Raw genomic sequence first — 72,089 nt, 5'->3', positions numbered from 1 at the left:
CTACTAGGATAGCACAGATTTTGGTATCCGGTGAACCTTACAGTGAAAGGGTTTAATTTTGCTACTTGAAATGTCGTCGGAGAGTTTATGTTGAGGTTGCACAAGTACAACAGGTTGGCCAGAATGCACACTGTTAAAGTACTTGTAAAACAAACACATTGCCGCGGAATTGATGGTATGAGACAGAAGCTGGACCTTAGCAGACAGTGTGTACCCTATAAACTTATCTCTTTTTGGACACTGCACAAGAAGGAGAAACTATGGGTTGGTGCACCAGTTCAGATATGGCCATATTACTCCATGCATAGTCAAATGATGACTTTGTAGAAATAGTGGAGATTACCAGGGATGTGAAGTATGACTAGTTCGGTAGAAAGAACCACTTTTTGTTTGCCCAATACTTGACAGTATCTTATATGTATGTGTTCAAGTCATCTAGTTTGGGTCTGTCTGCAAAGGAAAGCCAGGGAGGGAGTGATGTGCCGGGTCCAATGTGGAGTTTGAGGCAAATTGAGTGGCGAGCAGGTTAGCCTACTCGGTTGCCGTGCAAACAACCTCGTGATCGTTTGACAGTTGGGGAATCGTTCACTGCTCATTATTTACTGCACTGTTGTAGATTTTCCAAAAATCACGAGTTCCTAATTTCTGTGCTTCGATGCGTTTTCTGGTGGTTTCAGTGTATTCTGTCTTAGCTGTCGCTATTTCTCTCTTACTATTACTTCTTGCTTCTATATATTTCTGTTTGAACTGGACTTATGTCGGTTGAATCTGCGGTACGCATGCTGCCATTGAGCAATTTCAGTTGCACGAGTAGAAGTAAACCATTGGGGACAGTGGGGCTTGCTATAGAATTTCTGTGTGGGAACATGTGCTTCAATTGCAGTTTTGAACCATTCAGTGGTCTCAATTGCACACTATTCAGCTGGAAGAGAAACTATATTTGGCCATGGGGCAACTCTGATGAGATCCCTGATGGCTTCTCAGTCAGCCTTTTTGTAATTCCTCATTGTTTTGAGCATTCGTTTAAATGAATGTTTTAGTATTTGTTCGTTGATGCATCTGGATTAATGTTTTTGTGTGATTTTCAAACTACCTGTGCGCCATCATAACAAAGTTTGATTTCTTATATCGTAATTATCGTCTTTCTTATAAGTCTGCAGTTACAACATTTAACCTACATCTTATACGAGAAGACCATATGCTGGACTTTACTCGTGGCAATGCCATATGACACGAATGTTAAATCAACACTCATTAAAATTCGAGAGACGCATTTTAATAAAATGAAACTTGCCGCGGGAACCTAATAAGTTCTCTTCATCCATCAATGTACAGATAAGCAAGATCATGAATAATTACACAATAGAATAGTTTTAACTATAAACGCAGGTATAGAATGACGACGAGTATATCCTGTTCGATAAAGAAATGTCGATAAAATGTATTGTCTTTCGGCAATCATTAAACTTTCAATCATTTTTACCCTTTGTCAAAAAGTCCATGACTGATCTATTGATATATTTAGATATCCAAGAGATACAACAGTAAACTACGTATATATAATTTTAATGATGTTTTTAGTCATTGGCTTTACATGAAAAGAAAACGTTTTCTGTATATTTTACTTATTTGCTTATGTAAGAGTGTGTAATAAAAAAGCAGTTTCGTATTTTTGTATGCATTTCTTTTTATTATTATTAAACTTTACATGATTTTTCAAGCGGAATTCGTCTGGCAGTAACGGTCGGGAGAATAAATAGATTTTTGTAGCCACATTTGGATATAGCAATTTTTAATCACTTATTTCCATTCACAAGTTATTGATTATCCTCAAATGGCCCCTGGGTATTCTAAGACAGAAGTGGCGATTCCCATGTTTTTATGAAAAGGGACGAACGTTATCCCTTTCGTTTTGTCAGAAGTAACAATAAGCACGGTCAGTATTACAGTATTCTCCGTGGCTTTCTAGTCGAGGTATGAAAGGTAATACCTCTTCTCGTTTTTTTTCATCCTCTTAGATCTTCTAACGTACAATCTGCCAAAACAACGGAAGCTTGTATCATTATGTTTTATTTTGGTGTTATAAGGATGTGAAATTATAGAATTATTATATACAATATAAGTTGAATGCATGGAATTTTCCTAATTGCGTCTTTCAGTCTCCTTAATAATACTACTATTAAAGATATTTCCATTTTACAGATATTCAACGCGAATTCAGAGTATAGTATAGTATCTTATAACTTTTTTCAAACTGAAATGTAGTTATCTTAGTACTCTTATGAATGCATTTTCAGAATATGGTTATAAGGTTCTGCTCGCTTGTGACATATTTCTAGTCTATTCTATAGAAAATCACTGTGAACAAAAACTATGATATAACACAGTACAAGATCGATTTTTTAATCAACTTAATTTGTATTATTTTCTATCTGTGCCTAAAACAAAATGCAAATTCCATGAACCAAGATATTTTTCCCAGAAAAGCTCGTCTTTTTTCCCAGAAATGCTCCTCTATCCAGCTTACTGAAATATGGTTGAGAGAGCAAGTTGATGCAGCAGAAATTTTTAAAAATTACTCCTTTTGAATTGTATTTTTTGTTTCGATCGAACTATCCCAACTTTAAACCGAAACCAGGCGGGTATGATAAATAAATACATAGCTACTATATTTTAATACGTAACTATTGTTAAGTGATGGAGTTAGTGTGTATCCGATCCAACATGGCTAAATATTATTATATTAGAACTTGCAAATTTATAAGTGTGTTGGCATATATCCAGAGTGCAGATATTTTCACTTCTTGGCTCCCTAAGAGCTAAGAACCCTAAATTAGGGCACTTCTCTCAAGTGGCGTAGCTTAGTGTTCTTGGCTAGGAATAAACCAATGAGTTGAAATGTTGGCACTAACAATGAATGTTAAACTACTTTTGAATATATATTTCCAACTAAGTATTTAGTGTATTAATAGTACAGAATCGCATATATATATATATATATATATATATATATATATATATATATGTATGTATATATATATATATATATTTTTTTAAATACACATATATTTATTAAATAAAGTAACGTTCCATTCTGTTCATGTGTGACAACAACAAGGGAGAAGCGATAAAAAGAAAGCAACGTTATGGTACTTTTCGAAGATACGAAAGATTAATCACGCTAAAAACCTAACCCGACACCCCCTCTGTTTACAGAGGGAATGTCTCTCTTTGCCTCCTCAACCGAACGTGAACACTCTCCAAGATCTGCTTACCATGGGATATTGTGTGAGTACGACTCAGTATTGAAAATGAGTTCGTGCAAAAGCTCGCTGCAGATTTAATGAGATGCGATTTCATGAGATAGTCAGTTATTGAAGACCCATTTTTGTTGGCAAGTACGTTCGTTGCTCGGTCTGTCCTGTTTCTGATTTTGCTAGGTACGTGCTGTTGGATTCTTACATCCAATCTCAGTGTTGTTCGACATTCGGCATTGCAACTAAACTTAAAATTTTAAATTGCATTATCATTATGATGGGGGTGGGTAGACCATTTTTTTTCGAGAGGATGGCATTAAGGTTTTCAGCAAAATAACATTTTTGAACAGTTCAGCTAATTTGTTTAATTTCATCAAATTACTCATTTACTGTCCCCAACCACGGCAAACGCAGATAGATTAGATTGTCACTGTTTGAACTTTAGTTTAAAAAAAATCAGTTATTTTTCTTTGCATAACTGACCCAATCACATCAAGAGCATACCCAATATTCGATAGGATATCAGTAATTATTTTAAATTCCTCATCTAATTTTGATTTTGGACAAATCATAAGGACACGATGTGTTAGGGTCTACATTAAATTGATCCTTTGTTTTGGTGGCAAAATGAATTCTAGCGTGTATACAGTTCTGTAAATGTAGATTTGCGGTATATTGATGCACGGTAACTAGATGGTGTTATACACACACAAACATATATATATATATATATATAGATATATATATATATAGGTTATATCCTTACTTTAAATAAGAATACAGCAGGAAACACGGGGTTATGGGTGAAGACAAAAGGGTTTATTTACAAGGGAATACAGGTGACAGTTACTCGGCGTCTTGTCTTATTCTCTTCCTGTCTTTTTTCCTTCTCTCTCAGTCACATGAGAGGATACAGTTCATTTCATCTATGAAGGGATGTCAGATTATTCCATTATATCACCTTCCTCCCAAGCTAAATTCTTCCATAGAATCTTTCTTCTACCATTTTTTTCCTTTTTAAACTTTGTCAAAATAATTCGGTCCTTTTCCTTTAACTTCTCCACACCATTTGTGTTTGCTGATGTTTTACTTTTGGAGAGTGACTGGATTTCTGCGTTACCGGTACTTCCTTGTTTGAAGGTTGTATATGGAAAGTATCATATAGCATTTCCATTGGTAACTCTTGGTTTCTGACTGTTTCTATGTATCGGGGTCTTAGTTGGTTAATATGTTTTTTTGTGGAAAAAAAGTCTGCCCTTTTATAACGTAAAACATTCTCCCAATTCTTCTTGAGATTATGCCTCCTTCCCCAAAACTCTTCCCTGCCCGATAATTGTTGAAGAAAACTTTATCCCCGTCATTGTAAGTTTTGTACCTTACATTATCCTTGATACTTTTTAAAAACTTTTTCTCTTCAGATTAACCGGTCGAACACCGAACGTACTTTCATGGCAAACATAATTTCAGTTTGGGATAATTTAGCATTTGGATTTGGATTTGGTGTTATCCTATATATTGCTAAGAATTTTTGAATGTTTTTTTTTTCTTCCGGGTCGATGTTATTCTTTTTTAAAGCTCTTTTAAAAGTATTGACAGATCTGTCCGTTTGTCCGTTTGATCGGGGGTTAAAAGTTGGTGTTGTAATGTGTTCAATGGCCAGTGCCTCACAGTAGTGCTTTAATTCTTGACCTGTGAACATGATTCCGTTATCACTAACAATTGTTTTCGGAACTAAATACCTCGTCCAGCGCGTTTATTGTGTTTGTCGCTGTAGGGTGTTTGTATTTAAAAAAATTCTGGCCATTGTGACATACTATCTACGATTACTAGGTAATAATATCCCTTCAGACGTCCTGCGTAATCGATATGGATGCGTGTCCAGGGTACATCTGTTTTAGGCCAAGGTTGCGTCCGTATGGGGGGAGATCTTGCGGCTAGTTGGCAACTTTTACATACTGTCACCATTTCCTCAATGTTCTGATCCATTCCAGGCCAGTGTGTGAACCCTCTCATTAGGGCCTTCATTCCGGAGATTCCAGGATATCCCATGTGGAATTCCTTTAGGATTTTCTTTTGTAATATTTGCGGTATTACCATTCTGTCTGCGTACATCAGAGTTTCATAAAAAATGGAAACACTTTTAATCCTTTTCTACTCTTTTCGTCTTCTCTCACTTGTTTTTTATCTTATTAATATATTTATCTGTTTTCGCTGCTTTCTATATTTCCTCAAGTGCAACAGGAAGTTCCCTAACAGTATTTATTAATATATATGTTAGTTCATTTTCTTCTTTTAGTGCTGCTATAACAGTTTCTTCAAATTCAGTTTTACTGGGGATCAATCTCGACAAACCATCTGCATGTGCAATTTTGCTAGATGTTTGGTGTTTCATTTTGAAATCGTAATTGAGTAAAATAATACTCCATCTCTGTAATCTATTTGCCATATGATTAGGAATCCCTTTTTTCGAACCAAAAATCGATAGTAATGGTTTATGGTCCGTTTCCAAGACGAAAGATCTCCCATGAATAAATCTATGAAATTTTCTCACGGCATACACAATCGCCGAACCCTCTTTTTCGATCTGACTGTACTTTCTTTCAGCGGGTAATAAAACCCCCGAGGCATGAGATTTTGATTAAGTAGATCCATCTTCCATTCTGTGTAGAAGCACCGATCCTAAACCGTATTCGCTCGCATCTGCCGCTACAATTAGATCCTTTTTCGGATCGTAATGTGCTAACTCTAGATCCGATAAAAACATCTTTTAATTTTTTCGAATGCTTCCTCACATTCTTTTGTCCAGAGCCATTTTTCATTCTTCTTCAATAATTCATTTAATGGTGCTCTTAGTTCGTGCATATTTGGGATATAAGAATTATAGTAGTTTGCTAGACCCAAGAATGACTGTAACTTCACTATATTGTCTGGTCTAGGCATGTCTCTAATTGCTTCTGTCCTATTTGGGTTAGATTTTCTCCCTTTCTAATCAATTATTTGTCCCAAATATTCAATCTTGTCCATACCAAAATTACATTTTTCGAGAGCCACTTTAAATCCGTAGTCTTCTATTTTCTCGAATACCTTCCGAATATGGTTTTTATGTTCTTCAACATTTTTGCTTCTTATCAAAATGTCGTCTAAATAAGCCATTGAAAAATCCAAGCCTCCTAGCATGGCATTCGTAATTTGTTGGAATAAATTTAGTGCTACTTTCAACCCAAACGGCAATCGTTTTAGGGAAAATAATCCTTTATGAGTATTCATTGTCAGGTATTTAGAACAATCTTCGTGGACTTTGACCTGCAAATATGCTTCTGACAAGTCAATTTTTGTGAAAATTTGTCCTCAATTTAACTTAGAAAATATTTCCTCAGAGTTAGGGAGTGGATAGTTATGATCCTTTAAGGACTCATTCAGTCCCGTCGAAAAATCTCCGCATACCCTGATTTTGTTTTCTTTTTCACATAAACTGTGGGTGATGACCATTCAAAGTAGTTCCCTTTTTTATTACTCCGATTTCTTCGAGTCTATTTAATTCTTTCTCGATTGTTTCTAATGCCGAACACGGAACCTTCCTTTTGGGTTTAAACACCGGTTTCCCTTCATCTTTCAGTTCAAATTTCACTTCAGTTTTAGTGCAGCAACCCAGACCTTCAGAAAATACATTTTTAAAATCCTTCTTCAAATCACCAACAAATCTTCCTGGCAGTTTGGGACTTTCAGATCCTGTCACATTTACTCTTTTGCAAAATGAGTTTATTGGTTTCTCCCATAAATTGAAAAGTATCATCAAATCTGTACCGAATAGATTAGAATTTTTTCCAAGTATCACATATATTTTAGTTTTTAACGTCTTTTCATTCAGGGTCACATTAGTATAAAATTCACCCTTACATTTTGATCTGTTTCCAGACATTCCTCTGGAAATTTTCTTTGTGTTTTGCAGCTTTGGAGAACCAATTTCCTTCCATGTTGTTTCATCAATTAAGGATATGTCACTTCCAGTATCCAAACGACAGTTTACTTTCCGGTCATTAATTCTAACTTCAATATATTTACTTTTTTACCATACATGGACTCTTTTTTTAGAATCAATAGCCTTTATTTTTTTTAATTTCAGGCTTACAGTATTTCTCCTTTTTGCAAACTGTTAACTTATGTCCTTTACGCCGGCACTTATTTGGCATTTGAAGTAGCACTCTTTTGTGAAGTGATTCTTTCCTCTACACGTCTTGCAGTATTTTTTACATAGTGGTCACCTTGCTTTACCCTTTGTATTTTGTCAACATTTTTCTCTTCGATACTAGTATTATCTTGTTTTTAATTTAACAGTTTCTGACATTCTCAAGTAATTTTCTGTAAGGTTATTTCTAGGTCTTGGTTCATAATGGATAATATCCTGGAACGAATAATTTTATCCTTCGAGGATGTTAACCGTTGCACAAATATCAAGCATTTAAACATGTCCTCTTTTAGGTCTTTCAACTAAAATAACTTGCATTGGACAGTTACTCTCCCAGGATAGGCGATAAAGTCTTCATCATCTTGTTTCAAAATATTTAAACACTTATAACGAGTATAAAATAAGCTATCCCGTTCCCCGAAAATGTTGATAAAATTCTTATAGTCTCTTTAAAAGAAATATCTTCGGGTTTCCTTGGGAGTATAAAATTGGTATTTTCATAGGAATCCAGTTTTTGCAACAGTAAAATAATTTTTTCTTCATCCGACCAGGCCTGACATCGTTTGGAAAAAATATTTTCGTATCTACGATAATATGCTGGAAACGTTAAGCCTTTAGTTGGTTCATATAAAAATTCTGTCAGCGAATTCCTTCCGGAGTGAACCGACAATCCTTTTTTCTTCTTGTTTCATTAATATTGTTTTAATACGTCATTTTGTTTTAACTGTTCTTTTTGTAAAAATTCCATCTGACTTTGTTGAGCTGCCAGTGCTAAATGTATCGTTTTTGTAAACTCGGCTAATTGTTCCATGTTTAAGAATTTTTTAAAACACAGCAATAAAAGAAAACGTTAACAGTACGAATCACCATGTCATAATTGTTTCTCTTTACCTCCAAGAAGACTGTCTTGTCTAATCTGCATGCTAAATAAGAAAAAAAAAAACATTAAAAATTTTGTTTTAGTTCTATTTTCCAAACTAAACATTACTTGAAACTCTACTGTACTCTGTAAGTTAATAACCCCGTCTCTTAAAAGCTAACAATCTGCTCTAGCTCCCCCTCTAGCTGCCACTAAAACTTTACATTACACACGTCTTAGTAGTGGAATCCTTAGCTTCCAGCTCCTAACCTTCACATAATATTAGCCTAACAGTCATCACTAAACATCTATACATTTCTACCTCTAATACATGCATTAGTCCATTCTTTTCCAGTTAGGTACTTACCAGCTATAGTAGAATAGTATGTACTCGGATGCAAAGCGATCTTCATTACATAAGAATGCCTCTTCCTAGAGAGCTTTGCAACGATTAATACAAAACTGAACCAATACTCCTTGATATGCAAAACACCCCATGACTCTTACATGAAAACTGAAATTATCTTCCTTCAATAGTAGAAACACACTTAATACCTACAACTTCTATCTATTCACATCTACTGTAAACCTGCCTAAATATATATTTACTTAATTATCCATACGGAATACGCCATGATTTAAAATGTACCTCCAGATATACCCGTACTGTACTGCACTCACATTTTAACCCTCCTGTAATCTAAATTATACGGAGATTGGATACAATTCTTTGCTCAATTTCTGATATACATACTGAAACGTTATCCTAAGCTAACATATAAATAAAATTAAAAAAAATTAAAATCTAAAGGTAAAAGTCTTAATCCACACTAACGCCTTTCTATAAGCCTGCTCACATAGTTGCTTCCACCGCATGATCTTTTTTTTTAGTAGTAATGAAATAGCAATGCCCGTAAATCACTTTGAGGAGTGTACTATTAAGTAGATATATACGCTCTACAACCTAACCCTGTAACATTAACTAATCACGCGGGGTCGCAGAAATACCTGGATTAGGACCCAGGCGCGGAGCAAACCCTCTCGGGGCTCATGAACCCAGTAGATCTTCCCAGATCATCCGTCTAGGAGAAGGAAAACTCTAAAGCCAAACATAAGAGGAGGGAGATCTCTCCAGTCTTGGATGATAATCTTCCTAAAGTTGGCGACTCAAACAAATTACCGGTCTGCAAACCTAAACTGCTTTAGGAGTAGATAGGCTCCGTCTATAGCCCGGCTTCCATACTCCTTCTTTGTCAGGCGCAGAAACGTTATCAGAGAGATTCGACAAAACACTCAGTGGTAGATCTTGTTTCTTATCTAGGGCGATGAACGCCGTTTTCCCCACCCCGACACATCCCACCCCCCCAAAACTGGGCACTTGGCAGTGCTTTAGTAACCACATATGCCTGTGCAATTAGATTGGGTTGACCTTCTTTTGATGGGTTGAGGGTACCGGATTGACAGTTTCTTGCTGGTGTTTCCGACTGGTAGAACAGGAGCCCTAACTCTTTGGTAGCGCTTAGAGCGGCTGCTCAATCAACAGCTGTATAGTATCGAGATGTTTGTAGTGCCATGTCGCGCATGGAAAGGGACCATGCACTCATCCCCGGTGGGCTTTTCTGAGGCCACAGTCCTAGTTGAAGAAAGGTCAGCTGATGGTCTACTTGTGATGCCTGTCTGATACTCTGCATAACCTCTCGTTCAACTTTCCCTTACTTAACTGAAACACTTTAAAACATAATGATAGTACAATCAAGAAATAAGCTTAAACTAGACTCAGGGTCAAACAAATCCAACTTGCCTCCTCCCTTGAGGCTTGCATTCACGAACATCCGTGGGCTTAGAACTAATTTAGCTGATGTTGAAGCATTTCTCCTAAAAATACGCCGGATATCTTAGCACTAATGAGACTAACCTACACTCCCCCATCCCCTCTAACTACTTTAAAAGCATGTATATCTCCCACTCTGCCTTAAGGACTCTGACAGACATATGCATGGACTTGGAGTATACATTCGTAACACCCTACCCTTGACTAGAGAAAAAACCTAGAATCGGACGATCAAGCCTTTATGTGCTTTAGACTAAACATGCAACACAACATTAGCTACTTTTATTTTCTCTACCGCTCTCCCTCGACCCAGTACTGCACCATAATGAACAAAGTCTCTGACAGCATAAACACAGCACTCTCCCTCGACACTAGTGCACAAGTACATGTATTTGGTGACTTTAATATCCACCACAAAAACTGACTTGGATTCTCTACTTTCACAGATGCAGAGGGCAGCACAACACATAGCTTCTCTATATCTCACTCCCTATTACAAATAATCAGGTTTCCAACCCGTTTCCAAGACCAGCAAGAACAACACGCATCACTTCTAGATCTGTTTCTGACCACAGTTCCCGATGATTGTATAATGAATGCTGACAGCCCACTTGGGAACGCTGATCATGCAGTGATAATGGTCGAAATCGCCCTAAACTCTAGAGCCAAAACTGAAGAGCCAGTGCTCAAAACAACGAGATATTATAAAAAGGCTGCTCCATGGGGAAATATTTTTTCTCTTCCTGCTGAACAGTGCCCAAATGAGACCACTGAATGGTTCAAAACGGCAATGGAAGTACATGTTCCCATGCGGAAATTTTATACCAAGTCCCATTCTCCCCAGTGGTTTACTTCGACTTGCGCAACTGCCATTGCTCAAAAACAGCATGCATACCGCAGATTTAACCGACATAAGTCCAGTTCAAACAGACAGAAGTATATACAAGCTAGAAGTAACGTAAAGAAAAAAATAGCAACAGCTAAGAGGAAATTTACTGAATCAATAAAAAAAAGCATCGAAGCACAAAAATTAGGAACTCGAGACTTCTGGAAAATCTACAACAGTGTAGTAAATAATGGGCAATCAACAATTCCCCCACTAACCAACAATCACGAGGTTGTTTGCTCAGCAACCGAGAAGGCTAACATGCTTGCTAGTCGGTTTGCTTCAAACTCCACACTGGACCCTCCAACCACTCCCTACCTGACTTTCCTTTGCGGACAGACACCACGCTAGACGATCTGAAAATCACCCCTGCTCAGGTGCAAGCTATCATAAAAACCCTTGACACTTCAAAAGCACGTGGACCCAATTTCATTCCAGCTGTGCTATTAAAAAAGTGGTCAGCCGAAGTAGCTCCAGTTCCCTCCAAACTCTACAACAAATACCTTAATGAATCTTGATGTCCGGGCTGTTGGAAAACTGATTCTGTGGTACCAGTATTCAAGAATTCTAGCGAAAAAACTGACCCATCAAATTATCGCCCTATTAGCCTCCTGCCAATTTCCGCCAAAATATTATTACCCATGCTCTAGTCCATCACCTAACAACTGCTAAACTTCTGACTGACCAACAATATGGATTTAGACAAGCCCGTTCCACAGCAGATATCCTAACTGTAATCTCTGAGCGTATATACCATTCACTGGACAAAGCGAAGAAGGGCAGAGCGGTAGCTCTAGATATATCTAAGGCATTTGACAGGGTATGGCATGAAGGTCTCCTCAGGAAAATTAAATCATACAGTATCACTGGTAGAATACTTAACATAATTAAATTCTTCTTAGATAAGCGAAAATTCAGGTTGTCCTCGACCGTCGTACATCGAAACAATATGATATAAATGCGGGAGTGCCTCAGGGGTCTATCGTTGGACCTTTATTGATCCTGATATTTATAAATGACCTCCCCGACAAAATTGCCTCTGAGATGGGTATATACGCTAATGACACCACACACTATAACAGGCACGACAGGAAAACAAATGAACACATATATAAAGAAATGCAAAAACACTAGAGGATGACCTCCAATCTGTAGTGGAATGGGGACATAAATGCATGGTCACATTCAATGCTGCCAAGACTAAACTGGTTTCCTTCAATTGTTACAAGAAACCTTCTCTGCCACCAATAGCAATGGCCAGTGACTCTCTATCTGAGAGCACACCCTTCAATCTCCTTGGCCTTACGTTCTCAGGAAACATGAGTTGGAACAATTACATTGAAAGTATTGCCAGGGCCGCTGCAAAGAAGGTAGCTATCTCTACTGTGCTAGAAAACTGCTAACACCCGAAAGTATCTTGTACCTCTATAAGGCCACCATTCGCCCATGTATGGAGTATTGCTGTCACATTTGGGCATCTGCTACTAGTCTCTCGCTCCTTGACAAGTTCAAAAGAGAGTCGCAAATCTGATAGGTCATGAACTGGCATCTAGGCTTCAGCCTCTGTCCCATCGACGAAATGTTGCATCCTTCTGCCTGTTCTACAAGTATTTTAATGGTGAATGCTCACACGAACTGCAGACACTTGTACCCCCATGTACCTCGACAAACCCGACAGGCAGCTAAATCCCACCCCACACAGTAGAGATACCTAGATGTAAAAGATCTTTCTAGTCCAGTAGTTTCTTCCCCAGAACCACTAGACTCTGGAATTCCATTCCAGGTCCCTGCTTCCCCAACTATACTGACATGCAGAAGTTCAAATGTAACGTGAACCGACATCTTGCCGCCCAAATTTCTACATAGTACCCCTGTAATTGCTGCCCTTGATAGTAGCCCCCTACACCAAAGTGGCAATTTGCCTTGTATGGGGTGAAAATGTAAAAAGAAAAAAAACTACCTGCACAAAGCATTAAATAAATTCACTGAATAGTTTTTTTTTAAACAACAACAAAAAAAACATTCTTTTGTAGACAACGCTTTTGCAACACCCACGAAATTGACACTGAAATACAGCCTACACGTGTTTTTTTCCCGCCGTATTGTTTTTCTTCTTATGAAATACAAGAAATTTGAGATGGACACTTTTTCAAAAATTGTTCCTTTCAATGCTTCGTGAAATGTCAATTTCTCGTTTTTCAGTAGGACCGTAAAAGACTGAATTAAAAACATATGAGTTACTTTTTGCGTGTCTTAACTTTTATTTTCAGTAGTTGAATTTATCCGTGCAGTATTTTCTTCTCTTCGTTTTCCAATATTTTTGGTTTAAAGTTCCCTTGTTGTGAGTTCGAATCCTGTCGCCATATGTTATATCTTTACTTTAAATAAGAATACAGCAAGAAACACAGGGTTATGGGTGAAAGACAAAAGGGTTTATTTACAAGGGAATACAGGTGACATAAGAGTTACTCGACATCTTGTCTTATTCTCTTCCTGTCTTTTTTCCTTCTCTCTCAGTCACGTGAGAGGGTATAGGTCATTTCAACTATGAAGGTATGTTAGGTTATTCCGTTACATCAATATATATATATACATATATATATATATTAATTTTCTTTTGAGATGAAAACTAATTTGAAGACTAAATGTACCAGTTTGGATATACAAACTCATTTTTGAAAATCAAAACTAATTGTAATGAAAATAAAGAACGTTTAGTGCAGAGCATGGTAAAATTTCCTGTTAGTCTTATAAAAAAGTAATAATTGTGAAAAACAATACGAACTACAATCGAATTATTCATCTAAATAAAAATAGACGAACGGCTATCATATTACATGAAATGTATTCAGTTTATTCACTTAGGTTGACACTGATACAGATCGATAAGGTCTGTATGAATACAAACATTTTTTGGTACAACATAATACGGCGTCATGTGTGATATTTTTTGAATCTGTGATTTTCGATTCTCCGCTTATTCTTGTTATGTTTTGGTAAAAGTATCAAAACTCTGTATACTATTAAATACATGTTATATAATAATTCAACAAACAAGAAATTAATTTCATTAATAAGACTTTCACATCATCTTCACATTTGTTAGAAACATTTTCTGATCTTTATATTTAGGTGTTACGATTATTACTGTCCACAATTTTCTTAATTGTACAAAATTCTTCATAATCGGAGAACACACGACATAAAATAATTTCTTTTTCCTTTGGGAAAAGCCCGTGAAAAATGAACTAAGTGTTAGAATGTCCTGTATATAATTATCTTTTATACTTGTATAGTGTACAGACCGGGCTGAAATTATATGTTGAGATAGCAATTGTTTACATGACGAGTGAGTGTTTTTAATAAACAATCTATTCTTTCACTTAACAATTTAATAAACAAATGATAGCGTAAAGATTACATTTAACTTGAAAGTCCTATCGAACAGGTAACATACTTCGTGAAATTTACAGACATCCCATATTTTTTTATATTTGAAGAACTATATAAAAACGTTTCCAAGAGCACTGTTCAATAATCCTTTTTCATGAAAGCTAAATTTGATAATATAACCCATCATATATATTGTTATTGAGATATTTTTAATCATGGTGGCACAAAATAAAACTAGGCATTAACAAAACTATAGCAGCCGCACCCCCCCCCCCAAAAAAAAACGGGCTTTGGATTATCACGCATGTAGACGAAAGGTTTATACTGTTTTCGTAGAATATTTTATATAATTTGTAACGAAATTTATCTTTTAGTATTAGTTTTTTATTAGGGACATTAACATTTAAAAGAATTTCTTACCGACGAATTTAAATATTAGTTTTGGAATTGTATGAAGAATTTAAATAGCTAAAGCTGAATATGAAAATGATTAGTGAAAATAACTTTTGGATATAAAATTTAGAACCGGAAAAATGTTTTCAAAACGAACATAAACAAAGCTTTGTCTAGTCACATTCAAATATCGGTACATCAGATTAGTTGCTATGAGTTACAACCTTTGAAAATCCAACAAGATAATTTTATATTATATATATATATATCCAAGAAAACGGTAGAACTTCAAAGACAATCCATCAGGAAAGACACGCTTTTTTAAGTAACTGCACACGAGCGTAGTTTTCGAAAACAGGTTTTAATTAACACGAAGCAGATTAGATTTATTCTTTCTTTTTGTAAACGGCCTGAAAAGCAATCTGTCGGAAAGTTGAAACAAAATGCAATGCCATTGATATCAAATCGCAAGCAAAATCTCCGAAGACGCATTCCTATTTTGGTGGAGTTCTGGCTAAAACTATTTTGGTTTCGGTATTTTAGTTTTTGCGTGGAAGTTTTCGCAGTAGATAGTATAGAAATAAAGCATTACATTCCGAAATGAGCTTTTAAAAACTCCTTTACGAGCATAAAAATACAAATATTAATTTTAATTGAAATATATTTTTACCGGAGAGAATCACTACTATCAAGGTTAAAAAGCCGCTCAAGAATAAGAATTAATAAGATGGTTCGATTATCGGTTTAATGATGAGTAATATTATGTGAGAATTTGAAATGAATAATGATATAAACAACGTTTTATCAAATATAGAGACGATTTATTTAAACTATTCGTTAAAATTTGATTTGAAGTCGGTCATATTATAGTCAGTAAGGAAGTAGTCCCGTGTTATTGTTTTTCATCGGTGTGAAGTTCTTAGACAGAACCTCCTTTTATGAAAATTTTGCCTGACATTTATCATATAAAATGGAACTGATAGTTATTTTCAGTTGTGGTAGAGAAACGACTTCTTACTGTTAATGTCTTACAAGACAGGCAAAAGATTAGAATCCAGTCGAACGCTTCATTTGAAATAATGATAAGATACAAAAAGATTAGTGTTATGTCTATATAACTTGGAGCTGCCTTTGGCAAAATATGCGTAACATATATACTCGCTGATACGTTTAAATAAACGCGCGTAAAATATAAATAAACCCTTTATTTACAAATTCAGCTTTTACGGGCACGTGTTCCACATTTATCAAGGTTGATAGTTGCCGTGGATGCGGGGAGCGAGAGGATGGTAATGGCAGTCTCAGAGCAAGGTTTCATTCTTCGGCGTTTTGTTCCGTCTCTCTCCGACCTTTGTTATCCCAGTTTTTATATTGACCATTCAACCAATTCTCTTTTTATGTTTTGCATTTCAATTTTCTGGAATGTAAACATTGTTTTGTTTGTTTTCAAGTGGATTTTAGGATGATCACCATTGTTTACATCTGAGGCCATACAAATCAAAATCGGGAATTGTGTATTTTAAATATTTGGACAATTTGTTAAACAATGGTTGAGAAATGCTGGATTCTTATAATTGAATTTAATATTGCGTGTGTTTTTTTTTTATTGGCATTGATCGGGCCAATGATCAATACAAGTATCGACTCTTCTGTGGGAAAAAGGATGAAGGGGACCGGAGATGATTTCTAACTAGATTACGAAGTCTATTTTGTACTATATTAAGACAAAAATGATTGTTCTGAGCAGCACCTTTACAAAACTGATAGCGATACTCAACCTTAGGACGTATCTGACACTTCTTTAAGATTGTTCCAGGATTTACTTTCTAGAGTGGTAGAGTTTTTGGGCTTCTGTTTCAAATGATTGCATATATGGGTGGCGATATTATAGATTTTGGACGAAGTAAATTTACCTTGTTGATGAATTCTCACGAAATATTTTGACAAAGGCAAAGGTCTAATTTACAGGACATGTATGAAAAGTCCAATTTGTGAGGCCAGGATGTGGTCACAAAAGTTAACTGACATATTTTTGCAGGATTATTGAAAGTTGGGTTTCATGAGTGAACCTGGAACTCTTTGTTTTATGTGAACATTTGATTTGGTGGAGAGATGAGAGCTAGGAAACAAAGAGGAAATTGATTCCAACTATTTCCGGAGAGGAGAAATAAGACAAATTAGACATAGAAAACGCATTGATTTACAACACACTCTGTTTCTGAGAGAAGAAAAGGAGATAATAATTGAAAGTTATTAAATTAGATATAGTCTCAATGATGAAGGGGGGGCAAATGATGGTTCAAAAGATTTTCGACAATTCACTTGTCACTGCTAGATGAATCCACCTCGGTGTGGAAAGCAAGCATCAATCCACCTCAGTGTGGGACGCAAACACCTGGACTTGCAATGAAATCGCCAACTCAACTTTGCCCAAATTAATTTAGAAAAAAAAAATTAAATTGAAACTAGTCTTCCGATAAACAGTCAGCCAGAGAAGCTTCTTGTGTTTCAAGCCCCGAACATTCAGCCAAAAGAACTCCTTGCGTTTCAAGCTCCGACTGGTCTTCCGATGAATATTCTACCAAAAGAAATTTCTTGTATTTCAAACCCCGACTGGTCTTCCTATGAACAGTCAGCCAAAGGAGCTTCTTGTGTTTTAAGCCCCGACTGATTTTCCGATAAACATTCAGCTAGTATAGTTTCTTAAGTTTCAGACCTTTACTAGTCATCCAGTAAACATTCATCCAGAGTAGTTTCTTGTGTTTCAAGCACCGATTGGTCTTCCGATAAACATTAAGTCATAGGAGCGTCTAGTTTTTAGCCCCGACTGTTTTTTTTATTTAATTATATGTACATATATATTCATATAATGATTTTTAATTAAGACTTACATACATTAGTGTTTTATGCTTAAAAAATCATCAGTGTTGGGAAACAAGTCCTGCCAGAAATTAATATATGTCCACGTTTTTGTTACATTATATATATATATATATATATATATATATATATATATATATAAGTAATTATTAAATTAGACCTACATACACTAGGGGTTCATGCTTTCGCAATCATAAGTATCAGGTAAAAATTCCTGCAGGTTATATAGGATGATTTTGAACACAAAAAAGAAAATATTATTGCAAAGCAAAGCCTGAAAAATCATGGACTACATAGAAAAAATGCGAGCATGAAAAGTAATATGGTTAAGATTAAACTTAGAAAAGTAAAGTAGTTGTAAAAACTGGGGAAAAATACATTTTGTTAAAAATATAATACATTTATAACTTAAAATATAAATATTGCAGCATAAAGATTTTTTACAAAATTCAATTTAAAATTATATAATCTATTTTTGATGCTGCAATATTTTGACAGACAGATACTTTCACTTTGATAGATATATAGAATATGTATATATGTATAATACTATATTATATATTATATATATTATATTTTTATAATGATATATATTTATATAAGGAAGAAATATAATTTAATAGACATTTTTCCTGTAAACATATATATATATATATATATATATATATATATATATATATATATATATATAACAAATTGTTACGTTTCCAACCCGTTTCCCTGACCAGGAAGAACAACACGCATCACTTCTAGATCTGTTTCTGACCACAGTTCCCGATGATTGTATAACGAATGCTGACAGCCCACTTGGGAACGCTGATCATGCAGTGATAATGGTTGAAATCGCCCTAAACTCTAGAGCCAAAACTGAAGAGCCAGTGCTAAAAAAAACTAGATATTGTAAAAAGGCTGACTGGGACGCCAGCAGAGATCTTATCAGAGATGCCCCATGGGGAACTATTTTTTCTCTTCCTGCTAAACAGTGCATAAATGAGACCACTTAATGGTTCAAAACGCCAATGGAATCACATGTTTCCATGCGGAAATTTTATAGCAAGCCGCATTCTCCCCAATGTTTTACTTCGACTTGCGCTACTGCTATTGCTCAAATGCAGCTAGCATACCGCAGATTTAACCGACATAAGTCCAGTTCAAACAGACAGAAGTCCATAGAAGCTAAAAGTAATTTTAAGAAAGAAATAGCAACAGCTAAGAGAGAATTTACGGAAACCACTAAAAAACGCATCGAAGCTCAAAAGCTAGGAACTCGTGACGTCTGGAAAATCTACAACAGTGTGGTAAATAATGGGCAATCAACAATTCCCCCACTATACAACAATCATGAAGTTGTTTGCTCAGATCTCATCTCAGCTGTGCTATTAAAAAAGTGGTCAGCTGAAGTAGCTACAGTTCTCTCCAAACTCTACAACAAATGCCATAATGAATCTTGCTTTCCCGGCTGTTGGAAAACTGCTTCTGTGGTACCAGTATTCAAGAATTCTGCTGAACGAACTGACCCATTAAATTATCGCCTATTAGCTTCCTCCCACTTTTTGTCAAAATATTTGAGACCTTAATTAACCATGCTCCAGATTACAGATTCTAAACTTCTGACTGACCAACAATGTGGATTTAGACAAGCCCGTTCCACAGCATATATCCTAACTATAATCTCTGAGCGTATATACCATTCACTGGACAAAGCTGGGGAGGGAAGAGCGGTAGCTCTTGATATATCTAAGGCTTTTGATAGGGTATGGCATGAGGGTCTCTTCGGGGAAATTAGATCATACGGTATCACTGGTAGAATACTTATCATAATTAGATTCTTCTTAGATAAGAGAAAAATCCAGGTTGTCCTCGACCGTCGTACATCGAAACAATATAATATAAATACGGGAGTTCCTCAGGGGTCTATCTTGGACCTCTACTGTTCCTGATATTCATAAATGACCTCCCCGACAAAATTTCCTCTGAGATGGGTATATATGCTGATGACACCGCACTCTATAACAGGCACGACAGGAAAACAAATGAACACATATCTCAAGAAAAGGCAGAAACACTAGAGGATGACCTCCGATCTGTAGTGGAATGGAGACAAAATTAGATGGTCACGTTCAATGCCGCTAAGACTAAACTAGTTTCATTCAATAATTACAAGAAACCTTCTCTACCATCAATAGCAATGGACAACGACTCTTTATCTGAGCGTAATCTTTCAAGCTCCTTGGCCTAACGTTCACAGGAAACATGAGTTGGGACAATCACATTGAAGACATTGCCAGGGCCGTTGTAAAGAAGGTGGGCTCTCTCTACCGTGCTAGAAAACTGCTAACACCCGAAAGTATCTTGTACCTCTATAAGGCCACCATTCGCCCATGTATGGAGTATTGCTGTCATATTTGGGCTGGTGCATCTGCTACTAGTCTCTCGCTCCTTGACAAGGTTCAAAAGAGAGTCGCAAATCTGATAGGCCCTGAACTGGCATCTAAGCTTCAGCCTCTGTCCCATCGACGAAACGTTGACTTCCTCTGCCTGTTCTACAAGTATTTTAATGGTGAATTCTCTGACGAACTGCCAGCAATTGTGCCCCCCACGACGTGAACACCATCAACAAACCAGACAGGCAGCTAAATCCCACCCCCCACACAGTAGAGATACCTAGATGTAAAAGATCTTTATCACCCAGTACTTTCTTCCCCAGAACCGCTAGACTTTGTAATTCCATTCCAGATCCTTGCTTCCCCAACTTTACTGCCGTGCAAGTTCAAGTGCAACGTGAACCGACATCTTGCTGCCCAACTCCCTACACAGTACCCTTTATGATTATGTCCCTGATAGTAGCCCCTACACCACAGTGGCAATGTGCCTTGTTTGAGGTGAAAATTTAATAATATATATATATATATGTTAAAAGTCCATATATGCTTCTAGGATAGTGATTTAAAGGTTATGAGGGTTTTTTGAAGCATGAAAAGCGATGTTACTTTTTGTATTTAATATTTTTATTGTTATTTTTTATATTTCAAGCGGACCTCCGCTCTTGGTCACAAAAAAGTATCGACATATATATATATATGATAATTTATGTATATGAATGTTTATTTAATTTATTTATTTTCTATCGTTATTGTTAATTTTAAAATGTTTTTATCGCTATTCTTTAGTAACGATAATCCTGTATACACAGTTGTTCGTTATTTCTCTCCTACAGTTTAATAGATATTGAGGTCCTTTAAAGTATAGGATAGCGAATTTTTCATGAAGGCATAATCTACATGTATCATCTAAGTTTCTCCATGAGTTTACGTGTCATACTATTTTCCGTTCGACTACCGGCGAACGTCCACTTTTCTTTGAGTTCCCAGTATTTATTTGTTAGTGTTGGTTTCATTTGGTGTTTTTAAAAAAATTTTTACGCAGTTTTTGGTCATAATATGAGGTTTTTAAATCCAAGAAAGTCACACCTACGTAATATTTATTGTTATTCTGGTTTTCTGTCGAAAATATTCTGGCCTGCTAAACTATAAATAAAAGCAATGAAACAAACAACGAAATATACAATAAAAAAATGGATATCAGGACAAAAATAAAACTAACACGAAGGACACATATGTAGCTAGTAGAAATAATAATAATAATAATAATAATAATAATAATAATAATAATAATAATAAGAAGAAGAAGAAGAAGAAGAAGAAGAAGAAGAAACCAGCTCCAGACATCAACAACCATAGTAGAAATAAAAATAAAGATACTAATAATGAACCAGATAAATGCTACTGTAGATCCCGCACACTCTGCCTACTTCAAAATAAATGTCTAACCAAAAGCACAGTTTACCAGGCCACAATATATTTGAAAGAAAATCCGAATAACAAGAAATATTACGTAGGTATGACTTCCGTAGATTTCAAAACCCGATAGTATGACCACAAAATTACGTCTAAAATTAAAAAAAAAAACACGAAATAAGACAATACTAGCAAACAAATGATCTTGAAACAATAGTAAGTAACAATGAAATACACTTTTTGTTACTATCAACTCATTCTTCGAAGTCTGTGTTTTTGTTACAACAGTATATGAATGCTCAATTATTAAATATGATAATCTTGCAGCTTACTTTTTAAGTAATCAATTTGTTGGCTTAAATTTGTTGGTATATGAACGATTACTGAATTATATAAACCCAGTATAATTCGGAATACTACAAATTAGACTATATATATATATATATATATATATATATATATATATATATATAAACTAACATAATAATAAAAAAATCACGTTTAACTACACTTAGGTTTAAAATAGGTCAGATCACTAGATATCTACGCTTCCTACTAAAAACGCACACACAAAGAAAGGGTTCAATCTAAGATCAACTGGGCATTTGTCCTGTAAGTGCCTGCCCATTGGCTGATTAGAAAGGGAGTGGTGGAAACAAGGAAGTTGATTGGCTAACTAAAAACTAGAATGTGCGTATATAAAAACGCGTGACAACCACAACTTTTCGCATAAGCCTTACGAATCCTATCGTGGATTAAACGCGGAATATTCTGGTAAGCTTAATTATTTTTATAACTTACTACCCAGCTCTACCTTTGTATTGAGGGCTGTTGAAGTAAATTCCTTCGTATATTAATTTATGTCATTAAATCAAGTAGTCATATATATATATATATATATATATATATATATATATATATATACTTATTTTTAAGAAAAAGGACAACGAGCAATAATTACTGTACCTGAAGTTATGAATATAATTGTTAATATTTATTTAAAATATTATTGTTATAGATATGATTTTTTAAAAAGTTCATCAATTTGTTCAGGTTGTATATTTAGAAATTATTTTTCCTGAATTTAGTTGTTTCTATAATCACTGGAATAATAGAAATCTTTATAAGATTCGTTTCCATTCATGCTTTAAACAAGATCTTGGTGTTTTGTTATTTTCCCCGCTTAACTCTGTTTAACTCAGTGTTATAGGGGAACACTAACTAGCACTAACATTGCTTCTTTCTTCTTGTTCTTCCATGTCACTACGTCGAGTTTCGTAGCTCCATTTGGAAGGTACGTAACTGTAGGTATTGCACATACATAGTCGATACTCTATGACTTATTTCCAACTGTTCTTCCCAGTATATATTCCAAGGACTTGCTGCTAAATTTGATATTCAACTTTTTACAGACTGTTCAGAGAAAATATTTACACACCCCATTGTGTCGCATTGTCTAATAATCGTTCCCCAGCAGAACTTTACAGCTGGATGTCAGGTTGCTCAGACTTTATAATTATATGTGGCAGAATCTGCATTGTTCTCGTTGCTGAGGCCATTCATCTTCTTAAAAGCATTAGTATAATCCCTTAATCATAGCAGAGAAACCCTCTTCTTAAGAAGTCTAGAATCTTCGTTATCTATAAAGACCTGGGTGAATTTATCAAGAAAATTATTGGCATGCTGTTGGTTGGACTATTCTTCCAGTATTTTTATAATGGAACTTCATGGTGTATTTAACAAATCGCTTGGGTTATTTCCATAGAAGACGAGTTTTCTGATTCTGTTCTATTTGTAAGACAGGCTTATGCAAAATATTTGGCCAGTTTCATGACGAGTGATGTTGTTTTTCCTTATGTTGGTATGCCATTATGATATTTGGATTTTGGGAGCTCTTCAGATATTTCCCACGTGGGAGTTAACTAACTAATTTATTTAATTCTATTGCACAAAATCAGTTTGAAAGCTATACAACATAGAGATATTATCAGTATAGATATAAATACATGGATACGAAATCAAGTTATGATATATATATATATATGTGTATGTGTGTTTGTGTGTGTATACATTTGTGTATGTGAAGTACATCTATGTGTGTTTGTACATAGGTACGTGTGTGTATGTGTGTGTGTATGTGTGCGTGTGTTTGTGGAACCAGACGATGACTAACATATGTATTAGCTAACATTAATTGTCAACTGTAAGAGATCATATAATATATTTCAGGTATTCAATTTTACTTTAATTATATTTACACACTTATCGATGTATATATATATATATATATATATATATATATATATACATGTGTGTGTGTGTGTATTCATGTATGTGTGAATGTGTGTCTGCACAGGTTTGTACATCGGTACGTGTGAGCGGAAGCAGTCCAAGGACTAACGCACGTATTAGCCAGATTTCTAGCTGGATGCATTGCTGCAAACTATTTGATATATGCTGTACAAACAGTTAGTGCTGAATGCGGCGTTTCTCAAAGGAAATATGGTTTGGAAAGCTATCAAAATAAATATTTACTGAAAAAAAGTTAAATCATTATCTATATAGTTAAAAGGATATGTATTATGTGCGTATATGAATACGGAGGTGTAGAAATAGTGTGAAGTCAGATCATTGGGAGAGATAAATCTTGTAGGTTTTGAAAAAGCATTCACCTTCGAGAAGGGAAGCTCCAGCAGGCGCTTTTAAATACTAATCCAAACATCTGCAATCCGTATTGTCGCTTGTTTGTTTGTTTGTTCGGTAACCAATCCGGGCTTTTGTATAGCGTTCACGAAGTTCGAAGCGATAATTGACTGCCTTGCAGATGTAACAGAGCGCATACGAACGCATAGGAAAATATCATCAGCAGCAAAAGATGGAGGGCAAGCGATTGTATTAGCAGCAGCGGCAGCGTTTGAACTCGTATGCAAATGAGAAAGTGTGCGCGAGCTGGCGCGAAAATAAAAATAAAAATAAAATGACATCACGTAGTCGGAAAATAAAAAGTCGACACCGAAGGAGGGGGACCTGTAAAGTGAAGGCGATAATTCGCCGGATGTGGCCAGCGTGCTGTCGGAAGGAAGAGAAATGCCAACCAGGTAAGATTGGCATGTGTCATCGAGAGACTTTTCAAGTGGTATCGAGACGGGAGATTAACGGTAATAAATGTGTTTGTTAAAAAGAAAAAATACCGAGCCTGATTATTTGTAATAGTTTCATTGTTTTTTTTTGTTTCTTTGTTTTACTTTTCGACACAGAGATTCCTTCTTGTTGGTTGCAACTATTCGTTACTTGTAGGATTACAGATTCTTGCAAAATTCATGTAAATCTGGTTGCATGCAAAGTTAGGGAAGTTTGAACCAGAATACTTTGAATAATGAAAGGGAAACAATTTTAATCCCTTAAAAAGTTCAGGATAAGCGGGTGAATGCTTAATGTTTCCTTTAGATTTACTGTACGAGTGTGTATTTGCCCTATGCTTTACTTATTAAAGAACATATATTTTTATATACTAATCCGCCCCCTCTCTCTTTCTTTCTCTCTCTCTCTCTCTGTATATATATATATATATATATATATATATATATATATATATATATATATATATATATATATATATATAATTACTATAATAATTATTTTTAATACGTACAAACAGAGGGTTTCAGCCTTTCGAGACTCATCAGTGCAAGGAATTACGATTCGAACCGGATATGAAGCTTCTATTAGCAAGAGACAAACTGCTCGACCAATGTTAACAGCGAGAGATATAGTTGAAATAAACATTTATATAAAGCGTAAATGCCATTCAAGATAGCCGAGAATAATCTCATGATTTTGACCTGATAGTCTGCGCACGTGCGCTTAAGTGACCGACTTATTTCATTACAACGTAAAGTGCGCGACAGTAAGCACCGAGTTCTTAAAGGGGCTGACGCAATTATGACTATATATATATATATATATATATATATATATATATATATATATATATATATATATATATATATGGGAGGAGTTAAAAAAAAGAAGATCGATTCCTTGAGAGAAAACTTTTCGCGATTGGGCAAAGTTCAACAAATTGTTTTGAAGCTTATATAGGTTATCAATAAATTAAGAAAACGAAAAAAAATATATACTAATGTATATAGATTTATACATTTATTCAATAAGGATGATAATTTATTAGGGGTGTAGAATAAATAAGAACTCTTTATACCGTGGTATTTCGAAGCCTAATGCTTTTCATCAGAAGAGGAGAGAAGATGCAAAGTAACATAATAGGGATGTGACGTCTAGTGATAGTTACATAAGGAGCAAAACATTTGTGCAACGATAGATGAAAAATTGAGACTGTTTTTTTTTTGGGGGAGAACTAAAGTGATCTTTTTGTAGATAGGAGGAGTATAGCTCTTCTTATGTAATGAAGGTAAATATGTGCAATGTGCGTGCTTTTACTTTAGAGAGGAATATAGGGTAAATAATTTGAGATAATGCTTATTTAATCACATGTATTATTGGATTGTAATTATAGAAGGGGTTTACTTAAAATAGGATATTTATTCTATTTCCGTATATTTTAGTAGGGGTATCTGGAATTATAACTTAATGTTTAAATGAAGTATACATTATTAGAAACAGTAATAATAGAGTAATAGAGGTGAAGGGATAAATTATAAAGGATACAATATCATTATTTTATGTGAATATGGGAAGAGGATAAACAGAAAATAAGGGGATAAAAATACAAATGAATATGGGATACATGATATAATAAAGTATTAGAATTACAGAGTTATAATAAATAATATAAGAAATGCAAAGTTATAAAAGATAAAAAATATATACAAAATTATAATAAGTATGAAATAAAAAAATATATAAAAGAATTATAGAGGAATAATAAATAATAAAGGTATAAGGGAATGCAAAGTTATTAAATATAAACGAGTAAAAATATAGAATGTATTATAAACAATGAAACGTTATTAAATATAAACGAGTAAAAATATAGAATGTATTATAAACAATGAAAAGTTATTAAATATAAACGAGTAAAAATATAGAATGTATTATAAACAATGAAAAGTTATTAAATATAAACGAGTAAAAATATAAAATGTATTATAAACAATGAAAAGTTATTAAATGTAAACGAGTAAAAATATAGAATATTTATAAACAATAGAAAGAGACAAATAAAAAAAAATGAAAAAAAAAATGAAATAAAATGAAATGGAAATACAACAATAAGGTAAATTTACAGTGGAAGAAAGTTCTTAAAAGACAGAAGAGCAGAGACGTCATCCAAAGTTTTAAGGTCCTTGTTGAGTGCTAAGCAGTGTCAAAATATTTTTTATGAGAAGCAATAGGCTTCGAAATACCATGGCATAAAGAGTTCTTACTTATCATACGCCCTTAATTAACGTACCATCTTTATTGAACGTATGAATAAATTATATTATTATTTTCTTATTTTATTGATACTCAATGTATGTATGTATGTATTTATCTATCTGTTTCTCGCTCTCTCTGTCTCTGTCTCTGTCTGTCTCTGTCTGTCTGTCTGTCTGTCTGTCTCTCTCTCTCTCTCTCTCTCTCTCTCTCTCTCTCTCTCTCTATATATATATATATATATATATATATATATATATATACATTGCCCTCACACGAAAGCGACATAATAACGTTGACGCACCAGTTCCCGCTGGATCACCGAAGTTAAGCAACGTTAAACCTGGTCAGTACTAAATGGGTGACCATTTAGGACGTTAAGACTCTATGTGCTCTCCACTTATGTCGACATTGTTTCCAGTCGTCCTGGTCTTCTGCTTGCCACTGGACTCAACCAGTGCCGATTCAAGAGAGGTGTGGTTGGAGATTGCGCAACCCTTGCCTCACAATTACACGCACTACTGCCACTAAGGGGTATCCTTTGTCTTTCAAGACTGAATGGAAGCATGGATGGACGGACACGAAAGCGCAGAACACAAAATGTTTACTACTTATATTTATCTAACAAGTAGAAACCTTTGCTTGAGAGGATATAATTGACTGAGTCCTAAATTTCTATCTTTTTTTTTTATCTCGATTTTTCTCGTTATATACTGAATATTAGTTACTTATTTCATTTACACACATTTAATCTTATAATATTGCAAGGCGTGAAATTTGTTGAACAAATTGTTTTTGTATGAACTTTAAAAATTAAGGTACAACTTTAATTTGCAATCGATCAACTTTCAAAGTGTACTTTTTACAGAATAATAAATAAAAAAAATACTTTAAACTAAATCTAAAAATTCACTCGTATTTATTTCACGTTATGTACAGTTTTTTGCACTTTTGTTTTTACAGGATTTCGTTTTAAAATAGATGAATATTACGTTTTAACTGAATCAAAATGCAGTATATATATATATATATATATATATGTATATAAAGTTATAAAATATATATGGCGATTAAGTTACACTGAATATTCTGCGATTATTCAGGCATAAGCCGTAAGAATCTTAACTAGCTCTCCCTACGTATTGAGCACTGTTGAAGTAAATACTTAAAGTTTACGCATAAATTTATACTTTCGTATATTAATTTTATGTGACTAATGTGAGTAAATGAAGTAGTTATATATATATATATATATATATATATATATATATATATATATATACATATATATATGGATGTGTGTGTGTGTTTGCACGTGTGTATGCGTGTTGTTTAATAATAACAGTATTCCCTAATATATATATATATATATATATATATATATATATATATATATGGGATTATAACAAGAGTCTAAAGAGCATAGTATATTTTAATGTATTAGCAAATTCATTAATACAATTTAAATAAAAGAAAAAAACCGTGCTCGTTGTAATGTAGATATATAATAAGCTCGATAGGTATATATGTCCCAGAGCTATTTTGATATCGAGTAAGATGATTGATAATTTATAATTAAAATTAAAAATTAAAAATCTGTTTCATAAGGAAGAACAAAACAAAATCAATAAATTGTACGATCGCTTCGGAAACGATGTTTTTATTGTGATATACAGTGAGTCTTAGACAGTAATTTTATTATATAGTTTTTTTAAACAAAGTCTCTTCATCATCAAAAATATTGGGTGGTTTTTTTTTAAGACACCAAATATAAACCTAGCATTTTTTAAAATAAGGTAGATGTATCTGGAAAATATTTAAAATATAAAGGAAAATAGTTAGTTTTTGATATTATAAACAAAGATTAAATAAAAATAAAAATAAAGATAAAATAAGATAAAATCGGGTTGAAAGTTAAGGTAAACAACAACAACAAAAAATACCTTTTAATGGTTCGTCTCCTAAAAGTCGTACGTATCATCGCCGATGCATTCATTTGGTAAATGTAGTTTATGTATGCTTTAAAATGTTGATATATACAAACTTTCAAAGGAGATGCCAATGGAAATATTAACAGTTAAAATCGTTATATGTTACTATTTTTATTAAAATAAGTTCTATAAATTATATATAAATTATAATTACTAATTTTATAAATCATATATAAATTATAATTACTAATTTAAAAAAAATATTATTTTATTTTATTACTACCAATAAGATGCATTTATTATTTAAAAAATTCAACTATTAACTAATTAGTTGTTATCTCCCTTTGAACGTTTAAATCTTTCATTCTTCTATTTGAGTAAAATTATCTCCCTTTTTTAAATACCTCAGCTAATTTTAAATTTAACGTTACTAACGATTATAACTGTTATATTACTATAGAATTTTCTTTTCTGGTGGAAATTAGTTATTTGATTTATAATTAATTTAAAAATTTTAGATAGAGCTTTACACAAAGGTTTGGTAATGCAAGCCTTGAGGCTACAATAAACCTAGCGTTACCTGGGTTTTGTGCATTTGAAGTATTTAGTACATACATGGAAGTTTTTTGTTTTCTTCTTTCAATTTATCACTAATAATGCTATTATTCAGAATAATACTATCTAATTATTATTACTTAATTTATAGGTATATGAAACTTTACTTGAGTGCCAATCTCTCAGTCATTGAACGTCTATGCGACCGTGGATGACTTTTCAGTCCTTCCAACGACTTACACACTCTCAACAGACATGACACTGATCATGGTCATTGGTTTGAATGAAACCAACGGCAATGGACATTGTATCATCTTGCGCTTTCATGTGATTAACAAGACCTTCCTTGGACAAGAAAGCCCGGTCACATACCTCATAGATCCAGAGATCTCCATGATTGGGTGGCAAGGCTTGGTGTTTCCTACATGTTCTTATGAGTTCGCGTGGTCCATCTTGGTCGCTTCAAAGTGTTCTGTACCTCTGTATATCAGTGTCCTTTGCTTCTAGCGATCAGACGCTAAAGATTCCCAACTGTCAGCAGGAGTATGAAAATTCACCAATCTGTACTTGATCCTATCGCGCAAAGGTATTTTGGGCTCGTGCTAGGTTCTTTTGCCAAGAAAGAGCATATCATAAAACAATTGTTTTCGGAGTCGGTAGTTATCAAGACGGATATACTTCTCTAATCGGTTTAGCAAAAGCCGTACAAATACCAACCAACCTTTCCAACCGCAGCCAGCAGCGAGATATCTCGATAATGTCTACAATCAGACCTTGCACCCTTTCCTTTGTACAACATAATTAGGATGGCATCTATCCAGTTTTGGAGCAACCGAGTAACTCTGCCATTCTGACAGTATTGAAGAAGAGTGGACCGCACAATGTACATTGACACCACCATGTTTCAGCAGCTCAACAGGAATGCCATCCAGCTCAGGAGCTTTGTTCGAGTTGATCTGTTTTATGTAGCCACCCGTTTCCACGGGAGTTGGCCCAGCATCAAGTTCCAGACGAAAGCAACACTGAAAGATACTCTCTATTGCAGCGACATCAACATTGGAAGAGTTGTGAAAGAGATCACGAAAGTGTTTATGCAATCAATGCATAATTTCATTTGAGATTTTCAACAAGGTTCTCCCATCTTTCGCCAGGAGTGGTGTAGTTGAAGAGGATTTCGAACCATAGACTTGACAACGCAAAGCGTAAAATGTCTTAATATCTCTATGAACGTAGGCAGTCTTTATCTCCCAAGATGTTTTATTTGGCGCACACAACACTGAACCTCACTCCGTACAGAAGAGAAGTAAGCTGTGACAGTTTTAAATGCGCTTTCCGCTTTCTATCAATTTGTAAGTTAATTAGATTATAGTTATCAGTAAACCAATCTCGATGTCTGGGAACTTTCAATCTAAGAGCTTCAACACTTTTTGGTATAGCGTATCTTTTACTGTCATCATAATCTGAGAAATCTTCCTGGTTAAAAACAGATTTAAAGGAACTCTGTACGACTGGACACTTCAATTTGGAGACATAGATACGCTTAGGCACTTTGACTTCATTGAAACGGCTTTTTTTGCGAATTGAAAATTTAAGTCTAGCTCTGACCATCAAACAATCAGTACTACAGTCGGCACCACGCATTACTCTGACTTTGCAAAAATTTTCGACATCACCACATCTACACAGTATGTAATCAAGCAATATATAATAATAAAGAGATATAAACACCGAGAGAACGTACAATTTAACGAGGAATTTTCTATTAGAAGAATACTCAAAACAATGAATTTTCTATGCAGCGAAAAACAAAGAAAAATGCAAGCATTACAAAATGTATTGCTTCTAAAATGGTAAACATGCTTTTACAGGCAATGATATTAGCATCTGCTCATCTACTAATGCACATATACGTAAGGAATGGCTACAATTGTTATATTATTACTTACTCTGTCTATTCTCATTTCGAACAGGAAATTACCTTGTTTTTTATATGTATAAGGAGTATTGAACTAATCAATGTCAGTAAGCACGCGGCTAACCTCAAAACATCATAGACACACACACATGCACAAACAGACACACACATACACACACACACACACACACACACACACATATATATATATATATATATATATAGTCTCCGAAGTTTTTTAACCTTTAAAACTATATATAAAACATTTAATTTTTATATTTTATATCATTCGTTGGAACACTAAAGTAAGTTATTTAAGCACCTGCAATCACTGCATCAACTTGCTCTCTCGAATTTACTATTGTACTAATGTTAATTTAAGGGATCATATATATGTATATATATATATATATATATATATATATATATATATATATATATATATATATATACTAGCGGCGTCGGTGCCAGGTTTGCTCGGGTGTAAAATACGCTTAAATATGATGTATTAATTCGTCCAGTTTTCGTATTCCGTACTTTGGCGTACTTGCGCAAAATCCGGGGGTAATTACGCCAACTAAAACAAAGTACTCTTTATATGCGTCGTTGCCAAAAGAGCACTTTTAGCTAGATAGCGCAATTACCCCGGACTTGGCGCAATTACCCCAAAGTACAATATATTATTATAGAGTCGTGATTTCAAAAGTGAAAAAAAAAATTTCATGCCATCAGTAAGAAACGTAACCGAAACATTCAAAGGTAACATTTCCACTTTATCAACTTTATTTGATGAACCGATTAAAAATTAAAAATTAAAGATACACTAATTGTACAAAATGTATAGGCTGTCGAAAAGTCACTGAAGTGTTTTGAATTTAAATATATTCTTTATTTTTGATGATAAAGTTAAACACAATCTGACTAAAACATTAAGAAATTAAAAATAACATGCAAACGTCAGACAATCTTTCTTTATAAAAAATAATGTCTTTTAAATGTTACCCATTTTTAGCTCCGCATATTTGTGCTTTTTCCAAAACATTATTCATGACAGATTGCAGAATGTCTGGACTTCGATTTAACTTCCTAATTTCGTCCTTGATATTTTCCTTCAATTCTTGTAGGGTTTGGGGTAACATAGACCCTTACTTAAGATATCCTCAGAAGACAAAGTCAGGGCTAGTCGAGCCTGGAGAACGTGGTGGCCATTTGATATTGCCATCGCGAGAAATAATGGTGTCGCCAAAGAAGCTGCATGGTGTCTCTCTACGTATGTGGCGTTGTTCATATACCCATTTATAATTATTATATAATATGTTCATATACTCATTTATAATTATTATTTAATATGTTTATATACCCATTTAGAATTATTATATAATATGTTCTCATATAATATATACTCACTTATAATTATTTTCTAACATATTATCTGTAAACTATCTGAAGTTGGAGAAAAATAATCATTAACGGTAAAATAAGAAAGATTCTCAGCACCTTCCAACATGTCTCCAGTTGTTCAATCTCCTTACGGTAAACATATAAAAGCTTAGCAATTACTTTGCTAAAAATCATGGACAAATGACGTCACGTCTAAACAAGTAAGATTTGTCAAACAATTACACTATTTATAATAGATGACAGCTTTTACCAAACACACTAGAAATCTTTAACACGGATATTGAAATTGAGGAAAGAATTGAGAAACATGATTTATGCTGAAACTGAACTTATTCAATATTATTTAAAAAGAAAGAAAAGTAAAAACGAGAATTAATTCAAAAAGGAAAATTCGTATGTTGTTTTGCGAAAGGACATTCTGTAGATAAACATTTTGTTGTTTCTACGAGTTAAAAACTAACATTCGGTTATTCTATATTAAAAAATGTATTCATAAAAGAAAAATATAACGGAAGACGATTCGATTCATACTGTAACTGAATTTTATTCAATATAAATCAAAAAACAAAATCAAGAATCATGCATGTGAAATTATGTATGTTTAAAGCAAGAGACAATCTAATACCGCAAAAACAGAAATTGTTGATAATTTAGTTTTAATTGCGTATCTAAATAAAAGCATTATTTCAGCTCGGCCCGTATTCTGCATAAATGGCAATCGCATATATATATATATATATATATATATATATATATATATATATATATATATATGTGTGTGTGTATATATATATATGTGTGTGTGTGTGTAAGTGGTTCGAGTTTTGTGATATGACTGTTGATTAAATGTGAATAAAATAAAATAGTATCATATATGTTTTGAAAGCCAAATTACAAAGCAATATTACAAAAATAAACATTTTTTACCTGTTTGAAATTTATAATATAATTTCAAACAAGTAAAAAATTGTTCATTTTCGTAATATTGCGCTGCTATTTGGCTTTCAACACGTATATATATATATATATATTATCTCATATATATATATATATATATTTTATATAGCTATTTAAGCTATATAATTAATATTATAAATAAGCTCCCTTAGAGAGTAACCCATGCTAATGAGCCATAATACTGCGGAACACGTGCCCGTTGATAACCATTTTCTCTCTCTTTAATCTCTTTCCTCAAATATATAACATTTAATAAACCCGAGAGGGTTCGTATGCCTAAGGTAAGATAAGCAAGCCATCACCACGAATCTATATCTTTAAATATTACGAATTTGAAGCGTAATACCTTTTCATCAAAATAAAAGAACTTTGTATTAACTGAACGAAAACGTCCGATATGCAATAAAACAAATCAGCGAGACAAACTATTATTCTTCTACTGTTTGTTTTCTTGAAGATATATGATTCAATCCCATGCTTTAGTGTTCTGTTTTATTCTTCTGAGATCTCGACAACATTATATTCTAGTATTTAGTTTTTCTAACAATGTATCGCTAACCTTGTCCTTTTATGTAAGACGATTTCATTATAACGATCGCGTACTTCGTAACAAGCTGTATTTTGATAAGTACCAGCTGGGTCAACTTTGTTATATAAATCGTTCCAGACAAGGCATGAAGCAACTTGATTTAAAGAGCTAAAAAGAAATAATATTTTAAAGATTAAAATGTAGCCAATAATATATGTAAGATTGATGTATTCCGATCCAGAAAACAGCAATTCTTCCCCCTTTGTCAGACACATTGCTCCAATAATGTGAGGACTAAATAACAAATTAAAAGAAGTGAAAGTTACAAGGTTTCCAAAAATATAAAATGAGGTGCTTGCTTGCAGACATCTGAAACCACTAATCAAGCCAGGCATACCATATTGCTAACAATGTCATCCCTTGCACCTTCTATGATGTATTTCGCGGATTTGCATATAGTTTAAACGACAAAAATAAAATAGAAGCTTATATTGCAAATTAATACAGACAGCGAGAAAGACTATATATCTAGACCTACTCGGTAGATTTTTTTACAGCGATAAATAACGAGGGCAATTATAGACTGCATTACATCTGTTTCTCCCCGCATATACCGACGATCATTAGTGAGTTAAGAAACACATTAGAAGTGTCTTCCATTAAGGCTGCTTGAACAAAAACCAAATCCTACGGCGTTCATGCCGAGCAAAACGAATCGACGTCCGTTCACACGAGCGGATAGCTAGCTACTAGCGTTCCACTCAACCAAGTCTAATGCTGGAGAGTACATGCGCGTTGCATATAGAAGAATGATACATGACGCGACACTAACATAATCTGCAGGCACGCTACAAAACTAGTTCTCACTTATCAAAAGCATTAAAATGGCGCTTAATTTGTTTCGTCCGTTATAATTTTACTTTAATACTTTCAAATAGGTATTACACATTATGATTATCAACATTATTATTGTAATTATTATTTCATTCACTAGTAGTTCTCACACATATTGTTCACTAACAACAACGCTGGGTATTGCCCTGGATCCGGATGACAACAAGTCTCCCCAGATTTTCTGTGCTCTCCATCTGTGTCAGCAAACTTTGTAAATGAATTTGCAGCATCGTAACAACCACTTGTCATTGACTTCTCGTTGGCAATGACCACCGGTTTTCGCTGAAATTTCGGTGCCAATAAGCGTCCCCAATTTTTCAGTACTTTCACATTTATCCAGTCGAGGTCTGGCTAGTGCTCTTTCTACTCGGTCTTTTCTAACTTTCGCCTATTTGCTGCGGTGCTAGTAGACGCCAACACTATATTTTTGGGGAAAAGGCGGTTATTAGTATTATTATTATTACTTCACTATTTACAGTTCTTACACAAGTCATCATCACATATTGCTCACTGATAAAGATCAGTGGTATTCCCTGGAGTTTGTGTGATAACAAGTCTTCCCAGATTTCCAATAATCTTCTTTCGACAAGTTTTGCAAATAAATTTGCGTCTTCACTGGAATCTCAGTAACAATAAGCCTCCACTACGTCCCATTCCCTTCCGAATCTGCGCAGTGGAGGACTGGTAAGTGCTTTCAATCCTCAGTTTTTCTATCCTCTTTGAGTCTTGGACTATTATTTGAAAGGGGAGAGGAATGTGGGTAGAGGAAGGGGAAACAGATGGGATGAGGATGGAGAGGAAAAGAGGATGCAGATGGAAAGGGGGAGGTAATAGTTGGTCGAGAACTTTGTAGTTTCACTTTTTTATGTTATTTTTGTTTTACTTCTCTTGCATTTCCGGTTAGTGATTGTAATTCTTGTAGATTAAATTCTGCATTCAACAGTTTTCTTTAAGATTTAAGCTGTTACCAGCATTGCTGTCCGTTGCATAGTCTGAGTTTTTTCCTTGATTTCGAGTACTCCAAGTCTTGTTTCTAAGTTCTATAGGACTGTTCCTAATGCCCTACAATTATTGGTATTATGTTGATTTTCTTCAGGTTCAATATTCCTTTTAATTCTCTTGCAAGTTCCGTATATTTGTTTCGCTTTACTGTCTCTTTGCTCTCATCCCTGTGGCCCACCAAGACGACAAAATCTACAATTTGACAGGTTATTTTTTCTTGTTAATTATTATGCGTCCGGTCTTCTGGCTTTGATGGGTGTATCTCTATATCCCAAAGGCATTTGTTATTCTAATTTTTCAGTATAATCTTTGGCGTGTGTTTGAACCATTTATATGCGTGGTCGAGACGCATTCGTTTGAAGAGCTCCCACTGCACTGCCTTCCCCATGCAGTTGTATATGTCCTTAAAAATCTAATTTGATGTATTCGATTATTATGTGGGTTATCGTTTCGTCTTTTTGTTCACAAAGTCTACATTTACTGTCTTCCTGTTTTATCTATTTTAGCTTTAATGTGGATCGTTCTAATCGCGTTGTTCTATCCAGCTGTCATTTGATTTTTTTCTCTCCTCATGCGTCGTTTCTTAGCCATGTGTAGTACTTACGTGATTCTCTTCTTTTGTCATTCTTATGTATCGCTTTCTATTCCCACTTTTCTTTTCTTGTCTTTTTGTTTTTGCTTCATCATAGCCTGAATTGTTCTTACTGACGGTTTCTCTGGCTGCAATAATCAATCTCTATGAGTTTTGGCTCGTGTATTTTTCCAAACCTTTTTTGCGTTTTGTACATTAACTAATCCACTTCCCTCTGCGTTCTTTTTAACATAAAGTCGGTCGATATCGTCTTTTCAGTGCAATGAATTGAGCATCGTCATTAGTTTCCTAATCCTCTTGTCAAGATTCCTAAGTTCATCTTTGGCTCATCCTATGAATGTTCCAGTGTACCTTATTAACTATAATGCCCAGGGGTGTATTTCTTTAATTAAATTTCTATTGTATAGTTTTGTTTCTAAGAGTTTTCTTGTTTTTCTCAACTACTCCTTTCTGTAGATTTAATAGTGTATGGTTCCAGGACACCCATATATTTGTAAATGTCATGTTCTCCAAGCGCTCTCGTCTTTTCTATGTTGAGTAGTTCAATATCTTCTGATGTCTCTAGTTTTCCCTTTTCATCTTCCGATAGTGCACATTTTTCATCTCAAATTCCATTTACATGTCCTAAATGAATATTCTGGTTGTATTTATCAGCTTTTCTAGATCTTTTTATTTTATTAAAGCAGCTTCAGATCATCCACATCCATGAGGTGGTTTATTCTTTGTTCTGTGTTTGTAAACTTGTATCCGACATTACATTTTCTAAGTACATGATTGTGACATTATGGCTATGACAAACAGTAGTCGTGATAGCAAGCCTCCTTGAAAGATAACTCTTTTTATTCTTATTTTAGTCAGGTGTTTTCCTCCAGCTCTCAATTATAGTCTAAATGTTTCCATTGCTTTCTTAATAATATTAATAATTATCACTATTACCATTATTATTATTATTATTATTATTATTATTATTATTATTATTATTATTATTATTATTATTATTATTATTGCAATGGCAATGGCAATGGCTTTGAACTGGGCTAAGCGTACTGAAGCTTTTGTTTGTGCAGGCATTAGGAACACGACTGTTCAAAAAAGTGGTTCTAGGACAGGACGTTTTTGCAGAATGCCGGATTTGTAGTAAGCCTCAGAATCAATTGCGCACTTTGCAGCAGGGTGTAGCGGATTGGCCCAGAGAGAGTACCACATGGGGCCCCGGATATATTGGGAGACCTGTAAGAAGATTGGGGTGAAGTGTGCTGGAAATTGGTTTATGGAGGTGCATAATGAAGTGAGAACAAGTGAGGATGACAATGTAGAGGTATGGTGAAACAAAAAGGTCCTAAAAGGCAAGCAATTGGAACATAATTGTCCTGATTTGGTTGTCAGTGACAAGGTCTAAAAGACCTAGCAGCTTGTAGACTTCTCAGTATCCTGGAACGGGAACGTGAGCGAGAAGGAGAAAGAGAAGTGGAACAATTATGCTCCATTTATCTTGGGGATAAGGCGTATCACGGGGTTAAAACACAAATAATCCCGGTCGTAGTTGGTATGCTAGGAGTAGTATCAAGTCGTCTGGAATGGCAATTGAAAAACCTAGAAATCCCCGATGTTTTAGGCGGCCTTCAGACCTCTGCTATTGTAGGTACAACCAACATCCTTAGGAAAACCTTGATCTTTTATCTGGTTTAGAGCCGGGATTGAGGAAAGTTCTTTGGGAGACGTTATAAACGAAATCAGAATTATTATTATTTACTAATTTGGCTGTTCACACAAACCATCATCCAAGCCTATTCACTGATAGTAGCCAATAATGATCCATGGAGTCTGGGTGAAAATAAGTCTCACTAGATTTCAAGCACGCTTCACCTCTTTCGATAAGATTTGCAGATTATTTTTCGTTATCGCAACAACCGCTTGCCATTGATTCCTCGCAAGCAGCGACCATTGTTATTCACTGAGATTTGGGGGCAATAAGCCTCTACAAGGCCCTAATTCACTTTGCATTCTTCCAATCAAGGTCTGGTTAGTGCTTTTCCTCGTTGGTTGTTCGATTCTCCCTTTAGCTAACGTGTGTGTGTTGCTTTTATTCGAAACATTGCAAGGTCGAAGTAACAACAAGTGATTCCAATATGAAATCATAATTCTTTGTGAACATCATTTATCAAGATGAAAAATCACTCAAGCATAAACAAGTAGGGCAGAAAATAAGAAATAAAGAAGGAAAGAAGGAATAAAGAAGTAGTATGTTTCTGAATCTTTTAGATGAGTATTTTTATTTGTATTTTTTAGATTATTTGAACTACTGAAAATGAGAACAGTAGCTTGAATGATATTTATAATACGAAAATTAGAGGATAAATATAAAGTAAATAAGCAAACTGCAAAAAGACAGAAAAAAGAAAGAAAAACGCAATTACTCAAAATAAACGAAAACAAATTTTGTAAGGAGGGGGTTGCAATCAATATGAACATTTTACGTATTCCAAGCTTAAGCTTCACAGACTGACGCGCAGGTCAACCGATGCGTGGAACTATCTAGACAGGCAGCTCTTTTATTCACAGACAAATGGACGGACCAATAGAGCGATCTCCTCATCCTCATATAAATGTGCGTAGAATTACTTAACGTGCACCAAGTAGAAGAAGATAGCAGTTTTAAGCAAAACTATTAAAAGGAATATAAACAGTAAGACAAAAGAGTGTGAAACACATGATATCTATGCAAAGGTCAAGTGTCAGTTAGAATCAGCATACAGGAAGAGGGTGCGCCGTACAAGAATTCTTGTACATTCGTGATTAGGAGCGAGTCTATCAATCTGGTGATTCAACTTTGGCGTCGTTAAAAGCAGAAAGACAAAAACACAAAAGGTAACATAAGTAGCCAGCCTTGGCAACCATAAAAATACGCCAAAAAGAATGTAATATGCTCGTAGTGTCTTAACGATCTTTTGCTTCTGTTTTATGCATTCGATTTTCTTTTATACTTTCATCAAACATGTTCATGTATGAAGCCGAAAGTTTAACCGTACGGTCTTTCTCTTGATCATATGAGAGCAGGTAACGAAGTATTCCTTTGTTTCGAAGACAAAAGAAAAAATACATCACTCAGAAAGATGTCAAAAATGCGAAATAAAATATATATATAAAAAAAGCATGGACTGAGATTCTTTAGAATCACATTTAGTGATAAAATTCAATTTCAAATTTAAGCCTGGCAGACAGATCGACTTATTAGGTTACTCATATAACAGTGGCATAATTTTTGTATTTTCCACCATTTTTATTACTACAAAATATAAATATACAGTTGTAATATAAAAATATATATTCTACATATGAGGGACCCTACGTAAGTAACGATGAATTTAACTAGTGTGAATTTTTATGAGTCACATTAGTAAATATCAGAATACGCTAACTACAAACAGTTATACCCAAAGACGTGTGGCGTGAATTGAAGCGGAGGGGAGGGGGTCAAACGAACTAAACAACACATGTACTTGAACGATGTGGAGACATGACGACGTCACGTACTTCAAACAAGAGTGACAAAAAGGCTTAAAATCAGTCTCCTCTCCAGAAGCGATACAACCAGGACATAGCTAGACAATGCATGTCCGAAGATTCTATTGATGGCATTTGTTTCCTCGGTATTTTTCGTGTAATAATTATTTGCAGAAACACAGGATATTTATGGAAGGGATTACGTGAAGGTTGCGAACAGAATGTGAAAGTGAAAGTAATCTTTGCCGAACGAGTTGGACTCGAACTTGAAACATCCAGATCGTGAATTTTTGCCGTTAACCACTTGACCAGCTCACCTAATAAGACGGCGAGACGATGAAAGAAGTACGATCAAAAACATAAAAATATCTTAGACTTATTTAGAATTTTGGTCGCTCGTGGGCAAGAACATATACTGTGCGATCTGTCTTTGATAAAAATATAACATATATATTGAATTATTAAAAAAAGACATGTTATAATGTCATATATTTTCAATACAATTTTTCAAGTATGAAGTCCCCAACGGTTAAGCGACAAACAACCAGTTATTTGTTGTAAATACAGCTAAAAGAAATGAAATAAAAAGGACGTAAACACAATTTCAGCACGTGTAAAAGTTACTTAAATTTTACTGCGTTTGGTATAAGTTATTTTTTATTTTTGTTATTGTTTACAATCTCTCAACTGTTAACCACTCTACACTTTAACAAAGACTAAACACTCATGATTTTACTTAGTTTTACTAATTTTTCCAACGTTTATCATTACATTTAATAGTCAGCGTGAATCAACTTTTTTTTAAAGACGCAACATATGTTAACACCTCAGCGAAGTTTATTGCGTTTATTTTTTAGCAAATATTAAAAACAGAAACACAGTTTTTCAAATGTGGAAAAAATTTACTTACCTTCCTACGATGGCAAAGTTAGACACAGGGTCAGTTTTTAATATAGTGAAATCCCCGCTACCCATAAAAAAGGCATTCAGGTTTGGGCAATCTTTTGTAATCTTAAATCTTAAATGATTTCTACTGCATTGACTAATGAAAGAAAGTATAAAGTATTGTATACGAACAGATACTATACTTTAACGTTAATTTTATTTGGAAAATATAAAAGCATACACATAAACCGAAAATAAAAATATATTGTAAAATTGGCAAATATTTAAATCGTAGTTTTTCATTTTTTAAATATTCGGAATAGATAAAAATATACTCGATTGTGAGTGATAGTGGCCAGGGAATGTGTTGTCCAAATTAATTTCCAAAGCTTTTTACTTGTTTAGGATTCAAACTGGTAAGAATTTTTTCCTTGCTATGGGGGATAAATATTGCAGGTTTTATTTTTAAAGGTGATTTCATGTGGTCTTACGACATTGCAAGTAAGACTAAGGATTATGTAGACATCAAAAATGATGTATCTGTCCCCCAAATTTAGAATGTCCTAGAAATGAGGGATCATTCTAATAAACATTTATATGAAAAAATGATCATTTTAATTTAAAATATTTTTCTGGATATTCACACGTAACATACTAAAAACGCAGAATCTCATTTTGAAGGGGGATAGTTAAGGGTTTTATATGCTTTTAAATATAGATATTATTTATTTTTTTAAATTAACCAACTACTTAATATTTTCCCTTTATATATACTCTCAAAAATTTTCATCTTCTGCCATTTTCCCATTTATACATTTGTGTCATTTTTACTTAGCATCCCCAATCTCCCCTTGAGAATGGTTCTAAAATTTATCAAGTAATCATCGTATAAATGTGGTGCCTGCGTTTTTAGGATTTAATTTTTCATTTTTATTTTTGCAAATATTATATTTTTGATATTTATATAGAATGTGTTCGGCAATATAAAATATTTAGGCACGCTATTTAATTTGTAATATATTTCAATTTAATTTTTATCATATGAAACACTGTTTGATTTTATGATTTGTTTCGTGCAAAACAAAATATACACTCTCCGAAAAACAGATAAAACTAGCTGTTAAAATTTGAAATACTTCTGGGAAGCAAACCAATTGAACATAATTCCCAAAATATATAGTAAGAAAACACGGATAATTTTGTATATTGATAATATTTTTATGAAGGGTAGGAAGGTAAAATATAGTGTTTTTTCGTTTTTGGATTTTTTTCTTGTTTCGATTTAGTGGTTTTTGGAAACTTCAAACCGGAAAAGTAAAAAAATCTAAAGATTTTCTGTAGATTTTTCCCCTTATCTAGTGGGTTTTTTTTTTTTTAAATATAAGTTGACAAAACTCAAAATAATAAAATCTCAACAAATAATTTTCGAAAACCGAAAAAATCCGATCTTTAAAATATTCTTTCTTTCTTATATATATAAAAAGAATACATTTTACAGAGGAATATTTTACGTGACACCGACCGGGGAAAATAGAAAAATTTCAGCAAATCATTTCTTCTTAAAAAACGGACTGTCATCTATAGATATAACTCAGTACTAGAGCATTTGAGTAAAGATTGAATGATCACCTTCGCCAATCCCAGGTGTACCTTACAATTTTATTAAAATGTTTTCTTATTAATGAGTACAATTTACGATAAAACGCTATTTTTATATTCTAAATGCGGATGCTGGTTAATGAAAGTATATTTTCGCCATCCAGTCAAATGCTTGTTGATATAATGATTGGACCGCAGACGGTGGCTTAGACATTAATTACATCATTCATTTCTTTACATAATCATCTTCTTTTACGCTGCTGCTCTTAATAATACTCTTTCGTCTATTCTTTCTTAACATTTACCGCTAACTATACTCATCTTTTCCCATCACTTCTTAAGTTAATCATCCTTCTACTCTGTCAGTTTTCGGTCTAAAGACATGGAACCTGATAAATATGAGATTCGATTTCGTTTTAAGAGGATTAAAATAACTGCTAAAGGATCAGAGTTAGAGAAATTGAATTTGGCATTCGTAAGTTGACTAAATACGTTTCTTATACGCATGCGCAAATATATATTCATTCAATTAATTTGATAGGCTCCGATATGCACGTCATCTTAGTTCAGATGGTATAGAATAATGCTGATTAGATAAAAGTTTTGGTTTCGATTCGCCCAAGTCATTTTTCTCTCTTTTAAACATGTTAAAATCAATGCTATATATTGGGTACAATATAATAATCGATAGAGAATTAGCTCTATAAAAATAAACACGAAATATATATAAATTAAAGTGTTATATTTACCCTATTTTACGACCAGACAGCTCGTTTATATACATCTCTAGGTTACATATTTGATAATGATTTTTGGTCAACTCAAACTGGAAGACTACTATGCATCATTGCTAGAGATTGTACATGTGTTAGATAATGGCTTACAACATAGACAGACTGAATTTGTACAGAATAAAAATAAAACATAGAGACTTGCGTCTATCATTTATGCTGTGAAAGGTTTGTTTCCAGAGGCGAGGAGCAGAGAACAGACGCAGGCGACTCATGAAACAGACATGAAACGAAATAAAATGTATGTTCGATTTTATTGTAATGAAATCCACATTCGATTCAAATAACGGCTTTTCTCATATAGGAACACTTACACAGATCTCGGATTGCTGAGGTGTCGTAAAAATTAATGAACAATAAAGGAACAGTAAATGATTTGTGTCACGTAATTGACTGGCACGTGACGAATACGGTTGTGCTATGTAAGAGAATTTAACGAGTTATAAAGTTTACACGTCGGAACACAACAAAATACAACAAAATATTACATATGCAGGAATGAATGAATTCCCTTTAAAGCTGGGATAGAATACATACGGCGATCGAAGATTTTGACTGTTTCTGTAACATAACGTATAATTGATAGTCATACATACATAATAGGCAAAATCATGTTGACACACTAGTTTCTAATGGGAACTGAAGTTAAGCAATGTTGAGTCTGGTCCATATCAGATAGATGACTATTTGGAATTACCAGACGCTGTATGTAGGGGCACGTCGACGAATTCACGCAACAACTGCAAAAACCTAAGGTCTAGTACATATACAACTTGGCAGCGCTTGTGTAAATGTGTATTTCTATGAAATTTTCCCTTTTGGAAAAAGCCGGTTTAACCCATCTTAAATGCAGCTTCGTTATCGGTAATAGATATAATAAGGACACATAGATAGATAGATAGATAGATAGATAGATAGATAGATAGATGGATAGCATGTATCACCAAAAATGGAGACCATCAACTTTGAAATATAATAATCTGATGTGCACTTAGTAATTAAGCTTAGTGAAATATTTTTTACCGCAAATACCAAACAATGACACCCTAAAAACCGCTTACGAATTTGTAATTAAAACTCGCGACAATTTCTCACGTTAAGAGAAAAGTAATTACTTCTTTGATGAAGCTAAGATTGATATATTTCTCTGAAGAATTTAGAATGAGGAGGAACAAAAAGAAAGTACAATTCTTAAGATGCGTGCCTTCAATCTGCGCGTTGTTGTCATGAAAAATGATATTTCAAACCGATACCTCGCAAACAGACGAAAAATACCATTTCAGATTTAAGCGTGTCAGACGAATGTACATTTATGTGTGACAGACTAACATTGCGACAGATCGAATAAAATAACATTTCTAAGTTAAGCGTGTCAGTCTTGCTAATTCCCTAGTTTGGCATTAGGATTTCCAAGATCGAAATAATATTAAAACGCCACAGACTAACGTAATAATAGTTCAAAATTAGTGACAAGCAAAATAAATTATTTTAAAATTAAGCTGATATATGGATAAGTATAATATATTCAAGCCTGGGTGACGTACAAACAGGCACATACCAATATAGATCTGCTTGGACGCATGTATAAGTTGTTTGAAATTGGTGTGTTTGGTTAGACTTCGTAAGGCAAGTAAAATGCTATCTCAAACTAAAGCGTTACAGGTAGACTGCCCGACTGACAGAGTCTCTCAGGGAGATGTGAGGACCTCGAAGACGCCCTTTTTTATTTTGTTTATATATTTTATTTCCGTTTGTTTTTACTTTGTATTCTTTGTCTTACTTAATCTCACATTTTGCGTTATTATCATCAAACTAAAACAAACAGAAGCGAAAGGAGACAGAAAGAAATGCTTGCAAATAAACTGAAGAGTAAACAAATAAAAACGGAAAACATTAAGTAATTGTTTTTCACATAGACGAATACTAGCGAAACAGACTGAAATTGATACTCATTGCAAACAGATAACGCAGGATGTGCCAGTAGCTAAACAATACCTAATTACACGCAATGATACGTACAATATATATTAACGATTTGAATAAAAGGTCTTCTGCTTGTTTACAGCGTTTTCAAAGCAATGCCTATTATAATTCATTAAATGAAACAAAAGAAACACTGAATCGTCATCGGAAGAGAATAATATTCCAGTAAAAACAGAAATTAATGACAGTATCTAAAAGGTTATAATAACCACCTAGAGCAAAGTAAAACAAGTAAAGCATGCCTGATCCCCCGTAAGTTCACAGTGAACGAGGCATAAAAAATGACTAAGTTCAGCATCCCCACCATTTAGCTCCAAAAGTCCCCAGGGGGCGTCAAACTCTGGTGAAAATGAACAAACGGTGCAGTTTTAGGCCTTAACATATATAAATTTGAGTTCTGCACCATGCAAAACTGCTAAATAGACATACAAAGAAAATTTTAGACAAATATGGTAAAATATTCCCCAAATTGAGTGTTTTATTAGCCCTAAATGAGCCCCTGGGGCACACCCAAGAGTTATCATGAACTATAGACAAACAAAATTATATAGAAATCAGTTAGTTATAATTTTTCAGAAAGTTTTATAAAAATCCAAGGCATTAATTTTTGTAATAAGCACAGAAGTGTCAATTTTACCCATTTCAACCCGGAAGGCACCTCTGTAAGGCAACCGGAGTTTTCCCAGAAAATACGTTATGTTACCTTTTTTTACTCATATCATGTTTAATGTTTGTGAAAAATTTCAAAGAATTTCAAGGCGTAGTTATTGAGAAAAGTGCGGACAGACGAACAAACGAACGGACAAGGGTGAATTTACAGGTTCACCCTCCTTTTATCGATGGACCAATAATGAGAGATTAATTATTAAATACCACAGTAAAAAATATTCATAATTGAATAAATTCCACATTCTTAACCAACAGAAGTGATTGACACAAAGATCCACCGTTTTGTTTGTTACTTTTTTTTCGATAAGCACTTATTTCTTTTGATAATTAATTTAATAATGTCTTCAATATGTTATCATATTTTCCACTTTGTATTTGTTATTTGAAATGTTAAAAATTATCCTAACTTTTTGTTTGAGTAATATACCTACTTACCCAATATATCAATTTCTCTGAGTGGATTATTTTACTTCTTTTTAGCCTATTATCCTTATTTTTCTATTATGTTTTATATCTACACTTAAATTGTAATCTTGCAATTTAATATATATTTATAATCACTTGATATAACGTATATAAGCATTTCTCTAAGTAGATTTTATGTTTAATACTTGTTTTTTATAGCATAAAACCCTTATTTGATGTATAATATTTTGACTTCCTCACATATACTTCAGATTTTTACTTGATATTTAATCATGGTGATGATCATGAGATTTAATCCAAATAATCTGTTTGGCATCGTCTCAGACACGATCGTACACTAATTGGTTATTAATTTTGAGTATTTTTTAATTTTTTTTATAAGGTTGTCATCACTTATCAAGGCCCGGAAGCCACTCGGGGATAAGGGTTATTGCGAGTATAGTACGTTAGTGTTGAGATTTGATAAAGTGTCTTACTTAAGGGCGCAGATCATCAGGAATTTGTTTATGTTGGACTTGAAGACATCCAGGTTGTAGTCAGGTGGGAAACAGGCAAACGAAACAGATTTCCACAGGCGTGCACTTCTGAGAAAGAAGCTTTGTTAATGGAATCTACGTTTTGGTTTTGGCACAGATAAAGAGTGCGGAACAATTTTTGACATTGGTTTCAGCTAGACGGGTGTTTTTCGTGAAAGATTGGCGAAGGAAGTAGGGTTTGGAGCTCAGGCAAGCACTTGCCATGGAAGTAACGATAAAACAAAGACAGGCTCGCAACGTCTCTCCTGTGGGAGAGAGGTTGCAGAGAAGAGAAAAGGACATCCCCCACTTAGCTACGAAGCATATTTTGTACTCTGCTAAGGCAGGATAGGCTGTTTTTAGCGGCTCCTGCCCAGATGTGGCAGCAGCACTCAATCCTTGGACGTACTTGGCTTTTATATAGATAGAGAATTGCATCAGCAGTGAGATATCTTCTGGAGCGGTAGAAGGATCCTACCATTGTTGATGTACGTGTTCCATTTCAGGTCAGGAGTAAAGGTCAAGCCCAGAAGCTTATCAAAACAAATGACTTCCCCTAAACGAGAGCCACCCATTTCAATTGATGTCAGATGGGGATCAAAGCGTTGATGATGTAAATGTAGGAGCTTGGTTTTAGATGCATTAAAAGTAACCAGCCACCCCTTCCCCCACCGTACCACGCGCTCGAGATCAGAGGAGAGATGTACCCCTGAGGGACTCCAGCATTAATACTGAGGGCTTCTGATTTCGACCCATCAACTACTACTCTTATGAGCCTATCAGAGAGAAATGATTTAATGATTGAGAAAACACTTCCAGTTATACCGTAGCTTGAAATCTTGTGAAGTAGGCCCTTATGCCATACCTTGTAGAAGGCTTTTGATATGTCAAGAGCAATTGCCCTAGAGAGGAAGCCTTTGTCAAGAGATTCATTAATCCTATGAGATATAACCGTTAGCACATCTTCTGTAGATCTGGCAGAACGGAAACCATATTGCATGTCACTAAGAAGGTTATTTCTGCTGAGGTGGTTGACTATATCTCTATTTAATATGGATTCCAGCAACTTACTCATGACACACAGAAGACATTGGTCTGTACTGAGAGGGGAACGACTTATCACCTGAATTCTTAAATACAGGGCATACTGATGATGTTTTTCAGTGTGTGGAAGCACTTCTCCTGACGGCAACGCCTAAACAGTTTAGTAAGTATGGGGGTATCATTTGATGAAATGCCTTTGGTAGCAGTCAGAATAGAATTCCAGATTTCATCCTTGGAGTTGTACTGCCTTCCTCCGGAGTAAATATTTTGTTTCAAGATGCTCCACAGATTTTCGACGGGATTTAAATCTGGAGAACAGGCTGGCCATGGCATTATTTTCCCATATCTGGCAATAAATATTCAGTGGCTATCCTTGCAGAATCGAACGGTGCATTATCCTGCATGAATATTATCTTTTTTCCGGAATGCCAAATTCTTCTTCTTGTGCCAGGGTTCCAAGTGTCCTTTAATAAAGTCAATGTAAAGTTTGGCTGTAATTTTCACTCCATCTGCGACTCTAAATATTCCTACCAGCTCATTGCCAATGATTGCAGCCCAGAACATCACATCACCACCTCCTTTTGACGCCTGATCCTTTGGGGACGTGGACCCTCATTATGGTACCATCCTCCCCTCCACCCATCACGTCTATCAAGGATCGCTCGACACTCATCGGTGAACAAAATAGTTTGAAAATTCACCTTCATGTGATCTCTTGCCCACTCCATCCTCTTTTTCTTGTGGATATCCTTCGATTGAGGGCGGACCTCTGGCTTTCCAAACTTCGCAACTGTCCTCACGATACGGCAACGAGTTGATTTGAGCCAATCAGGAACGGCAGCTTTTTCAAAAACTTGTTTGTTAGTTTCATGTGGGTTACGGCGAACTTCTCTCTTGATCTTGTACATTGTTCGACGTGACATATATGATTTCTTATGAATTTTCGCTTTGTCAGAACGTCTGTTGCAAAGTTGAGGGTTAGTGCAATATTTTTTGATTGTACGATAATCACGGTGTAATTCCTTGGCAATTTCTAAGGTAGAAATATTATTCTGGAGCCTTTCAACAATTTTAGACTTCTCAGCTTGACTTAAAGCACCTTTACGTCCCATCTTGCATATAAAGTTGGCAGCTGAAAAAAAAACGCAAGTCACCAAAATGACTGCCGTTTGCTCGCTATTGCGCAGATCAGCTTAAAATGTTATATCTGCGCATGCGTTAGTGTTGTCATATAATGTGCGAAATTTCCTGAATATTCATTAAAAACTAACGGAGTTGGAACAAAAATATTGATTTGCATATAATTCTGGCACGGAGTGTACACACACACACACACACACACGCACACACACACATATATATGTGTGTGTGCGTGCGTGTGTGTGTATGTGTGTATGTGTGTACGTGATGGTGATTCACCTCTTAAACTAGTCCAAGCAATTTTAGGTGTTTGCATGTCTAACTTCGCAATTAACGTATAAAAACCGACATTTTGTGCCATGGTTCTTACAGTCGTATATTAATTTTCAAAATGCATGAAGCTATGTCATCGATAATTTACTAATAAGTTAATGTCCTCACACGGGAATACCTTTACTGAATATATGTATTTCAAACAATTGTTTAGAAATAGCATGTGGGTATTCGTTCTCCATGTGAGATGCAATCCTAGCTTGTAATATAAATCATATCTTGTTATGTTTCGGAATTTTTTAAATGAGGTTTAGTGATTCGCATTATTATTATATTATTTTTATTACTGTCCTATCTTGAGTGTTATCTGCACAACGATTTGGTCAACGTAACCTCCGACTTTCTTCAGGCCTACCTTTCTGTCAAACTCGGGAACTCGCACGGAATTTTGAACAGAACATCTTATTTAATACACGGTGTAGTATGACTGGGTAGAAGTCTTTATCTATCCGTTATTGTAGTCATAGTGTCGCCGGCACTGAGGGTTTAACCTTCCATAAGAGTATAATTTACAACTGAATTTTTCCAATTATTTGTTTACTACAACACTGATCCGTGTTTAATGCGTACGTCAATATCGAACTGAGAATTATATCGATTATCCTCGACCACTTCTTAAAATTATTCTATGGTTACGTTTGAAGAAACATTTGATTTGCTTAGCGAATCTTCAATAAGAATACTTTTCGATCTATTATGTTGAGGTTTAAATAGTATTTTCGGTGCAAACGATGTAGGTTTAAAGAGGGCGTTTGTGTTTAGTTTATATGAATACAGTTTTTTATTTCAATATATATAAACATATATTTCCACTGGAATATTTGATATAATCAAGAATTCTGATATTATTTGCGAAAGAAACCTAAGACATATGAAAAAATGCCAAATCTGAAATGAACTCTTCAGAATTTCTTTTATATCAACGAGGTGAGGCAAAATACTGATAGAACATTTGTGAAAGTTTGACATCATATTATGTCTACATTTTTCAAATACACGCACGTATACACGCACACTCTCTCATTTTCTTTATCTTTCTCTAACACTTCTTTCTCTCTATATCTCTTTATATATAGAAAGAGAGAAAAAGAGAATGAGAACGAGAGAAAAATGAAAATTGAAAAATGAAAAAAAGGAAAGGGAACATAATAACGTTTGAAGAATATAGACATATAAACAAAAAGCACATAGTGATTGTTCTTCATATGGGTGACACAGTATAAAGAGTCGATATAAAAGATTAAAACATTAATAACTGATATTTAGAACCCACCTCTTGTACATATATATATATATGTGTGTACATATATATATATATATATATATATATATATATATATATATATACGAGCAAACAGTTAATAAAACATGTTAAAAACACTTTGAAAAAGAGTTAAAAACCTATTTAATCTGAAAAGGAAACACTTGATAAGTGGATAGTCCTTAATTCGCGGAGATTCGAAGAAATACTTCTCATCAGAGGGTAGGAATTAGCAAAATGCAGGATCAGATTTTGCATGCAAAAGTATTTGATGAAACAACAAGTAAGTCAAAGATCTTACTTGATAACAAAAAAGTGAAGCAGAGGGAATATGGTGAAGAAAAAGGTGATTACACGTGAATGGATAGTCTGGTGGAAGATAAATAATCCAGTGACGGCAAAATCCAAATATATAACTTCAAGAAAGTTAATTGAATTTCCTTTTGCACAAGTAAAATCCAAGGAAATCCCGTAATTGGAAGACGGTCCAAAATAATCCAAAGGCAGAAATTCATGGAATAATCCACAAAAATGTGTACAAGGGGAAAAAAGGGAAAACATTTCAATAATATTAAATGCAGAGACATATATATATATATATATATATATATATATATATATATATATGTATATATATGTGTGTGTGTGTGTGTGTGTGTATGTGTATGTGTACTAGCATGGGTTTCCGGCGTTGCCCGGGTGTTTTGAGGTGTATGCTGAGCAAAAAAATAAAAAGGTCAATTTTTTAACTTTGCCCACAATTATGACCCCGTAACATTTATTGTTTTGGGCTCAAATGAAGTTATTAAGTTAGGTCCATGTCCAATGAACCTTTGTTTCCATTCGTAGCCAAGGGTGACCAATAAAATGATGTTTCCTTACAAAGAGAAAATGTTATATATATATAATAATATAAATATACAAGAAATAAATGTTACCATAGTCAATAAAACTTACTTTTATGGTAGAAAAGTTCATTATTTGTTTTTTTTATGTAGTTTGTAAAAAGTTTTTTTTTTAATTAACAAACCGGTTTAAAAAAAGCAAAATGGCAGCGACTTTGAAATTGAGAGCCCCGTTTTTAGTTTAAAGGATGGGCACCTGAGCATTCTATGTTAACAATTTAAGAGAGTTCTGTCAACGTAAGGAATATTTATAAACATAGTTTAATGTTTTCCGTTATTTTGTGCTTGAGGAATATTCGATTATGGTATGTGCAGTTTATATAAAAAATCATTTAAGTAGTTATGGCCTTAAATTTCGTTTTAATTTCGGTTCGCTGAAATTATTTCAAGTAAAGAGCATTAAAAACTATTCAAATTAAAAAAAAAACATGAACTGAACTTTTTGGACTATGGTAACATTTATTTCTTGTATATTTATTTTTTCGGTTAGTCGTTTGTTGGCTTTTTTGCTAAACACTCTTACTAAATAATATCGACGAAATATCGAAAAATAAAGAAAAAAAACAGGCTTGAAAAATAATGAAGCTTTACTTAATTTAGTAAAATAATCCAAAACAGCAAAATGGGATATTAAAAAAGTAAACACGTAATTACTTTAGTTTTTTAAAGCAAAGAATCGATATAAATATGAATAAGAAGAAAATGGCACCCTTTTCAAGCAAAACAGCTTCGTTTCAGTTTTACAGTATTGAACGGTGTAGTATTGCGCCGTCGATACTATTGTAATGTAAAGAACACGCAGAACAGGTTGTAATCAAATGAATTCCTTCTAGTACACTGACAAAAAAGCTTAAACAGATATATAAATAAAAATAAAAAGGTTATGTAAATGTTTTTAAAAAGGCACGTAATTACGTGAACAGGATTTTGTCCATCTTTTGACACAATAACAAGTAACTTTCTTATTTTTATTATTCATCTATTTATCTATTTTCGAAAGAGAGTCACGTGCAAGTGGAGAAGAAAACACAGAGTTATGCAAAATTTGTGTCTAGAATTGTCTAAAGTTCCGACTTTTGTGTGGCTTTCACTTTAATAAGAACGTGAATTTATGAGATGAATTTATTCGACACAATATGATTCAACTCAAAAAAATAAATGAAAGCTAACGTTAATTAAGATTAAAGTTAAGGTGTTATTGTGGCCCTCACCTCTTTATAAAAAAACTTGTAAAACTTTGTGACATAATCACATCCTATGGAGGTCAGGCGCGAACGAACACCCAATAATTTTATTATATCATATTTCTTAAAATTGAAACATAATTATCAAAGTATACTGACGCAAAGAGAGCTGAAAAGTCTTTGTTAAAGTTTGTGGCATATTTCCATGGAGTACAGGCGCGAATGCAGACCACACAATTTTATTATACCATTCCTATTTAAGTTGAAGCATACTTATCAAAGTATTCTTATGTACATCTATATCAAAAACCCTTGTAAACGTTTTTTTTTTCATTTTTCATTTCCATACTTTCGGGTAAGTCGCGAACGCAGACCCCACAATTTTAATGAACCACTGTTCTGCCAGATCAAACATACCCATTCCTGATCCTTGATACATTTTCTATCCTCATATGTAATCAGTTTTTTTAAAAAAGTCAACAATATAGGAGCCTATTCGTGACCACACGCACAAACACACACACAGACGTTCAGCTTTATATTATATATATATTTAATAAACTAACACACACACATACACACCCACATATACATATATATATATATATATATATATATATATATATATAATATATAATATAATTTCTAAATTGCAATATTTTATTCGTTTTACCAAGCATTTTCTCAAAAAAATGAAGTACGGTGTACATACATGTTTCGTACAACGAAAACAACTAATACTGGTACGTTAATACTGAATATTTCTTTATGCGTAAAAAAATAATAATTATTTTTCATAAGAAAAAAAATCCCAGAAAGTCTACAAATGGAAAAACTCATGAACCTAAATTTTGTAAAATTCAGAAAGAAGCAAACAATTCAAATCGAGTATAATTCCAGTCAAGGGAAATTTCTTCAAATGCAAAGTAAAATAGACGCTATCCTTTATTGACCTCTATCTTATGTTATCTCTCTATGACACACAAATTATATATATATATATATATATATATATATATATATATATATATATATATATATATATAATGTCATTTTTGGAAAGAAAAGTAAAAACTAATATCTTCACCTATAATTGTTGTAAGTCCGTAATTCATCTCAGGGGGTCGTTTTATTTAATACTAATCATTTAAAGAAGCTTCCTCGTGTCACATCGCACAGCCCCAAGGTGGAACTAGAACCCAGATCATACGATCTTAACCGTATGTTTAAAAAAGTCCTGAACATTAGTTTGGTTCTGGAAATCACCTCGACCTTGTTACAGACGGTAAATTTGATGCCTTTCACAACCGCGATTTACAAAAAATAGTACATGTGTTCGCAATCAGATACGTTGTGGACATACTCATATAGTTTGGTAGTTTAATCAGCTACTTCTTTGTTTTACTAGTAGTGTAAGACAAATTTAAACTCGCGAGACTGTTTTATATGGCCAGACTGCTTTAATAAAGCTAATATCGCGATATTTGGGTTTATAAAGAACCAATCTGACAACCCTCGGCAAGAATATGAGCGTGATCTTCTTTTAAATGCCGTTTTTTTCGAATCACCTTATCATAATGTATGATCATTGTTGTAATAGCGTGAGTAACGAAGTTGTAATAGTTTCGACGTGCAGCAATTCTTAGCCAAAAATTGAAGTTACGACACGTTACATATAAGAAACATTCGAAAGAAATAAGACTTAAAAGAACATTGTTTTCCAAAAAAATGTGAATTGAAGGAGTTACTAATGATTGTATATTCTTTTATTTTAATTGAATTTTTTATAAACTCATACTTTCAACTGGTTATTAATTTTTGTGTTCACAAAACAATTTTTGCGCTATCTAGAAAAATGTCAGTTTTTCTAACAACCGTTTCTGATGAAATATATTTTTCATTCCGTTGAATTTCCACGTGTTCTGCTAGCTAATATAATTCCAACGATAGGGTTTTTACGAAAGTCGTTCTAAAACAAACCCTACTATTTACATTAGTCACCGCAATTCCTAATTATTTTAACATGATCACAACAATTCCTTATTATGTTTTTTTACATAATCAACACAATTCCTTATTAATTTTTAATAGTCGCCATAATTCCTAATAGATTTTTAACATGATCATCACAATTCCTTATATTTTTAACATGATCATCACAATTCCTTATAGTCACCTCAATTACTAATTTAAAAAAAAATCTAATCACCCCAATTCCTGAATTAAATTTCACATATTCACCGCAATTCCTAATTTATTTTTTATATAATCATCACAATTCCTTATTAATATTTTTACATGGTCACTACAATTCCTAATATATTTTTAACATAATCATCACAATTCCTTCTCAATATTTTTACATGGCCACTGCAATTTCTAATTTATTTTAAACCTAATCATCAGAATTACTTATTAATCTTTTATATAGCCACTGCAATTCCTAATGCACATTTGCCAGCAATGGACGATGGCTGTACATGCTTTGATATAGGAAGGCCGTGTCAAAATTAAAACCTGCTATTTATAAATCAAAATGTTGAAGAGCTACAAAGACGTGGAATTATTCTTTTACATTTACATCATCATTCTTAATCACTTTAGCCAGAAATGTAATACTTATGGCGATCGTCTATGACAGGAATTGCTTTTCAAGATTCTTACACTGTCAATATCTGCAACAGCGAGATAAAATTTTTAGGTCATGAATGCAAAAGTTCACTCATAATAACAACGCAATTTGTAATTCATGTTCGATCTATTCAGGCAGAATAAAAATAAGCGTTATTTTCTTGTAAACGCCATTCGTATATAATGGCACATTTTTTAAGTAAACCATTTTATAGCATTACTCTGTTTAAGGAAAAGCCCATCGAATACACACTTAATTATATATTAATATCAGAAAAGATGGATTGAATTACGTTCTACCATACCTTGGTGTGCTAACCATTATAGAACAGTATCTGTTTGGTTGCGTGATATATGCATTAATAGTAATGTCTCTCTGAGACATTTTTACAGTCTGCCTATTGGGCAATGGTTTGAGGAAAATGTGTAAGTGAATCGCTTACAAAAGATCGTTGGTATGCATTTCCCATTTTTTGTAAACAGTCGTGGTTAACAATTCGCACTTCCTGTTGACATAGAAATGCAGAGTAGTTTCCTTTAATACATGAAGAAAATGGATAGGTGGAATTGTTAGCCACATTCACGAATACATATTCGCCAGGTACGTTGAGTAAACACTACACAGAACCGCTAGATATATCAATTAGTAACGAAAATGTATGAAGAGTCGTTGAAACTGATCGCACAATGAGAAAATAGAACAAATTTTTAGTTAGGAGGTTTGTTCCAAAAGTAAGTATTTTTTAAATCAAAACCTAAAATGTTTAAGAACTTCAGAAACGTGAGTGGTATCATTAAAACGACCGACTTTTATGCTTCAAAGTTTATTTTCTACATAGTCACCTTCATTCTTAATAACTTTTGCCAGCCTCTATTGATGTCTTGGTCAGAAAAGTTTGGAGTGTGCATTTTCATTCACATCTCTGTTGCTACTCTAAAATCGACGAACCCATCTCTTAACTCTGCTCATATCAGCTTTACCAGCTTCAATAACGTTAAATAGGCGTCTGTGAATGTGGATCGCTTCAATTTTCTCTACGTAGTGAAATTCAATGACGCATATTTGCTTCTGACTCACGTACATGACAGGGATTTTAGATTCTCCAACCGTCCTTATCTCTTCTTCTCTTCTTCTTCTATCTATTCTATATAAATAAAATGAACTCATTTTTTCCCGTTTGATTTTGACATTAATAGGATTAAAAATCAAGATATTTCATGCAAATATAATATGCACAGACGGCACAACAATATCTGAGGTTTGTTATAGGCTTATTATGTCTCAAATTCCTCGATAATCTTAGATTTCTATACTTTTTCTGCTGAGAAGTCACGGCCAAAATCGGTTAAGATCAATGGAAGTGGTAAAGTATTTTCTCTCTCATAAATTCCTCCTCTCCCTGCCACCACTTAACACCGTTTGGGGATCGTTCACAAGGAACAGTTGAGAAGAGAACACCGGTTTGGCTTCGTAGTTCTTTCATGTGAAGTTATTTAAAATCACTACACTTAGCTGCAGTGCTCTGTGGCGTAGTGGTTAGCGTGCTGGACAATTCACATTATATTTTCACGTTCGCGCCGACCTACCGTAGTCGTTTTTTTTTTTTTTTTTTTTTTCCTAAACAACTGGAATGGACTTTTCTTGGTGGCCGAACTGTTAACGTTGCAGATGTTTTTTTGTTGTTGTTTTTTTTCACTCTTTATTTTCCTACTTTTACTCATGACTCCGGGTTTGACCCTTCCCACTTACCTACCATAACATTTTTTAAATCTCCCCCCCCCGTCCCGTCCCGTCCCGGAAACAAACACTCGGGCAACGCCGGGTACCCCCGCTAGTTTAAAATAAAGTAATGAAACTGTCATAAATACATTCGTTCAGTCATCACATTTGCAATCAGGTATGGTTCATTTGAGCGGAACAAAAATAGAGGAGATTACTTAAAGAAAGAGTCCTTATAAATAATTTTCATTTATATACAGCGTGAACCCCCCCCCCAAAAAAAAACGGGCCCCAACTCTAATTAGGCCCCGTTTCTTAGTGTTTTGTCTGAATGAAATGAAACTTTGGTCATAACTAGTTTATTATATTAAAAATATCACATCAAAACACAAGGGTTTTTGCCTTTTTTCTCCGTTCTACAGCATATGTTCTAGATGGCCTCCATTTAGATTTAGCTTTTGTTCTTTTTTGGGTCACCCTGTAATATATATATATATATATATATATATATATATATATATATATATATATATATATATATATTATAGTGTATATATAAAGTTTGAATGCATATATATACAATAAAGATGTTTCTTAAATTGCCAGATCTATTAAAGCTCAAGGTAAGTGGATTGCACTTTCAGAGCTTATAAATCATTTGTAAACTAATCAAATACCACATATGTATTTAAAACACATTAATGTCATTTTATTTAATATATGTTACGTCTTACACGTGTTTCAATATTACAATAGGAGTTCTAGATTCTGCACAAGTCACCGATTTAGTAGAGCTGTAAGGGAATTGCCTAAGAACAACTCTGAGCTAGTGGGAGGTAATACTTTATTTCCAATCAACTCTAACCTGAGGTTTTTGTAACAAGAGAAAATATTTGTTAATATACATTAACAATAATGTACTTCTATTTTTGTAATCACATTGGATTTGGTTAATCATGTATAAACCCAAACACAAGTTACTGCATATAGACAAAATCTCTAATGATCCACCTTCTTTTATAAAACATATTGTTCCTTCTGCTTCTAAAAGAATTAATAAACTACCTAAGCTATAACAACTATAAAATAAAAATATATCAGACTATAATTTACCGAACTTCCATTACTATCGATTACTATATTGTCCTTTTGACTACTCTACACTCTTTAACCCTTATCCTTGAGTGGCCTATCGGCCTTGATAAGTGGTGACGCCTATGTAAAAAAACAAAAAAAAACATTACGTCCCACAGCACAAAAGCTATAAAAAGATATAATAACACTAGAATATAAAATGCAGGCTTATCGCAATTAGCACTTGAACCAAGTAGCAACAATAATAGGACGAAAAATAATTGTAGTTGTAAAAATTATAGTAAATGCCTATTAAACGGAAAGTGTTCAATTAGAAATGTAGTAAACTACTGAAAATTACTCTAAAGCTTATGCCAGTTCTACAAGTACCACATTCAGTGAGAATTATAGAAATCACATATGCTTATTTAAAATTGAACCAAATGTAGATCCTTCTGGCAAATGTATGTACTTCTTTAGTTATACATATAAGGAATTTAGTCATAAGCGACATTGATTATAAAGTAAAAGAGTCAATATTAGGTAAGGCAAATAAATACACTCGTAATAAGAAAAATATGTAATTTGTGCACTTTAGAATCTTTTTCTGTAGTCACGTCCAGCCATAATTTGTACAATAATAATAATAATAATAATAATTAAAAAAAAAAACAGGAAAATAATTTGTTGAATAAGAAGTAGAAAATCATCCAAGATTATATACAAAAAAGAAAATACAGGTTAGCGTATTTCAAACCTATATGAAATTATACAGAATAATATCCACTATAATTCATCTATCCGACCTAGAGTAGGATATATATTGTATTAAAGGGTTCATATTATAATAAAGTCCCGCTACTTATTAGTATTTACTCACTAGGAGTATTCACACAATCCACTGTGAAAGATTGTTCTTTGTGAACAACTTGTGGTGTTCCCTGGAGTCTGAGTGACAACAAGTCTCCCCAGATTTCCAGTACTCTCCAACTATTTCGACAACCTTTGCAAATTAATTTGCGTTATCGCTATAGTCGCTTACCATTGATTTCTCGTTGGCGGCGACCATTTGTCTTAACTAGAATTTGGGTGGCAATAAGCCTTCCCAAGGTCCCAGTCGTCTTTGCACATCTCCAGTGGAGGTCTGGCTAGTGCTTTCTGTCCTCGTTTTTTCCTTCCTTCTTGACCCTCATTATTTGGTTTGGTGTCCGCTTATGGTGACATTCACAGAAAAAGTGGTGCGCGCGATTTCTTTATTTGTACAGTTTCAGTTTTCATGAGATGTTACTTCATGTTTTGCATTCGTAGCCGTTTCTGTGTCCAGTTTGTGTGTAGTTTATGCGTGGTGTCAATCTCCACATTCGAGGGTTTTCCTGAATATTTCTGCAGTTTTTATTATTGAAATTTGTAGTATTTTCTCGGCCATCTCTCTGATTCCTATTTCTCCTATTCTTTTTCAAAGTTCTTTGGTATCGTTCCTTGTGCTCCTACTATTAGTGGTGTTATTTTTACTTTCTTTATTGTCCAAATCCCTTTGAGCTCTCTGGCCAGTTCCGTGTAGTTGCTCCGCTTCTCATTTTTCTTGATTTTCACTCTGTGGTCCGTTGGCAAGGACAAATCTACTATCTGGCAGACCTTTTCCTTCTTGTTAATCATTATGGCATCCGGTCTTCTTGTTTGGATGGGTTTAGCCCTTTGTATATCCATGTCCCATAGGATCTTGTGTCTTTCATTTTCTGCCGGCCTGTGTTTGTACCAGTTGTTTGCGTCTTCAAAATTCATTTGTTTGCTTTATTGCCAATGCACCGCCTTCCACACTTGATCGTGTCTATTTTAATGTACTTTTGGGGGGATTTTGCTGCATTTACTTATTATGTGGTCTATTATTTCGTCTCTTTGTCCGCAGAGTCTGAATGTGCTGTTTTCTTGTGTCTTGCCGATCCTAGCTTTGATGTGGTTGATTCTAATTGCATTATTTTGCACAGCTGTTATTAGTGATTCTGTTAAGGTTTTCTTCTTGTAGCTATTTCCAAGTGTTTGGGTTGTCTCTTCTTTTGTAATCCTTATGAATCGTTCATGTAGCTGTTTCTCTTCCAATTTTTCTTTCCTCGTCCTATTCCTCGTCTCTTTTTCTATTTTTTTGTTGCTTCCGTGTCTCTGCATTAATTAGTCTTTCAGTGTTCTGCGTTATGTATTTTACTAATTCTTTTTTCGTGTTATTTACACAATCTACTATAGAGACCAGTCCTCTTCTTCCGTCTTTCCTTTTCCCATATAGTCGGTCAGTATCATCCTTCGGGTATAGTGCATTGTACATCATCATTAGTTTCCTGGTCTTCTGGTCGAGATTCCCCAGTTCTTCTGAAGTCCACTTTATAAAAGGTTCAGAATATCTTGTCAATGACACTGCCCAGATGTTTATTCCTTTAATTAGGTTTCGACTATGTAGTTTGGTTTCGAAGAGTTTTTGTTCTACTGAGATATTCCTGTCCAATTTTTCTCTCATTTTCGTACCTTTGATGACGTCTGCTTCCAGCACTCCCAGGTATTTGTAGCTGTCATATTCGCCTAGTGCTTTCATTTCGGTTTGATTGGGCAGTACTATACTTTCTGTTGCTTCTAGTTTTCCCCTCCGCATGGTGAGCAGTGGTGCACTTTTCTATGCCGAATGCCATTTGGATATCCAGGATAAAGATTCTGGTTGTGTTTATTAGGGGTTTTCTATTTCTTTCTTTGTTTTTGCAAATAGTTTCAGATCAACCATATACATTAGGACATTAATTCTTTCTTCCATGTAAGTGAACTTATATCCGGCTTGGAATTTTCTTATATTCCGATCTGTAAACGCATAATTATAATAGTGTTTTTTTTTTCGTTAAATGCTCTTTACATCGGAGTTTTGAACTTCTATTAGAACTGTTTTTATAAGCGTCCTTTTTATTTGTTTGAGGTGGTTAGATAATTTACCGATATACAATGTTTTCTGGTTTTGTTCGTAATACGCTTTATATGTATTGTCTTTTAAGTTAAGAGTAAAATCTAGATAATAAAGTTTTGTCATTTCTTTAGTACTGATTTTTTGTTTCAGTTTATTCAATAATCTATGTAATTTATTTCTAATTAAAATTAATAGTTTTGCTCTTATATCTAACAATGACTAATGCATATGCTCTATATAGCCCTCCTTCTAACTCCGGTATATTGTTTTTCAATTCCACTTAATATTTATACAGAGTAACCAAAAAAAAAAAAAAATGGGCCCCGTGTACATTTTACGTGATATCTCCTTTATTTATTCACCGATTGCCCTTATTTTACAAGACATGGCAGAATCAACGACCGTGAGTACACCAAGACCCCAGTGGGAGCTGGGACAAAGAATACACTGTGTTAAAGTTTACTACAAGACAGGCTCCTTTAAGAAAACCCAGGACAGTTTTATGCATCAGTTCGAATGTGAAAAGGCTCCATCCAAAAGCAGAATTCAGAACTGAGTGGACCACTTCGAGAAGTATGAGACCGTGGAGAACCTCAACGCTGCTAGAGAGAACCGTCCGAGCCACTCGGGACGTCCCAAGAAGCGAACAGCCAAGCTGGTCGAAAGAGTGAGAGAGTCTCTCCAGCAGAGTCCGAAACGCTCTCTGCGTAAGCGAAGTCAGTCTCTCGGTATGTCCCGTGAGACTTGCAGGAGAGTGCTGGTGAACGATATCAGGACTTACCCATACAGAATACAGACGCTGCAGACCCTTACAGCCTCAGACAAGAAGCAGAGGAGTGCTATGTCAGTCAAGATGCTCGAGAAGATCGAGGAGACACCAAGTTTCCTTAACCTCCTTTGGACCTCAGATGAAGCCCACTTCCATCTTGATAGAAAGGAGAATTTCAAGACAAATGTCTTTTGAGAGTCCTCTAGATCCAATGAAGTAGGCACCAAGCCCCTGCACTCGCCTAAGTGCACGGGGTGGGCTGCAATCTCGGCCAAAGGCATCATCGGACCTATCTTCATCGAAGAAACTGGCGCAGCAGTGACAGTCACCAATTCGGTTTGTAAGAACGTCATGGACAACTTCGTGCTGCGACTCAAGAAATGTACGGAGCTAAATGAAGGCCATCTAGAACATATGCTGTAGAACGGAGAAAAAAGTCCAAAGACAATAGAGTTTTGATGTGATGTTTTGAATATAATAAATTAGTTATGACCAAAGTTCATTTCATTCGGACAAAACACTAAAACGGGGCCTAATTAGATTTGGGGCCCATTTTTTTTTTGTATACCCATAAATCTGTAATCTGGCATCAATTGAAATGCACGACTCTCGTGTTGGGGAGGCCTCATGTTTTGACAAGCTTCTGGGCTTGACCTTTACTCCTGATCTTAAATGGAACACAAACATTATCTTAAATGGAACATGATCTTAAATGGAACACAAACATTAAATCTGTTGCCAAGGCTGCTGGAAAAATGGTGGGATCCTTCTATTGATCCAGTAGACATCTCACTGCTGATGCAATTCTCTATCTATATAAGAGCCAGGTACGTCCAGGGATGGAGTACTATTGTCACATCTGGGAAGGAGATGCTAGAAAAGACTTATCATGTCTTGATAGAATTCAAAATAGACTTCGTAGCCTCGTAGGGGATGTCCTTTTCTCTTCCCTGCAACCCCTTTCTCAGAGAAGAGATGTTGCGAGTTAGTCTCTACTTTACCGTTATTTTTATGGCAAGTGGTCGGCTGAGCTTCAATCTATGCCCCCTCCTCGCCAGACTTTCACAAGAAACACCCGTCTAGCAGAAAACACTATCACTAATTCCCCCCACTCTTTATCTGTGCCTAAACCGAAACGTAGATTCCATGAACAAAGATTCCTTCTTAGAACTGCACGCCTGTGGAACTATCTTTCGTTTTCCTGCTTTCCAACTGGCTACATTATGGTTGTCCTCAAGTCTAACGTAAACAAATTTTTGATGAACCGTTCCATATAAGTTAACAAATTTACCGAATTTCCATTATTAACGATTACTATATTGTCCAATTTCTACTGTACACTCTATAACCCGTATCCTTGAGTGGCCTCTTAGCCTTGATAAGCAGTGATGCCTATGTGAAAAAATAAATAAATAAAGTTCCTATCCCTATCCTTACGGGTCCATAAGTTGCGTCATATATTATTAAGTTTCTCCTAGAAAGTTTTAATGTTCACCCCCAAGTTTGTAATACCAATGTACTTTTTAACCATTTGCAAAGGATTTTCTGAAAGTGTTGGGGAAACAGATGGTTAGAATGCATTAACATCAAATTGTATAAATCTGCGTCTATCTTTATTTATGTTTTCAACCATTCAATAATGTCTTAATTGAATCTCACATACCAAATTGTGTCCGTTTTTATTTTCGTAATTATTCTAATTAGACTTTTCTATTAGTTACGTCTGATACATTAGATGTTTTATAAAGAAAGATCTTACACTGTGTTAATACTAATGATTCTATTCGTAGGCTATGAAACTTTTCAAAAAATGCTTTTTTTACTCGCTGATGAAGTCCAGTTGTGCAAAATCATAACTGATGAACTTGTATACCAACGCTTTGCGCTTTTTTTTCAAGGTGGTCACCACTTATCAAGGCCCGGAACCCACTCAGGGATAAGGGTTATTGCATGTACAGTACGTTAATGTGGAGATTTAATAAAGTGTCTACTTAAGGAGGCGGTTCATCAGGAATTTGTTTACGTTAGACTTGAAGACATCCAGGTTGTAGTCAGGTGGGAAGCAGGCAGACGGAACAGAGTTCCACAGGCGTGAACTTCTAAGAAAGAAGCTTTGTTCATGGAATCTACGTTTTGATTTAGGCACAGATAAAGAATGGGAATAATTTTTGACAGTGGTTTCAGCTAGACGGGTGTTTTTCGTAAAATATTGGCGAGAGGGGACCAGAGATTGGAGCTCAGATGAGCACTTGCCATGGAAATAACGATAAACCAAAGATAGGCTTACAATGTCTCTTCTGTGGAAGAGAGGTTGCAGGGAAGAGCAAAGGGCATCCCCCCACTAAGCAACGAAGTCTATTTTTTACTCTGTCAAGGAAGAATAGGCTATTTTTAGCAGCTCCTACCTAGATATGGCAGCAGTATTCCATCCTTGGACGTACTTGACTTTTATATAGATAGAGAATTGCATCAGTAATGAGATATCTTCTGGAGCGGTAGAAGGATCCCACCATCTTTCCAGCGACCTTGGCAACAGACGATGTACGTGTTCCATTTCAGATCAAGAGTAAAGGTCAAGCCCAGAAGCTTGCCAAAACATGGGGCTTCTCCTAGACGAGAGCCATCCATTTCAATTGATGCCAGATGGGGACCAGAGCGTTGATGATGTAAGGATAGGAGTTTGGTTTTAGATGCATTAAAAGGTAACCAGCCACGTTTTCCCCCACTGAACCGCGCGCTCGAGATCAGAGCAGAGAGAATCAGAGAGAACTTTGTCATTTACAGTCTTTGATGTGTTGCCGTAGATGGTCGTGTCATCAGCATAGATGTCAACGAATGATTTAAGTATGTGTTTAGGGAGGTCATTGATGTAGATCAGGAAGAGAGTTGGGCCAACGATGCACCCCTAAGGGACTCCAGCATTAATACTGCGCTGATAAATTTGTACGTAAGATATTACCAATAAAACCGACACGTTAAAAACGAATAAATACTTTTGTATATATGTTATATTATACTCATGAATACTATATATATATATATATATATATATATATATATATATATACACACATATATTTATTATACTCATAAATACTATATATATATATATATATATAGTATTTATGAGTATAATATCAAATTTGTCTTTGAAAATTTTTATAAAAAATATTCTTTGTAAAAATAAATCGTTGTTTAACAAATTTCCCGCTTTTCTAGCGACCACCGTGTATATATATATATATATATATATATATATATATATATATGTGTGTGTGTGTGTGTGTGTGTGTGTGTGTGTGTGTGTGTGTGTGTGTGTGTGTGTACGAGACATAAATCGCTTGATAAATTTAAAATTCCACCCATTTATTATTTTTTTCTGAATGTTCAATACCGGAAATGCAACAAAAGATGTTTATCTTTATTCCATGAAATCTTGAAATCTTAGGGTTTTTTTTCTCATCAGAAAAGAATTAATAGCCTGCGAAGTCTCAAACGCTTAAAAAGTTGTACATAAAACCAATGACACATAAATATATAAAATAAACATTCATAGTACAAGCACAATATGAGTTTCCATCTTCATCGTGTTTGTTTATAAGTACGTAAATAAATAATCAAGATATAAAATGCTACAGAACAAACATATCAAATGAAAATAACCGCGTTTGAAAATGCAGTGTTTTAGACAAACGCTAGATGATCCGTGATCAGGATTATTTATTTAGAACTGAATTTCCACAAAAAAACATGTTAACGATGTTGTTGTTTAGAAATGTAGCATTGGCATCTTACGTTATGTTATAAAACACTAAACGATCTCGAAAGATGCTTATCTAATTATAATTTTATGAATACAGCATATCATCAAATGTTATTAGCACTCGTCCCTTGCGGGTACACGAGGTTGTCTTTATCGAAAACTTGCACTTGCTAATTTATATTTTAATTCATACTGAAACTGAGACATGTGCATGCGAGTATTATGATTTTTTCTAAACAGTTCACTTCTTATAAGTTTGAAAAGTATTCCACCTGTGATCGAAATTACAACCTAAAAAAGTGAATCAAGAAAGATAATCATTAAGTAAGATTGACACGATCTTTATATAGTGTTTTCAAACCCACTTATCCTTAACATGAGAAATCTGTCATGTAAACGATTCATGCATGCGCATACGTGAAACAGTTGACAAACAGATAAAAATCCGATGATCCCCACGTACCAATTTTTTAATTATAACCCCTTAACAGCATTTTTCTTCGGATGCAAATCAATTAAACCTTTTCCACATGTTTTAATAAGCTATACGCCAAATTTGAAGTGGATAGATCAAAAGTTGGTTGGGTATAAATATTGGCAATTGTCCTCACTCACACGCATCAATTCTCAATTTTATAGATATATAGACGACGTCTTGATTTACACCGGATGTCGAATGTAATAAAAATTGCTACTAATACATTTTCTCTCTTTCGTGATGGTGTGGGTTCTTTAATATATTTATTGTGAGTTAGTTGCCATATTCGATAAAGGTCAGTTCAACTGAAGCTTCGTTGAGATAATTGCTGAATCTCCTCGGCTAATGCCATATAGTTTGCTTCAGCTGTAGATTATGTAATACAATTTTTAATTTCTAAAAAATGAAAAACGTTCCAATTTTATTGAAACAGGTATCCTGAGGCTTATCTGCTTTCATTCGAACCACCAACCCAATTTGAATATATCCCATGAAACTGATTATCGTCGCTGTTTCATATTGCAACCCATAGTTTCGCGCAGCGTTTAGATGAGGTATGGTAATCTTTATAGACATTCAGTATTCAATTAGAAACTGGAAACACTATCTTGCTATATTTTGAACAGGAAATAATGGGTCGTTATCTTGTTGAAAGACACAGTAGACGTCTAAATCGATAAAACGCTTGTTTGAGTAGCGTTTATTCATTACTGGTTCGGCTAAAGTGCCCGAAGCAGAGTTGTCGTAGATTATAAAATTTCTTTTAGTATTTTCAAAACTTCCGTTGTTAGTTGATAGTTCAATTTATATTCATTCTGAATCTGAATAAGCAGTGTAAGTGATGTAGTTTTTCGATGTTGAAACTTTCCAAGATTGTTCGGATAAATTTTTGGATAGGTGTAAATACCAAGTTGTCAGAATGAAAACTTAAACAGTTACAAACATCTCTCGTCATTTGTTTAGTTTTAAATTAAAAAAAAACGACAACATTATTTCACCTCAAAAAAGGCACGTAGCAACTGCAACATAAGGGGCTATTGTAATCATGAGATATATTTATTGTTAATATCCTAAGTGAGAAATATGTGTAGCAAGATTGTTATTCACATTTCATTTAACTTTCTGCATGTTGGTACAGTATGGGAAACACCAGGTAAGCAGGCAGAAGAAGAAAACTATTAGAATAGAGCGTTTTACGACTTATACAGTAAAGAGGTGAAATTATTCTGTTCGTTAAAAGGATCGTAAAAATTCACACCCCGAACGCATTATATAGACGTACTTGTAGAATAACCACAGCATTATGACAACGTAACAGCGGCTAGAACTTGGGAGACTGTACAGGACCTATTAAGTAGGGACCTCTCTTTTGAACCTTCACTTGTCCAAAAAAGCGCGGCTAGTGGTTGATGCAGCAACCTGGATGTACACACAATACAACATCCAATACAAGATAACGTAAAATCAAAATGTTGTGGACTCAGATAAATGTACTGCAACTAGAAACAGAGTATCAAAGTAAAGCGCCAGAAATTATTAGAAGATAGACGGGCCCATATACCTGAATAGGTTTGGAGTTTTCTTTAGCAATCTTTGCTAGAGATTCGAGTAATTTACGCCTTATTAGTACGAAATATCTTTCTATCGCGTAATGTACTTACAATATTTATGTGAAACAAAAGCACATTTTATGCAAAAGTGGAGTTATGAGGCGTGGTTCCTACCGCATAAGCATTTCGTGACCTTTATGATATAAGAAAGAGGAACAGATGTGTCATGGCGTTTTAATAGAAAATAAATTACCTATATGCGTTCCAGTTGTACTGGATACTAATCTTTTTTATGAGTATATATATATATATATATATATATATATATATATATATAATGTTGGTATCTGGGAGACAATGAATATTTTAACCAGTGTAAACGAACCAAAAATTCAATTGCGAATAACTTAGGACCTCTATCCAGTCATAGCTGATAGAACAAGAACATGGTACGCCCCTGAAGTTAACAAATGGTTCCGTTCGAAATTTTCTTTAAATTCCCGAGTTCGGCAGAAACATTCCCGAGTTCAACAAGATACACCTGAAGAAACATTGTGAAAATTACACTTAAAATGAGAAGAGTAGCCTGAAGAATCTAAATAATTCGAATAATTTACTTTCCAATACATATTTTGAAATTTTTATGAGAATTGGTCCAAAGAAGACATCAAACCATTTAACGGGCTCTTAAGAACTATGATTATCGCAATCATAACGATGATTATCGCAAAGACAAAAGGCTAATATTAACCTTCGCCTTGTAATAACAATGAGCGAAGAAGAAAACAGTACGCAGTAAGAGATTTCTACAAGCAGTTCTTGGCAACATGCTACTAGAATAGGAAGCTGTATTACAGTGAGATATTAAATCATCGAAATGATGAAGACGACAAGGGCAATGAAACAAGTTGAAACAAAGGAAATAATAAATGAGATAATTTTAGAAAACATATGCCATTATAATATTTATAGAAAAGACTGTAAACACAAGAAAACAGCAAATGCAGACTCTGTGGAGACAGAGACGAACGGATAAACCATATAGTAAGCGAATGCAGCAAAGTGACCCAACAGGAATACAAGAACAGGCACACGCAAGTAAGGAGGGAAGTACACTAGGAGATATGCAAACAACTGCATCTCGAACGCACAGACAAATGTCGCCCAACTAACGAACCTGTATTCAAACTTTTTAATTTATTTTATTCTTTATCTATAGTACCATTCTAAATCATACAGCAATAAATATGTAACTGTAATACATTAATTTTTAAATGCTTATATTTATCAGCTACTTAACATTTTAACAAAAATATAATATGCAAAGTTAAGTCTGTCAATGTCTAGAAACTAAATATCGATAATATTTCATCTAACAAGTCGATAGTTTATCTGCAACCATGTTTCTTTACACGAATTATTTACTTAAGAACTATGAGCTACAAGGACAGTGGCACAATGAAGAGTACTTGGAAAAAGTTGCAAAAGTTACAATATTCTTAAGGTTCAATTCGAAAATACAAAATACAATTGCAAATTATTTCTATGTAGTCATGGTTGGTGGAACGAGAACATGATACCTCGTCAATTAAATAAAGGATTCCTCTCGAAATTATGAGCAGATTTGCGAGTTCGGCAGAAAGATTTCCGAGTTTTACAAGATATTTCGAAAGAAGTTCGGAGGTAACTGAAACGTTGTGAAATTGAAACTCAAGATGAGAACAGTAGTCTGAAAAATGCAAATATGAAAAAATAATCCTTATTTCAAAAATTAAGAAAAGTATTTTTCCCATCGGAAAGATTCGAATAATATTAATATTTTACTGAAACAGAAATTGTTTAATTACTTTAAATGCGTTTTATGTGTTTTCTCAGGTGAAAGTGTGGTTCCCTACATTTAGTTTACTAATCAGTTGTTACTTAAGACCCGAATTCTATTGGAATGTAAGAGTTAAGAAGGTCATCATATTGATGATAATCGCTGCCAAAAAGGGACGGATCAAAAGATATTTGTTTACATTAGCCTTGAAAATGTCCATTCTGTATTCAGTTAGGAAGCAGACTCGTGGTATCTAGTACCACAGATAAAATGTTCTAAGAGAGAAGTTTTATCATAGAAGTTTCGTTTCATTTCTGGTAAAGAGGGAAAGAACGAAATGTTCCTTGCTGTAAGTTGTTGGTAGACGAGAGGGTATTTGAGCTTGGATTACAGTTGAACACTTTTCATTAACATAACGATAGATCAGAGAGAGACTAGCAACATCGTTTCCGCATGAAAGCGAATCTAGAGACCAAAAAAGACCACCTCACTTTATTGCGAAGTCGATTTTGTACGGAAAATTGACCCAATTTTTACCTATGTGGCTATGATAGAAGTGCCCCATCTTATGGTGTAGCTAGCTCTTAAACAAGTAGACACTTTTTTTAACAACCTTACCAACAGATTTTCTGTAAGTTGTCCATTTCAGGTCTGGAGTAAAAGTTAGTTCGAGAGACTTAATAAAAAATGGTGGGGATCTTCAAAGAGAGAGCTATTAATTTGTTAACTCAAATAGAATGGTAACCGGCAAGTTAGTGAATTACATTGAAAAAAATTAGAACACCGCTCGTTACTTTCTCGTTGATACTTCGTCTTCGCAATGGATTTGAGTTTCACACGCTGCTGAGTCTAATAAAAGAGATGAACAGACGAACATGTTTGTAGAGTAATACTCGATCAGTTTATATATAAAACCTCGATACAGATGGCAAAACAACTTCCCAAATATAATATCAGTTATTTGCACGATGTCTAAGTACTAGGCATGAATTCAGAACAGTTGTATTTTAAAGTTTGAGTGCTCAACTGACATTGTGGAATTTATCTTGTGAACTCCGAGAGTATGCAAATATGGAAATCGCCGTTCAAGCGGAGTATGGTTCGACGAAAACGAGGCGACTTAATTCTTTAATTCTTTAGATGCAAGAAATATAATTCATAAAAGAAATGGTAGAAACCGTTTCTTTTATGAATTATATTTCTTGCATCTAAGTCAATAGGGATCTAACAAGCGTTATTGGTTAATGAATTCGTCCTATTCATACTATAATTAGCACATCCTTATTATATAAATTAATGCAGGAGGGGTCGATACTAGGATATTCAGAAACGACCTCCCTGATAATATTGTGCTTTAAATGGGTATATTTGCTGATGATACACGCTCTATAATATGCATGAGGGAAGAACAGATGTACATACATCTAAGACTATGGCAGAATCGTTAGAAAATGACTTCCACGCCATAGTGGAATGGGGCCGCAAATGGATGATAACATTTAATGCTAGTAAAACTAAGCTGCTCTCCTTTAACAGTTACAAGACGCCTCTCCAACCTCCTATATCCATGACAAATAGCAATCTACCTGAACATTCTACCTTTATACTCCACCTAACATTTGCGTGCAATATGAACTGGGACAAATACATAGACGACATTGCAAAGGCTGCTGCAAAGATGGTGGGGTTTTTTCTATTGAGCTAGAAGGCTATTTACATCTGAGAGTATCCCGTACCCCAACAAAGCCACCATTCGCCATGCATAGAGTATTGTTGCCAACTCTTGGCTGGTGCATATACCACTAGTCTCTCCCTCTTGGATAGGGTCCAAAAAGAGTTGTCAATCTTATCGGTCCCAGAATCGGGAAAAATATTGGAACCCTTCCACCAATAACACACACACACACACACACACACACACACACACACACACACACACACACACACATATATATATATATATATATATGTGGTATGTGTGTGTGTTTTATATATATATACTGTGAAAATAATTATTTAAATTTATTATAAAACTACATATAAAACATTTAGCTCGTAAAAAACAGGCAACATTGTAATCGTAGCTTTTGAATAATGCTTCATGCCAAACTTTTAAAGTAAGTGATGTACTGTGGTGAGTAATCCACACTAATTCCTATTAATCCGTAACTGTACATCGAACAGATGACAATAACACTTAGTTCGCTAGTTTGCTGCACCTTATGAGGGCAACAAAACCTATACAACAATTTAGCTATATAAGACAAACACTTTAAGAAAAAAAGTAGATTGAACACACAAAGCAGACGGACAGACTAAAGGGAATATATATATATATATATATATTTTTATATATATATATATAATTTATTGGATATATTTTATTCTAATATTTATTAAATATTTTTCCGTGCGTAAAAGTTAACAAGGATCGAACTCGTAACAGCCCAACTGGC

The sequence above is a fragment of the Euprymna scolopes genome, chromosome 5 (assembly GCF_053919585.1).
Source record: "Euprymna scolopes isolate OS-2025 chromosome 5, ASM5391958v1, whole genome shotgun sequence".
Taxonomy (NCBI): Eukaryota; Metazoa; Mollusca; class Cephalopoda; order Sepiida; family Sepiolidae; genus Euprymna; species Euprymna scolopes.
The sequence above is the reverse complement of the archived record's forward strand: the minus strand, read 5'-3'. Positions refer to the sequence as shown.